The 56,148-nt window shown below is 44.8% G+C and overlaps 1 protein-coding gene across 1 annotated transcript; it reads left to right on the forward strand.

Annotated features, from left to right (window-relative positions):
• Positions 1-4,660: 4,660 nt before the first annotated feature.
• On the forward strand, positions 4,661-33,277 carry TTC9 (tetratricopeptide repeat domain 9; the record flags this gene model as incomplete). The annotated part of the gene is made up of 3 exons (XM_080345513.1): positions 4,661-5,024; positions 27,803-27,985; positions 33,198-33,277. The coding sequence occupies 3 exons, from the start codon at positions 4,661-4,663 to the stop codon at positions 33,275-33,277; spliced, it is 627 nt and encodes a 208-aa protein (XP_080201639.1).
• Positions 33,278-56,148: the final 22,871 nt, after the last annotated feature.

Raw genomic sequence — 56,148 nt, forward strand, 5'->3', positions numbered from 1 at the left:
ATATACACACCCAAGAAATGGCTTGTCACAGAGACATTCTTATTTGCCTGCAAACATTTCTGTTGACTATTCTTCCTTGATTGTATACTATCCCTGGGAAATTCATTGTAGTCCTGATTAACCATTCTCCACCAGGCAATCAGCAGGCATCAAACAGCCCAGCAGGATCAACTGACCCATCACACAACCCAGACCGTGGAAGAAAACACATGCACAACACTCTCTGAGTGAAGTGTGCTGCATTTGGTGAACACTTGTAAACAAAGGATCTCTTGTGCTAAAAGAAATTGTTGACTATAACAAATGATATGGAGAGATCAAAGGAATATGTAGTAAGGTGGTAACATTTTGTTCCATATGATTTTATGTCCCTTTCCTCTCTTATTTGGATATAACTACATAAGACAATCTTCCAAGCAAAGGACTTCAGAGGTTTCTCTGCTTTTATTTTCCCACCTCTTTCAGAAGCTCTGTCTCTTCTTTTCCATGTACATGGACTAAAGGCTATGACACAGAGCTTTACATACGATTTGGAAATAAATAATGGATGACTGACTAATCTGGTGACAGACTGTAGCAGCAGCAGCTGTATATGCTGAAAGCTTGGTGCAGCTTGGGAATTCTCTTTCCAGCTGAATGGAGGGAGTTAGGGACCTCTTCTCTTGTCCTCAAGGATCTCACACCATTGTCATCACAATCTGGTTTCGGCCCGTTCGGAAAGGGGTGAGACTTTTGGTTTGCCCCTCTGTTCATAAAGGACTTGATGAAACAATTCTCACATGGCCAACAGTCCCATCAATGCCGATGAATGCACAAGGAGAGCTGGACTGAGGTGTTGCAGCCTATAGTACTTTCCAAAATCATATCTGATTTTGAATGCATATAGACTTGAGTCCTCATGGCAGTCCTTAAAGTTTCAATTTGTAAAAAATCTCACCCAACAACAAAAATGGTGCAGCAAATTCACATCCAGCTAGAAAAATGCATTCCCAGAGCCCAGGTAGCCAACCTCCTTAGCTCTCCTCAGAAGCCTTTCCAGTTTCCTTACAGAACTGTCCTGAAATGAGAGGAATCTGTCCTACATCTGCAAATTAATCATCCCATTGGGCAGATGCAAAAAATCACAGCTAAAGGAAGGCCTGAAGATCTTACAGGTAAGTGTCCAATATCTTTCCCAATATTTATAGTTTCACCCAAGAACATACCTCCCCACTGTGAACAGGACTTCACAATTTTCCTCAGGTAAGCTGTGAGCAGGAAATTATGGTTTGGTGAGTCACAGATCCTAAAATATCACTATGAAGCATGTGACCACTGCATAATAGTAATAGTAGTAATAACTGAGCAATGCAAGTGTATGCTTTTAGAACGTGCTAAGGAAATCTCAGTGTGGAGGAGGAAAGACAGGCACACCCAGGCAGTTTTAGACACTCATGGCACCTAGGGGCATCCAGACAGACAGGCACACCCCATCTGGTACAGAATGAGACAGATAAGCATGTTCTGCTTCTATGGACAAAAACTTCAGTGTTGGACAAAAGACAGGCACGACAGCTAATACTGACCAGTACCATGACCTCATCTCATGGCATACAGATAATGACTGCAAACTGGCTTTGTTTTATCTGAATGTATGCCTTATTTCACAGTCCAGTGTACCTATATAGTATATAAGCCTCCTCTTTCTGATGTTTTCAGGTTCCTGTCAGGTGTTGACCATCTGCAAGGCTGTACAAGGAGTGTAGTGGGCCCCAGAGAGCTGAAATCTAGATCTGGACATCATGTCATATGTTAAATGAAATGTGAGGTATGTCTCAGGTGCAAATCTTATCTGTCTTGGAAGGGCGATAGCTTTTCATGTTTTCCCTCAAACACCAGGTTCCCCTTAAAAAAGAAACAAACAAAAGTCACCCCTTACAAGAATGGTCAATGTGGTGGCTCTATGACAAATTGTGATGTTTCCTAAATATCTTAGTGCAGCCAGCACATTACTTTGCTCCTCTCTAGGAGGAAAGAGCTGGTGGGCTAAACTGACCTTTGCCAATTATCCTGCACAAATCTTATGGCAGCTTTAAATTCTCTGTCTGAGACATCCAGCTCTCAGCTGAGGGATACTGTTTGATATCAACATAGAGTCTAAGTTGGCCAACAAACAGCAATCATTCCAACACTTCTGCTATCATCTATTTTGGGATTTACACAGTTGTGACATTCGTCTTCATATTCACCAGCAATCTGTCAGGAAGAGAGCCTGGACATTTCTGGAAGAACTACAAGATGGGAAACTCATTTGGGTGTGTAAGCAATATTTGGGACTAAGCCACACTTCAGTATAATTCATAATTTGAGGAGCACCCAGTTTTGTCAATATTTTGTGACCTTTTCTGACCAGATTTGCATCCATATTGGCAGTGACCACTGCTAGGCTCCTCTGTAAGAAAACTTCAGCTTTGCATAGCTTGTTTCAGTCATCCACTGATGACCAGTTACCAAAGGAAGAAATCTCAAAGACTTCCTTACAGCTAACACATAGGGAGAAAGAAGGAAAAGTCACCTCTGTCTCAGTGCCCCCTATATCATGTATGTCCGTGGGCTCAGGCAAATTCTGAAAGAGGAAAGCAACATCAGCTCCCAATGTCACTTTGCCACACCACTGTCCAAGAAACGAGTGCCTTCTTCAGTTGTTTCTGCAGCTGCTCAGATCTGAGGAACGAAAACTGTGGCAATCTTCTTTCCTCTGGCAAAGTCAGTTTTCCAACACAAGAGACATACATTGTCCTTGTGAAGTCTCCTGAACAGCAATCAATAATGGTACAATGAAACTTCTGAAATTTCTTAAACCTACTTTGTACAATATGACCAGCAGACAGATTAAAAAATGACCCAGCAGGAATTTTTCCTTCCTTAATTTTTAGGTTCCACTCTAGCTACTGTGACTAATACCTAACACCACACCCAGCCCCTGAGATATCCTAATTCTAGACCACACATACTTTGAGCAAGATTTTTAAGTAACTTATTCTTGGCTTGAGAAACCTGAAATGCTGAGCATCCATTTACATAAAGTAAGATTTTGTGAAGATGTATCTAGCAGAGCACCTGGAAATCAAAGGACTCGAAATCATGTAATCATTGCTGAACATCTTAGCTTTAATTTCTCTCATGCAAGTATTTTCAAAATTATACTTTTATCACAAGTATGATGTTATTTGCTTCTCCTTGAGGCTCTGGCTCTTGGATTCAAGTAAGTGTAATAGATGCATGTCTGTACCACACTGTGATGACAACCTCAGCAAGGTCCAGAAACCTAGCAGCAGACTCACATTACCAATGCATAAACCCAAACTTATTAGCCCTGCTAACAAGGAATTATCCAGGCACCAGTTCCAGACCTGCATTAATACCCCTACGTGGAGCTGTGCTGCACAGCTATCTCAGTTTGTCCAGCACAGCACCACCACATGCTATCACATTAGGCTGGACATATCTAAAAGAGAAACTCAAGTATCCATTTTAAAATGTCCTCCTGTTTGCAGAGGGAACCTTGAACACGTTGTACCACAGCTGCAGCTTTAACATGTAAAAGTTCCAAGGGTAATGAAAAAAAGCCTCCCAATATATCATTAAGAAAAAAACTCACTTTTTTTTTTCATCCACCCTCTTATTTTTACGCATGAGGTACAAACTACAAAATATTTTGGCACAACAGTGCACCCAAAATACATCAAACTGCTCTAATACACAATGCAGACATGGTGTTTGCCCTAATAAAGCAAAGCCTGGTGCTCACAGCAGTTCTTCCACCATTTGTCTGCAAGAGAAGAGCCATTCCCCAACAATACCCCCAAACCACGCAATGTTCCAGATATTGAGCATCGACCCATTTTTCAGCAGCACGTGGGAAAACCTGTTTCAGGAAAATCAAAGTCCGTGAGTGACTGGTGCCAGGGCAGTTGCCAGGCCTTTGCCTTTGCCTTTGCCGCCCTGATGCAGTGGACACAGCCGGCTTGTTTCCCTGGCATTTGTTTGCCCAGTGCTTGTTTGCCCAGTAATATGGAGTATATGCACCAAAACGCCTTGAGGCACACCTTGAGCAGGTGTGGGGGTGCATGGTCCCTGGTGGGATCTGGGAGAGGTGAGGGAGAAAGGAAATCGTGGTGAGGAGGGTAAAAGAGGACATGAGACCCTAAGGTGCAGGAGGGTGAGGCACAAGGAGGGGAAGGGACTCGGCTACCCGGGGCTGCGAGGACCTCAGTCTGAGGGAGAGGAGGAGGGCTGGCGGGGGGTTAGTGGGGACGGGCAGTTTGGGCAGCAGAGGGGGCGGCCGTGCACTCGCCCCTCGCCCGGCCCGCGCGGAGAGCGGGGAGCGGAGCCGCTGCACCCGCACCTCGGGCTCGCCCCCGCCGCTCCGCGCTGCGCTGGGCGGGGGTCGCGGCGGTGTGGGGGGCGGCGGTGCCCGCGGCGGGCGGCTGGTGGCGGGGGCGGGCGGAGGCGGGCGCCCCGCGGGTTGCGGGGCGAGGGAGGAGGAGCGGCGGCCGCCGGAGGATGGGAGCGAGCGGCGGAGCCGGGGAGCGGCGCGGGGGCAAGGCCGGGAGCGCGGCGGCGGGCGCCGCGGCATCGCCCGCGTAGGGCGGCGCGGGAGCCGGGCGGCGCCGCGGCCATGGAGAGGGCGAGCCCGGCGGCGGGGAAGCTGAACGCCGGCGGCCGCGGGGCGGGCGATGGGCACGGCCCCGCGGGGGGAGCCCAGCCGCGGGCGGCGGCGGGCAGCGCGGAGCCGGGCGAGCTCATCGGGCGGGCGCTGGATTTCAAGAGCGAAGGGGCGCAGTGCTACAAGGACAAGAAATTCCGGGAGGCCATCGGCAAGTACCACCGCGCCCTGCTGGAGCTCAAGGCGCTGCTGCTGCTGCTGAGCCAGGAGCCGGCCGGGCAGCGCCCTACCGCCGCCGCCGCTGCCGCCGGGCTCAGCGAGGAGCAGCGGCAGGCGGTGGAGGCCATCGAGGTTGACTGCTACAACAGCCTGGCAGGTCAGCGGGGCCGCGGGGCGTGGGGCGGCGGGGTCCCCCCACCTCACCTGCGCCGCGCACCCTTCCCTTCCCCTCCGCAAAAGAGCGCTGCGTCTCTTCTCTGCTGATTTCGTCTCCTTGCCTTCCGTTGCCTTCCATTTTTATTTCTGTTCCCACGTTTGACACACAAGCGCTGCCGGTGCACGGCTCGGTGTTCGGCTGCCTTGGGTAGCGCTGGGGAGGGGGCGCACGGCCAGGCCGCTCCTCGCGCGGGGCTCATCTGCAGCCCCGCGGCCCCACAGCCCTTCCCCGGGGCTGCTCCAGCCGCCGCCGATTGATCCCCGTGTCCCCTTCCCTCGGGAGTCGGGCGGTGGGGCAGCGGTGCGTACGTGGGATGATGCTCAGACTTGGGGGAATTGTGGCGCGTGAAGTGGCCGAGATTACATGCTGTGTTTTTCCCTCCAGCCCGCGATGTCCTGCAGTCCCTTTGCCACAGCTCCAATTCTGGTGCCTGTAATTAACAGTATTACAGAGAGAGACTCTTTCTCCCACAGTCGATGTAAGGAAGGGGAAGGCTTTGGCCACTGCTGCAATAGCTTGGAATAGAACTAGATATAAAAAGAATTTTTTGGCCTCTTAACAATGAAAGTTGAAAGCAAATACAGTACTGGCTTCTCAACTAGCCACCAGTCACCACTGTGGTCAGTACACATTTGATCATCACTCCCTTTGCTCCCTGCCATCTGTTTAGAAGAAGTGCTGCAGGAAGATGGAAGGGAGGGGTGAGGAGTTGAACTACAGGGTGTTTCAACAAGATGGACCCGATACAAAATCACTACCTTTTGAAATTGGGTCCATCTATTTGAAACACCCTGTATAATGTGGGCCGATTGTGAAGTCCTTGGAGAGGCAGAACTCCTGTGGACTTCAGGGAGCTTTACCCATGCAAGACCTGCAGGATCAGAGGTTATTTTTTGGTCCCTAGCAGCACATATTTTCTTTCCAAGTCTGAAGGCATCTCTAAAGCAAAAACTCGTGCCTAGGTGTGTACACGGTGAGGATGTTCATACCCTGAACAAAGTGCACAAAACGACAACATTAATAAAGCCGTGCTGTTTTCCAAAAGGATGAGGGGTCACTCATTTATCTTCATATCCTTGGGGGTGGAAATGGTGAAAATCAGCATGTCAGCTCTCATGATCACTTGTCTTTTGGCTCTCTAGACAGAGTTGGTTAGCTTTGTTTCTTGTCATCTAGTGCTAAAAAAGATGCAGAATAAAGCAAATGGTTTGGAACACCAAGTCAGAATTTTATCTTGTCTTAGTCCATGTCAAACTGTTATATGTGATATGTCTTTTGGGATGTAATGGTAGGCACAATTTAGCCTCCTTTCATCATGTTTTCAAATACTCTTCCTTCAAAAGCCTGTTGAGATTGCATAGAGGGAGAGGTAGGTGAGATTCCAGAGCGATACCATAATTGCATAGCTGTAATTTTGTGTCTCCAAATTTCTGTTCACGGGTTTATTAAAATCCATTGTGTTTGGCAAGTATCATTTAAATTGGCAGGGTTATACAAAGAGCTCATAATATTCTGAACAAGATAGCTTGGTGAGTTTCTGGTTTTGAAAAGGTACTCACAGGAAATATCTCTGTTAGATACAAATGAGATGTGGTAGGTAGTAGGTAAATGAAGTGGGAGGAAGGGATGGGATTTGCTTCTGTGGCATTCCACTTGCTAGAAGTGTGTCTGCTCCTGCTGACAGAGTTGTGCTATGTAGTGGTTGTTGTCCAGCAAATTTATTTACTGTTTTGGGTTTGTGTGGGGAATTATTTTCACTGTTGGTTGTATTTGATCTTGTCAGCAGTAGCAATCAGTGTGAGAAACATGCTCCATCTTTAACCTACATTTGAACAGATTTTTTCCTAATTTTAACCAGTGTGAACCTAAGAGGAGGTGATTCTAATTAACCCTCAAGCGGCAAGCAGTGCTTTTCCTGGGATAACCTCACAGCAGGTCAAGGTATTATTTTGCACAGCCAGTTGTCACAGGTTTTCAGTAGATGGCACGCACAGAGGAGGAAGCAGGATTTGTCTCAGAAATGCATAGCTTAATGCGTGTCTGCTGAGCTGTCTACACACAATGTTAAAGAAGTGCCCTGCATATTGGAGAGAGGAGAGTGCAGTCAAACTGGAATTGTAGTGTTGATACTCCTAGCCCAGTCCCAGAGCTCCCATTCTAGCAGGATCTATGAATTCATGTCTGAAGGGAAGAAAGGGGAGGGACTTTCCCCTGGCATAATCATTATTATACCTTTCTAATAGCAACTTCAAGAAGTGCAGTAGTGGGATTTTATTCTCTAAGTGTGTTCCAGCAGAAGCCACTGGTTTCTTTACACAGTGGGCTTTGGTAGAGGCATGTGCACACACTGTTTGAGCTGATATCAGTGTTATTTGATACGAGCAGGAGAGGGAGATGCAGGGAGTTTTGTTTCTGAGCACTGAATAGATGCCTAGAGCTGTTTTTAAGATAAATAAATCTGCACAGTGCAGAGAGCATAGCAGCAGGACATGATAATTCTAGAGCAGGCAGTTTTTTTGCTTGGCTCTGATGTATACCCGGTAGCATTAGCAGCTGTCATCTGAGTGTCCTTATTATCAAGTTCTTTTAGCACCTCCGCTTACTCTCTAAGCGTAGCATTTAAGAAACCCACCTTGCTTTTGCACTGTCATTTTTCATGTGGCCACCACAAATCCACCTGTCAGAGATGTTTTGCATCACATAGATGCACACACACACACACACACACACATGCATAGCGTTACTGGTTTAGATACAGCATACCAGTCAGAGGAGACCATCAACTATGGGTAAATATGCACTTAGCCCAGTAAGCAAATGAGAAGTATACACCCAAAGGGAATTTGGGGCAATCTCATAGGTAAAGGCTGGGGTTGGTTGGGCTGTTTGTTGTTTTGTTGTTGTTGTTGTTGTTTTTAGTTTTTTTGGTGCTTGCTTGTTTTTAATCTGACCGATTACATGAGTAAGAATATGTGGTCAAATACTAAACTGTTGTCAGTGTATGTATTGCCTTGCAGAATGTAAATTTAGGCACAAACGTGCACACAGATTCATGTTAAGCTCTGCCTCTGTTGTAGAGCACCTTCAACAGGCAATTCTTGTACTGTGAGGTGGGGTGGCCAACTCTTGTGTTTAACTAGAGCCCCACACTATTTGGTGTGTTTTTTGAAGTCCCCTGTTACAGAGCTGTGTGGCACCTCCACGACCTAAATGATTTAGCCTGTTTCAAAGAATCCCAAATCTGCTGGTGATTTCAGTTTTTGTTTGGTTATTTGGTTTTTTTTTACTGTATTTTAAATTGGCCTAGGATTTTCACAACTTGCCATTGGCAATGCTGCTTGCATTTCTTTCTACAAGCTATTAGGTGGGTTTCAGTTTAAGCTCGAAGAGTTTTGCCTTAAGGGGACTCCCCCTCACATCTGCAAAATCCAGCGCTGCCGCATTCTCACACGGGCCTGCCAATACCCCTCCATTTTACCACAAGTCTCTTTGACAAATGTCACCAGATGCAAGAGCAGCAGCACAGTCGAGGCTCCCAGGAAATACTAGAGTAGGCAAAGAAAAAGCCTACCAGCAGCGTAGAACCTTGCGGAATGAATGCAGGGCTGTAAGGCAAACAGTCCATCCTTTATGACTCACCATAAGCCTCTGACCTTGAAGAAGTCACTTGACCTCTTTTTGCCTCTCTCAGCCCTATGGAAAAATAAAGAACAGGGACCACAATCTCATCCTGATGGTACATTCAGCCGAGTTTCCCCCCAGTCAGTGGTTTGTGCTCTTTTGAAAAAAGAGGAATGTATGAAGAATGCCTGCGGAAAAAGCAAACTGGCCAAATATCCCTCAAGTCTTAGTCTCCTCCTTTCCACTCCTACAGAATCTTTGATCTAGAAGAAACTTAAATGCTTTATGAATCGCATGCAGGAAGAGATCATTTACCTCCTACCTATGCAACCATTACTCTCATTAAACACAATGGTCATTTTATTCCAGTATTACTGCCTAAAAGTTTACAGGATCAAAAAGACTATGTCTGCTCTGCAGAGAGAAACAAGTCCTAGTCATTCCAAAGCAGCAAAATGCTAAGAGTAAGCATAGTTTTAAGCCTTTCTCATGAGGGAATGCTGCAGCATGATAAGCAAACCTTTGTTGGTTTTCCTAAGCACGCAGAAATGCCGGAGCTAATCCTGGCAGGAGAAACGGAACCAGAGAGAGAGCTGGGGACGAGGAGCGGTGCTGGGGGATCTGGGTTTCTAATCCTTCCTCTCTGTGCCAACCAGTTGCATTATCTTCCCCAAATCTTTTTTCTTTGAACCGTAGTTTATCTGTCTGCATTTATGACCTCTTAGGAGTACTGTAGGGCTTTGTTAATTACCTTAATGAAAATTTAATGTAACATGCTTATATCCCCATTCAGGTATGTTTACTTTAGTATGGGAGTCTTGGCAGGAGGGCACACATACTGCACAGAGTATTACAAAATGTAGCCATCCAAGATATGTGTCAGCCTGGATAATGATGATTGACCTCCTGCACTGGCAGAAATGTGCACTGGTACCATTCATGACTATGCAAAGGTCATAGTGACAGTCCCACAAAACATGGCCCTTCCAGCAGCGTAGGAGCCTCCTGGCACCCTCAGGCTCTAGACCAGCGTAGAGGTACTACTCCCAAACATCACCAGTTGCACAGACATTGGTGAGCAGTCCCGCTGACAAACACAAGTAAAAATACTTATAATACTTAATCCAAGTAAAAATGTAACTAAACATTAGAAAAGCTGGTAAAACTTGCCTCCACTGACCACCCACTAGGACTCCTCACAAAGAGTCTCTGCTAAAATCCCATCCCAGTATATAGCTGTTAACAAGTACAGACTCTACCAGGACACATGGTGCTGTGGGTGTTAAAGCTGTCTTGGATTGTTGCTTGATGTGAAGTTATTTTTTATGTGCTGCATCAACAAAAAACACCCTCTGTAAGGATGCTGTGCAGTGGGAAAGAGAGGCAGCAGCAAGCAGAGCAGGATGTGGTCTGTGCTTTCACTGACTGAGGAAAGAGTTTACTGACACTCTTGGTTTAGGTATGTCTGGCCAGCCAGAGTGCACGCATGGGAATATCTTGTTTTACAGGCCCGATGCAATTACTGCTTGAGGTAGGTGCAATTGCAGCAGACAATAAACACAGGTGACTGCATGGGTTTTTAGTGATAGGCTCAAACTCTGGCTTGTATTTAAGAAAGAAGTGGGATTTGAAGCCATTGTCATGAATTACTCTTTCAAAATACTCTGGATTTACTTATTCCCTTGCATTTTTGAGGACGGAATTCTCCCTGTTCAGGGAAGAGTTTTTTGTGCATTGAGAGGATGGTATGGAAATACATCCAGATGCCAGGGGGTGGGAGGGAGGGATGGAGAGAAAGGACAGCAAGCTGCCTCCAAACTTGGTTTAAGTGATACACATCTGACAGCATCTCCCTTGCTGACGCAGGAGATGCATTTTCCTCTGTATATGTCACTGTTCTTCCCAAGCCTTTTCAAAACTTCAGGCTCTGGGGGAGTTTTTTTTGCAGCCACTTTTACCACATGTTTAATTCCCTTTGCCTGAGAAGAAACCTGTCCCAGCTGACCTTGTCACCATTTGCCTGAAACAGAATGTATTGGGATGGTATAGAGCCCCTTGCCAGACTGCCCCAAGGAGCTGCAGTCTTGGTGAGCTGAGATCTGTCCAAGTCTAGCTACAGCTCACCATGGGAGCTGAAGCAAGATATGTTAAAAATCAAAAAGCTTCCTTAAGAACAGAGCAGTGGTTAATGTGTTTACCTAAGTAAGTACTTAAGTAGCACATCCTGCCACCTTTACTCTGTCCTCTTCTGAAATGCTGTTCTGAAGTTTCCTCCAGCAAAAGTCCCACAATGAGTAACAGCCTCTTATACCTCCACAGGTTTCCACCAGTGCTGTGCTGAAGATGGTTCAGCTGGTTCAATAAAACCTAGTGTCAAAATCAAAGCTGGTTTCCCAGTCTATTGCTAAATACACCCATGAGCTCCATGGTTACCTCTTTTTCTGGGAGCTGGGCCACCTCTGCATGGTTCAGCAGGTGGAGGATCGTTCTCTTCCTCGTGTTCTCTTGGGCTCAGACCCAGAAATTTCTAACCCAACTCCAGACCTGTTTCTCCAGCCTTTCTCCCAGAACTGCCTGTCAGTTCAGCAGCACATCCCCAATTCCTTATCAGTATCCTCTGAGCAATGCAACTGATGCTGCAAGAATGGAGGGTCATCAGAAGTTTTCAAATTAGGATTTAAGGATGAGATCTAATGCAGACCTGATAAAGGAGGTGCTGTGAGGAAAGGAACAGTAAAAACAAAAGCGGAGATCTAAATATTGCCAGGTCCCAGTTTCTTCTTGACATTGTGCTGTCTCATAGGAAATAACAAACAAAGGACTATGAAACTGAGGAAACAAAATGAAGAAAGGGAGAAAATTCATGACGAAGTTTTGAGAAATTTACTGGTTATTTATTTTCTTCTTTGTTCTCTTACTTCATGGGTTGGAAACTGATGCAGAAGGAAGACAATTGTTTATTAATCTTGTTTTCAGCTTATTCAGGCAAGCATACCAGTGACTAATACTAAGGGTTAAAAATGCTTTGGAAGAGAGTCAATATTAGCTATCATTAACCAGAAAGTTGTTACTAATGGCTGCTCAGGAATCTGTCTCCTTTTGTTCGTTCCTGCACTGCATCTTGGATGGGAAACAGTACGCTTAGGACATTGATCGATGAATGCAGGTAAATCTTCTTGTGGTGGCATGGAGCATTACTATTCTGTTCTCTTTAACAAAGGTTGTAGAGTCAGTGCAGTTTCTGGAAGCTTTGCTGGAATTGCTGGAGGCAGCTTCAGCTGCAGCACACTCACTAGCATGAGGTTGGGAGGCGGTGGTAGGACAGTGTAGCTTGCCCTGTTCTTACACACTTGCCTAGGTATTGGCAGCCATTAAAGGGCGGCTGGAGTAGAAAGTCTGTCTCAGTGTAGCCATTCAGAGTTTCAGACACTGCTAGAAACAGTACTAAGACAATTCATGGGAATGAATTAGGCACAGTCACGTTTTCTCTCCATGATAACCCATGGCAGAAGGGACAGCTGGGAGCAATGATCTTTAGCTGTCATAGCTTGACACGCCAGAGCTCATCTGTTACTATTCATAGGCAATAGCTAACGTCACGATCTTCATTTCAGAATTCACCCCATTCTCTGCACTGTCCAAAATTCTTGACATGCCATCGCCCGGAGGATCATCGGCTGGATAGCACCATCTGCTTCTCCTTGGCTTCATCCCGTGTACCCAGTTCTCCCATCACGTTTCTGAGCACAGGACTCGGAGCTGCTTACGCAGTCCATGCCTTTTGCCTTTGAATTCCTCTGCTTCCTCTCCCAGCTCTCTGTAGCTCTATTAGACTTTTTGACCTCCCAAAGTTTTGTCCCTTTCCAGGCTTCTGCCAGCAAGGCCCTCTCTCCCCTTTACTCTCATACTCTGCTCTGCAGCAGCTTGTTGCACCTGATTCCTTTGAGCTGATATTGCCCGTGGTATATTAGTTCAGGTTGGACCTTCTCTCCCTTCCTGGCTCTCTGCAAGGCCTGTCTCTGTTGTGACACCTATAGGAAGCCAGTCAGTTGGTGTTGGTTACCAATTTACATATAACAAGGAGGAGAACCTCACCGCACCAGTGTCTACATGTCCAAGCATGTGACTGTATTCCATATCTTCACACCCTTTGCCATTCACCTTGATAAAATTGCTAAGTCGTCAATTGGGACTTGAATTTTAACACGTGCATGTCCTGCGTAGCCATGATTACAACTTTGCCCCTCCTAGCAGTACATACTCATCTTGAAAGCCTTAGGCTATGTAAATCACTACCTCAGAATGGTTCTGTAACAGCCTCCCAGCAGGCATCAGGGGAAAAAAAAAAAGCAGTTTAGTGCTGTTTGCACCTCAGGCAGTTATGGATCTGTTTGCCAAAGAACCCAGAACTGCCTGGCAAGTCCTGTGTCTCATGCTCCTGACTTTATCTTGATATCTCAGCCCTATTCACTCATACGTACCATCACGAAGGCAGGAACTGCAACTCTCTACCTGTCCCTAGGTGGAGAGAACAACCATCCTTACACTACTGCATAAGCCTTTCAGGATGCAGGCCACTGATCGCTGATTGCAAGGCTACAGCATTTTTCCTTCTCTGACACACCTGTGTTTGACAGGTCAAATCTCTGCCCTACTAAAGCGAATACTTTGCCAGCCACTGCTCAGTATTCCCTTTCTTTCTTTAGTAGGAGCACTGCCCATTGCCTTTACTTGCTGCCAGTTTAGGAGGCTGTCACGTAGATTGTTCTGCATCGATGGCAACAGCAACTCCTTTCATATCGGAGTGGCAGGCAGCAAAACTCTGCTAAACTAGCCGTCGATCTGTTTGCCTGGGAGCTGCTGGAAAGGAACAGCTGGGTCAGCCTGCAAAGAGCCACCAAACTAGTGTTCCTCAATTTTTGATGACAAAGCTCCTGCAATGTCCTGATTACACATGTCAGTTTTCATGCCTCTGGTGTTGCTCTGGCCTGGCCACATCAGGGACATCTACACGGCTCGTTTCCTACTTGAGGAAACTCAAGTGAGGTATCTATCTTGCTGTAAGTCACCTTATTCTGTAAAGCAAGAGGGTTCATGGCCCTCTTGGTAGAATCTAATCAGGCAGTGGTGGAAATTTGCTACCTGTCTGATGTATCTGTAAGGCTTAGCCTAACATGCAAAGGCTGATTTCAGATCAGCCCAGTTGGATTCTGTTTATCTTCGGTCTTTTCCAACTTGAAAGACTTAGCGCTTGACTCGAGGCAGCAGAGCTGTTTACTGCTACCTGCAGCAGATGGAGAGGAGAATACAGAAAAAGCAATGGGGTATCTTTGCCCTGCACATTCCCCAGTGTAGTCTGTGGGAGAGGAAATTTACTCTTAGAAGCAAATTAAAAGCAGAGGAAGTGTCTGGATCTTGAAAATTTATATCAGACACTTAGTACTTCCTTTGGCTATTCCTGGGCTGATGTGACTGACAAACTTCTACCCCTGGTGTGCTGTGCTGTCCTTAGAGTCACCATCTAATCCACAAATTCACCCTGATGTGAAAAGCTTCTTTATGATACAAAGAAAAATCTTTCAACCAAGTGCAGGGAAGAAGCTGGGAGAATTTGCATTCCTCTGCCCCACTTTGGCTGCCAGAGAGAGAGAGGGCAGAAAGATTTATGTTTCGTCCAGTCTTTCAGAGAATAAATGGGGCCCATGGCCATAGCCTCTCCTGAACAGGAGCTGTTCGGAGAGATTGTTCCCCCACCAACTTGACCTTGCAGAAACAGAACCACAAGGGAAGAACTCTGTTGTGATGCTCTGGAACACTGTCATAAGTCAGCACTAGCCAGTGTTCTGCAAAGGCACCTTTTGTCTAGTGCTTCAAAAGGAATCAAATCAGAATCTCTGCCACAGTGATTGTAGCAATGATTGTCTGTAGCAATGATTGTCTGTAGCAATGATTGTCTCAAACAATGTGGTGCAGAGTTAAGCCTCAACTTCTTTAGCCACCATATTTTTTTAATACTAGCATAATTCAAATCCTAGATTATGATCCTCTTAAATGCTTTGCAGTGATTAATTGCTTAAGACACAGTAGTGCGTTCATGTTGCAAGGAGAGCAGAGCAGCATAAGATCCTCACCTATACTCGAAGTTCAAAGAAAATTTATTCATTTGTCTTTATACATTTTCTAACTACTGTGATGGAGCTTTTCTCATGGTGGGGGAGTGTAAATTAAATTAATAAATGAATACAAAATAATTTTTCAAACCCAGGGCTGATTAACTTGAAGTACAGTGCCAGAAGGTATCATGAAGCTAAAGAACCTAATAAGGTTAGAAGAGAAGGCTTAGACATATAACTAATCAGAACATTCACTGCTGCATTAGATAGGATAAAAACTGTAAAGCAAATATTACATTTTCATGCTTGAGAACCACTGCTAACTGGTTAGGATTTATGAATAAACTTCTCCAAGGTTTTAATTTCCCTCTCCATAGACATGTTACATAAATGACTCAGTCATCCTGTGATCAGCTAGCATATCTGCATCCTTTTCCTCTTTGGTTGTTTCCAGCTCATGAGCTCACAAATTCTACAAGAAATTCCTATTAGTCCCAAAGAGCATCAACTTCCATTCCAAATAAATTTATTGCTGTCCACCAGGTCTTGTAGTTCTTTTTACATGACATTGTCATCCCCTTTGAGAGTATCTTCCAACTGTCAGTAGGGTGCTCCTACTTTTAGATCAGGGACATTAAAAAAAATGCAACAAAACAAACAAACCCAAACCCACAACCAAAACACTAAACAAGCTCAATTCTGAAATTAATTCCTGAGGTATTCTACTAGTGATCTCTGTTTAATCAGACACACACTCCTACCTCATTCTTCCACTGCCAGCAATGCATTGCACAGATGTGAGTAATGAAGGGTTTAGGAGCAATGTGGGAATTTTACCTGAAACACTTTGCTGCGGCTCATATTGAAGAGAAGACATCTTATTAGAGAACTGGCTTATGTTCCTGCACAGTTCAAACCCTGACTTTTTTAAGCAAATCATGTACTGAATCATTCCTCTGGTCTTTGGTTTATTTGTTTTCAGCCTGATTTCCAAATGAAAAAAGTCATAAGTAAGTATGTTTTCAGTAGTGTGCCTGTCAGTCTGATCTCAATAACTTTTAAACCTATTGACCAGCTAGATTTGATGGAGACAGATGTCTCAATGGTACCAAGTTTATGTTGTATAAATGGAGAGCGAGGGAGAGGCAAGGATGCTAGAAGCCCAACTGTACTAAGGGGTGACACTTAAGCTCACTTTACATTGTCTGTCAAAGCTCAGCCAGGTGACACAGCCTGACACAGACAAGGTTAGTTGGCTCTGCTGCTGACAAACCACTCTGCTGTGTATGTTTGTTAGTGCATTTTTAAGGAAAATAAAGTTGACAGCTTTGTTTTACACATCTTTCTCTTCAACTAGTTAGAAAACAGTTGACTCAGGCATCCTCTGGATCTTTGATTCTGTCAGTTGTTCTCCTCTCTATCCCTTCCACAGTGGCCATAAAGGTTTCTCTCTGTTTCAAAACATCATTAAAATAGAAAGGTTTTGGATTACACTGGACCTGGATAAAACATGTGAACGGGTTATTATTGTAATTGATCACAGAATCATTTTGGTTGGAAGAGACCCTCAAGATCATCAATTCCAACTATCAACCTAACTCCGGCACAAAACCATGTCCGTAAGAACCTCATCTATAGGTCTTTTAAGCACCTTCAGGGACGGTGACTCAACCAGTTCCCTGGCCAGCCTGTTCCAATGCCTGACAACTCTTTCTGTGAAGAAATTACTCCCAATATCCAATCTAAACCTTCCCTGGGGCAACTTGAGGCCATTTCATCTTGTCCTATCACTTGCTACTTGGGAGAAGAGACCAACACCCTCCATGCTACAACCTCCTTTCAGGTAGTTGTAGACAGCGATATGGTCTCCCCTCAGCCTCCTTTGCTCCAAGCCAAACAGCGCCGGTTCCCTCAGCCACTCCTTGTAACACTTGTTCTCTAAACCATTCACCAGCTTCATTGCCCTTCTCTGAACTCTCTCCAGCACCTCAGTGTCTTTCCTGTAGTGAGGGTCCCAAAACTGAACACGGTATTCGAGGTGAGGCCTCACCAGTGCTGAGTACATGAGGACGATCACTTCTCTAGTTCTGCTAGCCACACTATTCCTGATACAAGCCAGGATGCTGGTGGCCTTTTTGGCCACCTGGGCACACTGCTGGCTCATATTGAGCTGTCTGTCATCAAACTCCCCCAGATCCTTTTTGTCCAGGCAGCTTTCCAGCCACTCTTCCCTGAGCCTGTAGTGTTGCATGGGGTTCTTGTGACCATGAAAGAAATGTTCCTCACCATTTGACCCCTCCATCTTCCCAGATGAGGTTTTTTTCAGCTAGGGAGAATTCAAGGGAAAACCAAAAGCATTTCAGTCCGTATCAGTTATACATGGTATGAGTACATAAGGAGGTGACCTCAGAGACAGACGATTCTTCACCCCTCAGTGGACTCTGCAATTGTCAGCTCTTTCACATGTCCTGGGAGGTGAACTGTGAGCCACCACAGGGCACAGCACACAGGTGTTACGCAGCCGTGTCATTCTGCCCTGTTTGTGGTACAGGATGAAGTGATAGCCTTCATCCCAAATTGAACATGCTGCAGTAAGCCAAGCCTGAGACAGTTGTGGCATGCACCACTGTCAGTGACTTCATCTGAGAGCCTTCAAGCTGTTCCAGCTGCGTTTCACAGTACTGCTGTCAGTGTTTGAACCACTATGAGCAAAGGATGCTTTACTCTTCAGTAGAGAAGGCAACTTGAAATCCCTGAGTTCCTCCAAAGTGTCCCCCTACTTACAGAAACCCCCTTGTTGTCTCACATGGGTTTAAAAAAAAAATCATTCCATTCAGACCTTAATTTCACTGTGTAATGTACTCTGGTAAGAATCATAAAATATTTGAAAGCACTTGTTAGAGTTGGACTGCTGTTGAACTCCAGGCACTTACCAGATGGTTGTCGCCATCTGATGTTGCTGATTTATGATAAAATTCTGTGTACTTTTCTCTTGTGAAAACAAGAGACCAGATGCTTCCAGTGGGTGTCAACAGCAGCAGGAAGGCAGAGACAGAAAGTGTATGATGTAGAAAAGGTGGCACAGTGAGAGGATAGAGCAACACAAGGTGAACAAAAGCAAACAGCAAGGAAGAGGCAGCAGAATGAATATCAACTGGAACAGTAGCTCTGAAGGCCAAACATTTCTAAAGTCATATTGACTGGACTACTGATTTTAAAAGATTTTAAAAGACAGATCAAAGATTACTAGATAAATATAAAGTCGGAAAGGAGGAAACCTCTAGGGCATTTCACCTGGCAGATCAACAATAACGGTCTTGGCAAAAACAAACAGAAGGTACTTCCATCTCTTCTAATGTGGCTGCAGGAGGAGCTAGTACTTATGGATATCATAGGATCAAAATGGTCTATTAGTTAAAAGCTGACTGAAGCTCTTACTCTACTTGTGCTTTGCTAGGACTTTGCTCCTACCTCTCCTGGCTGGGAAAACCAAGAGCATGGATATTAGAAGATGTAATATGAAGATCATCTCCACCTTAAGCTCTTTATTTTGGTAGAATAAAGATTTGCTGATACACAGCTGGGTGCAGATTTTGGTTTCAGAAATCTGTCATTTTTTGTTTAACATCTAGGTTTTAACTACTTCCTTAATATTACCATAGCTAAGAATTTTCAGTAAGCCTCTGGTTTTAATTTGAAGGATCAGTAACTGCAGGAACTGGTAGGTCAAAATACTCTTTCAAAACAGAAGCTTTAAGGATCAGGTGAAAAATTTGCTGAAATTCCTTTCTTCTGAAAGCTTTGGCCCTTTGAAAATGCAGTATTGTATCACTGGATTTGTGAGGAAAAAAAAAGAAGCATAAATCACCACTTGTCTTAAAGTAGCTTAAGAATCATTTAGAAATAATGAACACTTCTGAAGAATTGGACTCTTGAAAATTAGAAAAGTCTGAAATATGGGAACATAAACACACAGCAAAGGCAGAAATCATTCATGCGTGCTGTCACTTAAGTGCTTACATATCCATGTGTCTGGCTAGGATGTTGTTCTGACATCTCCAGCAAGACCTTCTGATAGGAATTTACACTAAATGGCAGCCCTCAAGGAGAACTGAGGACTGTTCATGCTCTGAGTGTTACAGCCCAACCAATAACAGGATGGCAGAACTGAACACAATTCAAGAGTCTTCTATCCATACCCAAGGGTGGTACAACCATACATATCCCAGGTAACATTTTCTTAAACTGTCCTTAAGCACTTGCAAAGCTCAGATCCTTCACAACTTTGCCAAGCAGTCTCTTTCAATGCTTCACTCTCTTCACTGCTAGAAGGTTCTTCCCAGCTGAAATGCGAGCCTTCTTCTTACTTCCCAAGTGCAAGAAGAACAGATCATATCCTGGTTAAACCCTTCTCTGCATCACAGGTTTTTTTGTGGGCTTATTTTGTTTGGTTGGTTGGTGTTGCTTGTTTTTTGGGTTGTGGTGGTGGTGTTGGTTTTGGGTTTTTGTTTTTTCTTTTTACATATATGAACACTGTTAGCCAGTGTTCCCTCTGTGTCTTCTTGAGGGCTTATACTGTGTCTTCTGTGGACAACCTGTTATTGTCAGGGTACTCCTGTGGAATCCATCCACATGTTCTTTCAAGATTGGTATAAAAAATGAGACACGGTACTTTCACACCTTGGAAACTGCTTTGTTTCATGCATTTTGGTGTGCATTTTTCTTCATTAATGGGGTAGCCTTGTTGACTTCAGCTGGTGATCCACTTCACTCCCCAGATCCTTTTCAGAAGAATTAATCTCCAACCAACTGTTCCCCTGCTATACTTATCCAGTGCGGGTTTTTTTCTGCCTGATTGTAGGACATTTCACTTGCCCCTTTTGAATTGTATCCTATCTTTATCAGGACACTGACAGTTTGTGGGGATCCTGTGGAATTCTAGCTCTGTCTTCTGTCATACACCAGCTCCTCACATCTTGGGGTTATCTGCAAATTGGCAAGGCACTCTGCAGTCTGTCATTTAGGTCTTTATTGACAATAATGAATACCATGGGGCCTAGGACAGATCAGTGTAGAACCCTACTCAATATTGTCTTTCACTTTAACAGAATTAAGTCTATTCATTTAGAGTCTTCTCCTTCAATTTGCTTAAGAAAATGTCACTAAAATTTGTCATCTGACGAGTGTAAAAGACAAGATATGTAACATCTACTCTTTCTCCTTTATCTTCAAGATTGATCACCCTATTGCAGACTGAAGTTAAACTGATTTGTTCTGACAGCTCACATTAGCCGTTACTTATCTTGTTATCAGCCCCATGCACTCCAAGGGTTGGCAATAGGCAGAGTCTTGGGGTGGACTGCCAGCCACAAAAAGCCTGACACACAGACAGCTCCTTTGAGAACTGCTGGATGCCTCCTAACATGCAGGATGGTGGAAGCATTGGCATGCTTCCGTCACTACTGCTCTCTCTCTCTCTCTCCTAGAAAAGCTAATTGAAATGTTGAAGTCAGGGTCTTTCTTCTGGAAGAGGTATGAAGGCCTTGGGAGCAAAGGAGAACTGAAGGAGACCAGGCTACATATTGAAAGGAAAACGTGGCCAAGAAGGCAGGATGAGGAGGAACAGTAGGGTATTTGTCTACAAATTGAGAGCTAATCTGAAAAGAAGGGGAAAGCAGCTTGGAAGAGGTGGCTCTCTTTGGGCTCTCCAAACATTTGTGGATCCACACCTCATTTAGCATTAATCCCTCCCTACAGAGAGAGACAACCTGTCGTACAGTTTGCATTTTAATTTTCCACACTTTTTTCCCTGCAAGCAGAAACATACGGGCATGTTTAGGCCTTTTTGGTACCTGGAGGGGAATAATGAGAGCCACTGGCTGCAAAGTTGTACTGTCATTCTGATATTCCCTTTTCATCCCATTAAGGTTGTCCAGGAACTAGGAGTCAGCTGATCAGATTATTGCAGGACATTATCAAGCTGTCTATAATTAGCTTTCTGTTGATGAGAAGCCAGAAAATCCTCTTTGTTTGCAAGCTTGGACTATAGAGAAAGAAGAGAAATATTTCATGGAAGAGATTGTTTGAAAACTGCAGATCCTAATTAGTGTCTCAGCCTTGTAGTGAAACTGCCTGCAACAGTTCTCTGAAAAAAACAACAACAACAGCAACAACAACAAAAACCCACTACACCAAAACAAAAAATGATGCTTTAAACATCCTATTTTGAGGAATACTGGGTTTCATTCCTGAAAAGCACAGCACACATGGAGCTCTGTGCAGATATGGATGCTTTGCTACCTCTGCTCTGTGCCCTTGGTGTAGGCTTCTTACATCCCCGCATGTCACACATCTCCTTTCAGTGCCAGTTTGGATTGAAAATTTAACACAGGTTAAAAATCGGTCTGTGCCATCCACATGTAGCCTGTGCAGTCTGCACACTCAGGATCATTAACTTCAACTTCAGAGGAATTTGGATAAGCATCCCAGTAGTCCAGATCTTTTTATGCTGTACATTAAAATTACAGTGTTTTAAGTCCAACGTGACTTTAAATCTAAGATAACCCTTTACATTTTCAGCATCATCTTATGAGACACATACCTGATTTATTTTAGAATTACATTTTAAATTATTAACACACAGGTGAAAATTTCAATCTCATGTAGTAATGGTATCCCTTTTAATTCTTCCCGTGGACACTAAGCTCCATGTGCTTTTTGTAAACACCATTTACACAGATTGCAGCACACAGATATTAATGATACATCCATTAGTGGTGTGGTTAGAAGATTGCTGACTATTCCAGGACAAGCATTTTTCCTTCTCCCTTCCCCCTCTCCCATTTATTTTTGTTTGTTTCTTTTGTTTTGTTATATTCCAATAGTTTTTCTTCCCAAATACTTAAACCAGAACTTAGCATTGTGTTTTCTCTTTATTGAGGAGGAGCGTTGCCATGGAGGATGCCAAGCCTTCTGAAGTAACAGAAGTATGAGACTCTCCTAGTCTGCCCTATTATTTCAAGTCTTAAAGAGATAGGAGAACAAAGCCTGTTCAATGATATATAAAGGTCTTAATCAAATGTCTGAATAAAACCCTGAAGCAGTTATATCAAAGCATCAGTCATCTGTTTTCCAAAATGGAAACAGAGCAAGAATATGCACCATCTCCTGCAATTTAAACAGATCTTGAGTGAGCTGCTGGCTACTTAGGGTGAGATCACATCAGAAAGCGAAGTATTTTGCAGAGTTTATTTCTGGGAATGACACTGTCGGTTTGTGAAACAGACATTGAGTTTGTAGTGGTTTAAGTACCTAGCACTTGCTAAGGAATAATAATCTACATAGGCTGTTAAACTCCAGTGGTGAAGTCAAGAATAAATGCGGTAAAGACAATATCTACTTCAGGTCTAAGCAATAATGGGTTTAGCTACTTCTCTCTGCTTTGCAACCAAACAAATCAATACAGGTACTTTTTTTTTTTTTTCCCCCAGTATAAGAGGAGGAAAACAAAGGTCGTTTGAATTCAGAGCCTTTTGCATGGGTACACAAGAGTGGTGACTTACTATTAGCTCTTGTGTAGGACACCTGCTCCAGTCTCCATGCAATGTTAGCAAACACTACCTTTTGGCATTGCAAGTTACTGTCCCTTGGTGATTATACTCGGCAGAGAAAAAGCCAGTGCGGAACAGGACTGTGCTTGTGGTTAGATTCTGCTAGAGGAGCTGTGCTCTCACACGCTTCTAGGGAGACGAGTTTTCTGTGATTGGATTTCACCATTGTAAATGTTCCTCTTGGTTCTCAGGCTACCTTCACTGTGTCTCTACGTCCTTAGCACCTTGTCGCAAACTCTTAACACCACTTCTCCCCCCAGAATTTGCCTCCTCAGTAGACCTCAACTCCCTGTTCATTCTCCCCTTTCACCACCCCAACAGTTCTGTGCCTGTGTCCCCATGTGGCTCTCAGCCCCAGCCTCCACCCTTTGCAAGCATGTCTGCCAGTCTGTCATAACTAAGATAACCCCTCTCAGCTTGATTTTCATTTTTGAACTTCTTTCTTCCTATAACCAGTGACCCGGTAAGAGAATTTTCATGCTCTCTAAGTTTACAAATCCCCATTTTTTTGTAGAATGAATTGTGCCCAGGATGAACAAAATATTCCATGGATTTGGGTATCAAACTCTAAGTCATCTCTATGAAATACAATATGCAGTACTATACTGGTTTTATTTTCAGAAGGTTATCAGTTGGCCAGCTATAGATTACCCTGGGGATAACAGAAGGCACCTGCTTGACACAAATGATATCTGCCGGATTTCAGTTTGCAAAGCCAAACAATGAGAGGGCATGAGACAAATCTGAAGAGACAGTCACCAGAGATCTTTAACAAGGGAAAAATAAGATATGTTTCCCTAGCCTAGGCTGGACGGGGCTCTGAGCAACCCAGTCTAGTTGAAGATGTCCCTGCTCATTGCAGGGGGGTCGGACTACATGATCTTTGAAGGTCCTTTCCAACCCAAAGTATTCTACGATTCTATGAAAAATAAGCAGTGCTACCAGCTTGCCTGAGTGACAGTGAACTGCAAACAAGGCAGGAGTTTGTGAAATACGAACTTGCAACCCCAGATATTCCTGCAGGGTAGGGGCATTTTCATCGCCCCGAACAGCAGCAAATGGAGTTCCTGTTATGACTAACACAATGTGCTGAACCCAAGGAACATGCCACAGGGTAGGGATATGCCAGCGTTGTTTGCACAGTAACTTGGCTCACTCTCCTAAGTATTCTGCAACATGGGTAGGTCCTGAGCCTTGGCTCCGCTGGAGTCTTGCTGCTGGTGTAAACCGTGTCTGGAGGATTGTTCTGGCAGGCAGATTTACCCTTTGGTGAAAATTGCCAGGTAGGCAAGGCTCTTGATATTGTTGTCCAAAATCTCCATGTTAAAACCCATACATCCTACTTCCAGGCTTTTGGACTATCTCTGCCAAAAGTAGAAGCCAAAAGCTTGGGCCAAACGGAGCTATTTGCATAACCAGCAGAGGTATTCACATGGAAGGTGTCTGATTTTATCTCTGATAAAATGCTAACTAACAGTCCTTTCGTATGAGCATCATTTTGAGGGCTCAGAGAACAGCCATGTAAGTGAGGAAAGCTGAAAAATATGGAGTTTTTTTGAAAGAGACTTCAGGCATTTCTTTATGCAGGCTATAAAGAGAAGATGAAGGAGTGACTTGATCAGAGTCTCAGAGTACCAATAAAACAAGCAAACAGAAGCTTTTCAGGGTAGCAAAAGTGTGGCTAGTAATTGCAAGTAAACAAACAAACAAATCAATAGAGAAATGTAGTGACATTTCTTAAACAAAGTAATTAACTTTTGAAAGAAAAGGGCTGTCAAGTATCCTTTCTTGCTGGCATCCATCAAGCCTAGATATCTTCCTGAAAGGTACTCTGGAATTCTGGAAAGATGTGTTTTGGTTCTACAGGTACTTTAATCTTTGTTTTGCCTAACCTAGTGCTGAGCGGGGCCACACAAATTAGCTCTGACAGTACAGTTATCTACTGGTACCACATCTATACAGTGCCTCTCAAATTCATCCAACTCATGGAACTGGGTGGCATAGATTGAGAAAAGTAAACTTAGAAATATGGACTTAACACTCCTCTTATGAAGAAAAACAGACAAATTACTGTCTCCTTGCATAAACATCAACAGTCAGGTGGGAAGCAAGATGGACAGGGTCCCTCCGTTGGAGCTAATAGCATTAACCTTCTCCCTCGCATCATAGTACGTTTCACCCAGTAGTTTCAAAATGGCATATTTTACAGAGATAGGGACTCTTCATCACCATGTGACATACATGGTTTAAAAACTGATTGTTACTTATTGCTTAAGATGACACAATAAATCAGCTGCCAAATAGAGAATGATAAGCAAGTGTGATGGATAATCATCACACACTGCCGGGAAGCAGGACACCCAGCATTCTGGGCTGGAGAGATGTAGCCAGTGGATGCTGTATTACAGTGACAACGAGACCTGCAAGGAATGGGTGACTGTAGGCTTGCACCTGCAAGTAAAGGACACGCTTCTAATCACTGAAAAGCTACTAGACATGGTGCTATGCGGTATCAAGCCCATTCCGTTTCAAGAAAGCAGGAGGAGAAGCTGGATAAACCTCTTGATTTGGTCTCTTTGAGTGAGATCAGTTCCTCAGAAAGATTCACTGGGGGCCTATTATGAACCGAAAAGGAGGATGATGAGGTGTTTGATGTGGTAAACAAACACTCTCAACCAGAGATGCATGTCTGCTTAGGAAAGAAACACATTTTCAAAACAATTTTCCCCTTGACTGAATTACGTAGGAAGTACAAGGATTCCATGTCTCTTCCATTTCTGGAAGGTGCGTTACTAACAGCCTCAATATTTGCATTGAATCACAGTCCATTAAAATCATTTCAGTCCACCAAGAACTGAAAGCACGTACCTCTAAATATTTCTAAGGGATATACTCCCTCCAGGTTAATCTCCTAGAACTGCTTCCAATGCTGGCTCTCCAAATGGCCAGCTCTTCCAGCAGAACTGTTTCCTGCACACCCATCTGCTCGCTTCGTCCGGATAAACATGCATCTCTCCTGCTGGCCATGTGGTACTGACTCCTCTCTGCTGCCTGCACGGGTAGTGGGGATGCCCTGCAGAATCTTTACTGTGACTGTGAGTCACAGAAAGAACCCAGCTGGGTATCTGGAAGCCCATTTGGGTTTATGGATTAGCAGGATGTGGGAGACGTTTCATTTTCTTTTGAACCAAACCGTGAAATAAGCCCAATATGGAATTACTGAGTTAATATACATGAATAGACTGCCTGTCATTTTTCACAAAGCCATTTCTGTGACTCTGACTGGAAATACCAAGAAGTAAATGAACAGAGGGACCAAAATACACCCCCCTCAATTGCTCTGAAAGGCAGTTTCACAGAACCCAAAAGGCTGGATCAGATTGGCAGCGTTCAGAAAGCTACTGCCACTGCTGTACATGCTACTGGTCAGCAGATAAACAATGCAATCCCATTTCCAGGGCTGTGAAGCCAGCAGTAAATTTACGCAGCCATCTTTTTAATAGCTTTGAAAAATAAAAGAAAACGAGGCACAGTCATTTCAAGGTCCACTAGAAACTGAGTGAGAAAAACCAATGTTTGACAAATAGGAAGGAACAAATTCTAGATAAGGAAATGCAGCTTTTAGAAACATATATGTTTCTTAACTGGCAGTCAAATAGTGAGCAACCAGATGCCTTTGAAATACCTGTGCACTTTAATGGCAGGAGCTGTTAAAATGTATTGATAGTCCATCATTAAAGCAAATGGGACAAAGCTCTTGTTTGTAATTACTGCGTCACTCAGCCAACCATACCAGCAGTGGAGCTAGTTCTGCAGTCCTTGCTCAACACATCCGTACCATCAGTTCTCTACTGGTAAAAGCCTGTTTATGTTTGTACTGGTTAGCTATTTAAGCTTTAAACGTGTACTTTGGTAAGGAATGTCCACATTAACTGATCATAGACGTGGACTAACATAGGTCAGAAAGAATCTCTGGAGGTCATCTGGCCAAACTCCTGCTCATGACATGTAAAGTGAGGTACAGAGAGGGTACAGGGCTTACTTTAGGGATGCAGGGGAAGGGGATCAAGAACTCTAGCATATTCCTGACCCAGCATCATATCCTCTTAGCTGCAGTTACTATGCAAAAAATAAAGTCTGGCTGTTCATTGGTGATACCTGAACTGTGACGACTTGGATTTCCAGGAGCAGCAAGTCTCTTTGCCAGAGACACACTGAGTAACACCACCTGCCATGGGAAATATCTCTCCATGTCCTGGCACTTGACATTGCCAGCCTCTGAACTAATCCTTGCAGCAGCATCCTGCCCGCCTTCCCCCTTCCCCAAATCCTGTCACTCCCAAAGTTACCTTGGGTTACAGCACCAGGTGGGCTTGTGAACAGCACAACTTTCTTCATTTTCCCAAAGACCATGACTGCACCATGTCCTATTGTTGTCAGCATTTCTCAAACCATTCTTACACCTAATGAAGTTTAGTCTACGGGAGTAAGCACTACAGTCAGCCACAAATGGAGCTGTAAAGCATGTCTCAAGGATTTTGCCCTTTCCTCTTTATTTCACTTCTGGTTGTGGGAAACTCACTGCAGGGATTTTCTTCAGCTCCTTGACATTCATGCAACAATTGTCCTTCAGCACACAGAGCCCTCAGCACGTGGTTTCTTCTCCATGATTACCTTTTCCTTTAGGAAATCAGCAGAACTGACCTCTCAGGATGAACTTGCATTGCAATACTTTGCAGAAAGCACACAGCCGAGCACATTTGTTCCTTGTACCACAACTCCAGGTGCCTTTGGTTTGTTAGCAGCACATTTCAACAGAGCAGAGCCTCTTGCTGTTTCCTATAGCAAAACTCCATACAGAACCTCCTGGATAAAAGGCGGGTTTTTGCATTATTTGTATATTATTTGTAAATCTAACAGCCTTGGATTAAGACAAATTCAAAATTGGATCCAATTTAGTATCTTTTTTTTTAATTGTCAGATGACTGTTTGTCTGCCTTTTTATAGTTTCCTGAGCTCCAGCCCTCAGCCTGAGAAGCAATTTTACTACAAACTAAGCCAGTCGCTGTCACAAGACCATACACTGTTCCTACTCTGTGGAGGGATGTTTATGTTCTCAATCTCTTCCCACTGGCCCCTGGAGCAAACACAATACCTTCACTTTGCAATGCCAAATATAGAAGCATTGATATTTAAATTGTGAACAATTGGGTTTGACAAACAATTCGTATGACTGCACCCTTGCTGAATCACGGATCTGAGTCATTTCCCTCACCTAAGCTGCTCTCTTCTCCCATACGAATTGCAGGAGCAGGGAGAAATAACGGCAATAACGTTTGTCTGTCTGTCTGTCTGTCTCCCCCATCCCTTGCAGCCTGCCTGCTCCAGGCCGAGCTGGTGAATTACGAGCGAGTCAAGGAGTACTGCCTCAAAGTGCTCCAGAAAGAAGGTGAGAACTTCAAGGCGCTCTATCGATCGGGAGTGGCATTTTACCACCTGGGTGACTACAACAAGGCCCTCTACTACCTGAAAGAGGCAAGATCCCGCCAGCCAACAGGTATGGGGGATGCGGGGGGAACAGGGATGTGGCTTTACATTGAGGGCTTCTGCATTTCTTTTCATGACACTCAGTCTGTCCCTGACTTGGTTGCTTTGATTTCCACAGGGGTGAGCATGACTCACTGTATCTTTAGCCATACTCCCCTTCAAGCACTCTGGTATTGCAGCAAGGCTGCAGTGACCCAACATTAACCACTGCGGAGGCTGCAGCACAACCTGGAAGATGACAGCATTGCTGGAATGCCGCCTGTGCGGGGGGGATCCTGCCTCTCTTTCTCTCCCTAGTTTATTTTTGAAGAAGAAAGCAGGGCGGTGAAGAGTGTGTCCTGACAATTACATTTTCTGACTCTTTGAGAATAAGCTTTTTCCCCTTAGCAAAGTCAGGAGACTATTTGTAATTCCCAATAGCCATGCCTTCCACCATCCCAGTAAAGAGTTAGTGTTGTAATTTGACCAGAGACACAGACATTTACTCACAAAGTATTCATCAGGATGGTTCAACTTTTACTATGAAATCAGCCAAGTATCTGTCATCCGCTTGTCAAAACCCAACAATTCATTTTGGGACAGCCAAGAAGTTATATATGTGAACAACTTAGCCTTGCCACCTTTGTGCTGACCTACCCAACCTCAGAAGGCATGCAGAAGGCCACAATGGTGCTTTTATTTTTCAGAGAACCGCCTAACAGAGATGTAAAACCCCACTATTGTGTAAACCATTTATGTGAAAAGAAAGTAATTTCTCAATTCTCAAAGAAATATTAAATAATACTCAAAGAAAAATTAGAGGATTGTAAGAAAGCAAAATGGAAGATATGTGCAAGGAAAATCCCACAGAGCAGCTCTTCTGCCTGAACCCGAGAGGGAAGAGAGAACTGAGCATGAAACAGGAGTGAACCTGGGCCCTGGCAGAGAACAGTGGAGCTGATGTTCATGGAACAAGAGGTGGCAAGGGAGATGCTCTGTGTCCTACAGGCGCTGGCCCTGCAGGGTTCCTGCGGTGGCTGTGTCCTGGAGGAGCACCAGGGAGGGTCTGTTGGAGTCTCGTTGCTCTTCCACCCCCATAAGGCTGCCTGGTCCCATCTGCGGCACTTGGCCATGGGCTCCGGGCAATCCGACAGCACAGCTGTGCACCCCACACCCCCTGAGCAAATGTGCTTAAAAGCTCAGTTTAGCCTATTTTAGTTTACAGCGTGCCCTTCTGCTCTCAGCCCTTGCCAGAAACAGGAAATGGAGAAGCCTATGCAACAGAAAACATAGTCAAAAAATAGTGGAAAACAAGAAGTTATCCTAACCTTGAGTTTCTGACTAGGCTCAGATGTGAAAAAGTCCTTTTAGCTGAACCACTTTGCTTCCTTTTATAAAATATGTATTTCTGTGCTTCCCCCCACCCCTCTATACTGTTTATTTGGTATCCCTCATTGCTTCTTGAAATAAATACTTATTTATTCAACAGCAGCAGTTTAAAATACCACAGCTTGCTGCAAAAACATACCAGAAAATATCCCCAAAGGCCCTTAATGTATACAAAAAAACCAGTTCTGGCCTTCAGCTCTGCATCAGGGACTCTTCCCTGCTATTGTTAGACCATTCAAGGCCACTGGTCTGCTGTTTTATTTATGATTATGGAAAACGTGAAGGGTATTCAGGGGGAAAGAACTGAATGCATACAGTAAGAAAGGATGCAGCTGTTAAAACACAGCAGTAGGAATGAGGTAACACTATCAAGAATATTTATGTGACCTGGAATAAGTCAGTGTCTCCATCTGCAAAATACAATTGTTTCTCTTTACCTGGGGTTTCACTAGGCTCACTGGTAAACACACTTGGTTATTATTACAGTTGTGTTCTGTGTGGTGTTTTGGGGTTTATTCGGTTGTTTGTTTGGGTTTTTTTTTTCCTAACAAGGAATGTTTTTGGCACAAATCATTAGCAGTTATTCTCTTTGGTGGGGGAGATTTTAAATAGTAAAGAGGAATTAGCTAGCAAAGGATTTTACTGTTCTAAAGGGCTGTCAGCACAGCAAATCCCTTATGGCTATTTACTGTCTGACAAGGGTGAAGGTTGGGTTTAGCCTGATTTCTTATGCCACCTCCAAATGAAAATCACAAAAGCAGATGGAAATAACAGAAGATAATTGTGTAACCTTTCCCCCTTACTAAGGGAGAGTGAAGCCACTGATAGGTTGTGCAAAGCATACATGCAACCCTCCATGAGCTCTATGTCCAGAGGCTGGTGCAGGAAGGGCAGCCAAACGTACACCTCACCTACCTTCAAGCCTTATTCAGCTCTTTCCCACTTACAGGGCCACATCATCAAGGTAGGTCCTGACTGGGATTTAGACCAGATCATCAGTTGACCTGGTAATATCAAAAAACACATGGTTAGTTTCTGCTGGCCCTGCACTGAAAGCTCATGTCTGGACATCACACAGACTGCACATACATGCCAGATTTCCCATCCTGCATGGAGCAGGATCACAGCTGAGCTCAGGAGCTGCCTTCCTCGACACCTCCAACTCAGAAGTCCTCAGAGTAAAACCCAAATCACAGTGTCTGCACAGCAGATAAGCAACTGGGCTCTGAAGTTACTGGGAGGAGCAGAAATGACCTTCAAAATGTCAGGAGGTCACTCTGCACAAGGGCACAGGCATGGTCCTAAGACCCAGAGACAATTGCAGCTCTACCAGCATCTCTTTGCATGGGTCTGACCCCTCATCTGAGTTGTCCTCACCTGTTATTCCCACATCAGCAGAAGGGGATCACTTTTTCCTCACTGAGAGCTGAGAGCCTTCATTAACATTTAGCTTTGAAATACTTCTGCAGGCAGAATACTATTTGATGGAAAAGACCTCACAAAACTCTAACTCTTCTGTAAACAGTGCTGCCCTCATCATTTCTCTTTGGCAAAAGAGCAGCCCTCAAAAAGGAAGCAAAACATACCAAGGCCTGCCTGGGAGATTTATAACTAGCTCACAGTGGGAGTATCTCCCACCCTCTTATCAGGCTACATCTGATTTTGCCCCAGCTTCCCAGGTATGTGGAAATCTGCCAGGTAAGTGAAGTTGTGCCATCAGCAGCTACCTTACCTGGAAGCCAGAAGGAGCTGGCAACCTTTCATTGCCCAATTATCCGCTGAAAACCACCTCTGCCCTCTCAGCCAGGCATTTAGTCCTTGCAGGCCCACTCAGGTGTGATTTCCTAACATACCTGCGCAGTTGTCACTTGTCTCCTGCCCTGGGCAGACGATCATGGTGTGAACCTCTGCAGCAGTGACGTTTTCCCAGGCTGCAGCCCATCAAAGCCTGGAAGGGCACAGAGCAGAGACACTGCAGTGACGAGCAGGCAGCGCAGCAGGACTCTGAACTTGCCGTGAGCCATGAGCTCTGCCTTTGCACTGCTGGCAGCTTCTTAGTCACCTGCCTGCCACATGCACTGATTGTATTTTAGGCCTAAAATTCAGCACTACCCCCTCAACTGACTTTCTTTGCTCCAGGAGGCTGTGCAACTAAAACCAATCCTCTTTTTAAAAAAAAAAGCTGCTTTAGAATTTGCTGGGTTGGTTTGAAATGCTAATGCATGAACAGCCCAGGATGCTGGTGCACCTTTGTCTAACATAAGCAACAGCAGAACTTCTTTGATCTTTAAGAATGCCCTAAACGGGGCAAGTAGCTTAATCACTGAATTCCTTCATCTGGACTCACTAGGATAATGTAGTTGAACCTACAGAGACTCAGTAGGGAGACCCACTTCACCAGAGACAGCTTGAGAAGTTGCAAGAGCACTGCCACAGCCCACTGCTACCCTATGGCACATTTGTGGAGAGGTCTGTGTGAAAGGGAAGCCAATCCGTCTCCCACTGTTCCAGCTCTGGCTGAGGGTGAAATAGAGATGTCGCCTTCTCATGTTTAAAGGAAACTTTGCACCCATAATTGCTTTGGTGGGTGTGATACCCACAGTTGCTAGTGCTGGATGTGTTACCAGTAATTTGTTCATCTCTTTGAAAGTTCAAGCACTTCTCATTTCCTTAGCTGGTGTGGGGCACATAGCTGTCTGGAAGAGGAGGAGACAATATTGCCTTCTGACTGTAGACTGCAGTGCACTTCAAATTGGGTTTTGAGGATCTAATAACTTAAATGGACTAATCTGGCCCTGATTGGCTGCCTGAGTAAGGCTGTGAGCCTGAGTAAGGCTTGTGAGCGAAGAACCATTTCTCAATTGATACATAAGTGAAAGTGGCTATTTTTTTGCTTGCTTGCATCTGATATTATGTGGCTTTTGCCGCTGTGTGGGTGACATGTGTGTGGGAAGTCATCCTCATGATAGTAAATCGACATGATTTGAGAAAGGATTAACTGTGACTGCAGAATCATGGGGTCTGTTCTGTCTGGAGAAGCATATTCATTTCGATCAGCCCGGGCTTCAGGGTGAAGAGTTTCCCTCATTGCTGAGGCCAGGAGGTAAAACAAAACTCACATGCTTGGCGTGCTGTGTTGATGCACTGAAATATTGGAAGGAAAAAGAGGGCTCAGCTTATTACCTGCACAGTTCTGGGACCTCACAGCTCTCTACAGGGATGAATCAGTGGTTCCCTGCCCCTAGGAACTTCATTAGACAGGGCAGTGTGCAGCATACAGCATATGACAAAAATGCAGATAGTGTCATGCTGGAAGAACCTCCAAATATGAAATTTATGGAAAGAAAGGGTACAAAGAGAATGTGTAGCATGCTCTTCCCAATTCAACTCATAATGGAAAAAAATGTGAGAAAGGTGAAATAGGCTGTAAAAGGAATAGGAGGGTGAAAAGGCAGAGCATAACTCTACACAAAATGCCTTTAGGGGCTTGTGTGCAGGCACTGAGGGAATGGAAGCCAATGGTGGTGCTGTTCCACAAGAACAGGCAGGGATGACCTGGATAGTTTCCACTGTGCAAATTCAGCTGTGCTGACCAAGAGTAACCAGTGAGAAGGTAAAAAGTAGCTGAGGTAAACTTGTGAGCAACAGGGATAGTGAGCACAAATCAGACCAGGCTTTTCAAAACCAAAGCTGCAGGGTTTGGTTCAGAGCCCCTTCCAACTGATGCTGTTCCTGCAGGCAGCGCTGAAGCTATGTTGCTTCCCAGGTGGTGCACTAAGAATGAAGGTAAAGTGTCTCTGTCTTCTGCAGGGAGTTATAACCACTGTACATGTATGTGTGCTCTTTCCCTGCAGATACCAATGTCATACGATATATCCAGCTGACAGAGATGAAGCTCAGCAGATGTTCCCAGAGAGAGAAAGAAGCCATGTGAAAATGAAGCCGCTTCAGCTGAAGTGCCCAAAGGGGGAACATTTCCTTCCTAGAAGCCCATTTGGTGGATTTTCCTGTTTGCTCTGCCTCATCCTCATCTCCTCATCCATCCACTCTCCCTTGCTCTTCATTGAATCCCAGTTTTGAAAAAAAGAGACTTAGACGCTGGATATGGCTTCTTGCCAGTCGTGGTAATACCCCTTCCCCATGGCAGGAGAGCACAATGGCTACAGCCAACCTTTTTAAGACGGTGTCACACATCTGGAGTAGGCAATGCTGGGGTTCGTTTCTGGTCCTGAGCTGACTGCCTATTACCCTTTGGGAAGCAACCCTGGAACAACAACTTCCCGACCAGGCAAGTTGGAGACAAACAGTTTCCCAATGTTCACTGGAGCCTGGAAGAGCTAAAGAAACCAAGAGAGCTGCTGATCATTTCGCAGGGAATAGCGAATGCCCTTTTACCATCAGTTCCCTCTGCCTGCGTCTCCAGTGTGTGTTACCGGTCTCCAGTAAGAACTCACATGCTCCCAGTCTAATGCCAGTGAAAACTGTTTCTAAACATCCTCTTAATGAAAGCACAGAGCACCCTACTAACCCCCCGCAGAGCTGTCCCAGTGCCCGAGGAGAAGGCTGTGGGCTACCACAGAATGCTGAATGGACTGTGAAAGTGTGGTGTACAGTGTGAGGGAAAAACTGTGAAATAATTCATTAAAGGCAAATAAAAATTATTAATAGGCAACAAGTCCAGGCATTGCTTTTCGAAGGGACCTCTTGGGTTTCCCATGTCCAGACGTGCAACACTGTCTAGTGGGCGGCAGCATGGGGTGGGGAAAAAGGGACGTCTCCATTCTTATCTTGGCTCTGCCAATGCCTTGCTGTGTGATCTTGGGCAAGCAACTTAGCCTCTCTGTGCCTCGTTTTCCCCATCTGTACACTGGGGATAATACTACTTCCCTACCTCGCAGGGGTGTTGTGAGGATGTATTAGTTAATGTTTGTAAGTAACAGTACAGTGATGTACAGTGCTAAGTATTATTAGTACATTGGATTGAGGTCTTAATTCTCCCACCTTGTGTTGATGCTTCCTGTGTCCAGTTTTTTCTTTAATAGGAGAACATGGTGCTGACAAACAGAGCAGGATCAACAGCTTTGGAGCCTATTTCAGCAGCCTGTAGGGCCTGTTTAGACCTCCTCCAGCACTCTGATTGCTTCTAAGAGCTCAGGCTCCTTGGCTCAAGGGTCCTTTTCTCTTTGTGCCAGTAATGGCACAAACACATTTCCAGTGTGACTGCCCCATCAGTGGTCCACAGGGACCTGTTCCCAGTTGCAGGATGTACATGAGTGATCTCATCCCATGGTGGTCAGTGTGAAGTGAGTGTACCCAGAGCTACTTCGCTCATCCCTCAGCTGAAACATGAACACTGAAACATAGAGAGCTGAACAAAGTTCAGCTAAGTGCTGCATGCTGTGGCCCCAGTGGATGTGGTGTCTGCAGACAGCTGGCTATAGCATCCCACATCCCAGCTGTGGTATCTTGTAGCATTTTTCTCTAGCCAAAATTTGAAAGAGTTGATAGAGAAACATCAAGAGAAAAGGCAAACCTCTTTTGTTGTCTCTGAAAAAAACTGGCTATCTTCAGATGGCCCATGGTTCATACATCTGTGCCAGAAATAGCAATCACCTCTGCTCACCATTATGCATATTGGAGCAATAAACGAGGCTACAACTGCTACTAGAACAAAAATTAAGTTAAAGATACGGAGGGCAAATGAGGGAAATTCTGCAGATCATTATTAAATACATCAGAAAAAAAAGGTTAGGCGTAGCTGTGCATGGATGCATGTAAGGTGTACCTGGTGCTTTATACAAAAAGCTAATACAATTCTGGTTCTCAGGCTCATGCAGTCCTCCATATTATAAATGCATCACAGCACACAGCAAATTCAAATAAAGGTGACACCCCATACTTCATATTGCTCATGACAGTTCATCCCACAGCTGCATGTGTCCCTTCACTATGATTGAAATGAGGATTCATCCTGCAGGCCATGCAAGAGGAGAGGACACCATCTACACAAACAGTCTCTGCCCCAGGTAAGCTCAGGCAAGCAGAGGCAGGCTTGTTACTCACAGTCTTAATGTAAGAGAAAGGGCATTTTCCAGTCACTGGACATGTAGGTCCATGGACTGCCACTTTGTCTGGAAACAATTTTAGCCCTCACAATGGCTTCACTGACATACTGTCACGGCATCAGTCCCATGTATACATTAGTATAAAAAGGGCACAGCAGACTGCAAAATGCAATCTCCTCAGTTCTCAACTTCTTTCCTTCCAGGAGCACTGCAAAGTGTGGGGCAAAGTGAGAAATTTGTGAATGTGCGTATGAAAAAGATCTCAGCCTCCAGGTAGTGCACAACAACCTACTTTTTGCAGAAAATGGTTGTCCTTATGCAGCTTGACCCTCAGGGTAGCTGCAAGCAATGCACACTCACAGCAGTGGCTGGAAGAAGGAGTCACCAAAGAGAAAACAGAGTCAGGGACTGTTTTGCAGCTGTGTAGCATCTGTGTGTTTGCACAGTGAGACAGAGCTTGAGTGGAACACGGACAAAACTCTAGGTGGGGGCCCTCCACATGTCAGGGAGAGAGACAACAGTAATGCCACTAAAGCAAACAGAGCTCCTGTGGACTGTACTCTCTGTAGCAGCCAGCACTGCCTGGCAGTATCAAACATCCCAGTAGAGTCTGCAGCCTAGCTGGAAAGATGTGCAGACACATCACCACTTCTACTGCATGTGTCAGAGAGAGAAGAGCCTTTGAAACTTCCTAAAAGGCTTTGTCTTCTGCAGAAAGAAAGACAAGGTGTATTTGACATCCAGCATATCAAAGGGCTCTTCAGCTCTGGAGGAGCAAGGCCCTAAAAGACCAAGGACAAGTTTATCTCCTGGCCACTGCTGAATTTAAGAATATCTACGAGAAAATCATGTACTTTTTTTCCAATAACTGCCTTAACAGGAAACAAAAGAGTGAAATAAAGATTGGCCATAAAGGAGAGAACCCAGTATCAAGCTCCAAAGAAAAAGGTTTATGTATACCACCAGACCCTTCAGAGTCCACAGTTAAGCAGAGTTACACACCTTTCCAGAGAGTGGTCCTTATCACAGAATCATAGAATGTACTGAGTTGGAAGGGACCCACAAGGATCATCCAGTCCAATTCCTGTCCCTGCATATGACAACCCCACAGTTCATACCATGTGTCTGAGGGCATTGTCCAGTATCTTCTTGAACACTGTGAGGCTTGGGGCTGTGACACCTCCCTGAGGAGCCTGTGCCAGTGCTCCACGACCTGCTGAGTGAAGAACCTTTTCCTAATGTCCAACGTAAACCTCCCCTGGCACATCTTCCTGCCATTCCCTTGGGTTCTGTCATTGATCATCAGAGATAAGAAATCAGTGCCTGTCCTTCCTCCTCCCCTTGTGAGGAAGCTGCAGACCAGCACAAGATCTCCCCTTAGCCTACTCCAGGCTGAACAAACCAAGTGACTTTAGCCACTCTTCATACGGGTTCCCCTCCAAACCCTTCACCAACTTTGTACCTCTTCTCTGGACACTCTCCAATAGCTTAATATCTTTTTATCCTGTGTTGCCCAGAACTGCACACAGTGCTCCAGGTGAGGCTGCACCAGTGCAGAGCAGAGCAGGACAATCACCTCCCTCGCTCAGCTGGCCATGCTGTGCTTGATGCACCCCAGGACACGGTTGGCCCTCTTGGCTTCCAGGACACACTGTTGCTCATGTTCAACTTGCCACTGACCAAAAGCCCCATATCCCTCTCCATGGGACTGCTTTCCAGCTTCTCGTTCACCAGTCTGTATGTACAGCTAGGGTTGCTGGGTGTGACAGCCAGATGTGGAGGTGTGGGCAGAGGATGTGGAGCAGCCAGATGTGGAGGTGTGGGCAGAAGCCACCCAGTCCCACTCAAGTTACTCAGTCATTGCTGTAGGGAGTTGTAGAGACAGAGAAGGACCCTCTGTTGATGGTGGTCATGTCCAGTACAAGTCGATGGTGTTTTTCTGTGGAGCAGTCAAATGGAAACATAAGAATACAAACCCTGCAAGCCAAAACAAGAAGACAAGGCTTTAGCTTAGTCAGGTGGTATATGCATATGTCATCACCATCGGTGTATAGGGGAATGAACACAGGCCCCTCTAGGTACCAAGCAGGGCTAAAACATCTCCAGTGCAACAGGGAGTGAGCCCACCACATGTGAAAACAGCAGGAACAAAATGGCATGGTAGATGCAGGAAGAACAGTAGGAAAGCTGACAGCAAGCAAGAACTGAAGTTGAAATGAGAGAGGGGTGAACTGATCATGGAATACAAAATACAAGCCAAACCCAGATGCACGGGCAGAATGAGAATTGAACTCGAAAAAACCTGGCCAGAGGCTTAGCCACGTTATTTGTAGTTCATAACAAGACCCAGTTTTAATTGGCAGGATGCACAGCAGGAAAAAGGGCAGTAAGATTTGAGGTGATTTTCCAGCTGGAGGGGGCGAAAGAGGGGGAGGTTTCCTTCCTCCAGTACAATCATTTTTGAAAGTGTGAGGAGAAGACAAACATGTGCCAGCTGCAGAATTTTTCCAAGTATGTGTTAACCATTGCAGTTGGTAAAAGTGACCTGGACAGACTGGAGAAGTCCTTGTCTAAATTAAGAAGAGAGTATGACTGGTTTCCAGAACTGACGGGCAGGCAAAGGTCTTCGCTACTCTTACTTGCTAGTGAACCCAGGAACCTGTAAGATGTAGAGGAGGATGTTGAGTACAGATCAACCCCATGCGTCTCCATTTTGTTTTCCCAGAGTTTTGCTGCAAGCTTCATCTGTGTAAATGTTCTCACCAAACTACGGCCCAGCAGGCTCAGGAGCAGCTCTGTTCTCATGATGCTCCATGTGAGATCTCCAGAGGCTGTGTCTGCATTGTTTTCTTTATGCTCAGTCCCTTGATGATACCCTTTCTCCTTTCCTTTCCCAAGGGGCAGGAGAAGTGAAGGGTGGGGAGTGGCGTGGAATGATGCACTGGCCAAAGGGGAAATCAAACCATATTCACACAGGACCTGCTGACTACCCCTCATCTCTGCTCATTTATTCACCTTTCCTTCTGCACCCTGAAGCACACTCATGTTCTTCCCAGTTTCTACTGCAAACCCCCTGGCTCCACACAGTAGTTGGGTAGAGGCTTAGACAGGGGTTACTTAAACAAGGAGTAAGAGTGGTGGGTCAATGTGCCACCCAGATGGGATGCTTGGGAGGGTGCAGTGAATTATCAAATTCCTTAATACTATCCAAGGGTACACATAACCAGTTAGTAGGACTTTATATCACTGCAGCTGGCATGAGATGGTTTCCAGAGATTGTTTTGAGTTGATCTTAGGAGTTCCTTGTCTACTAGATGCTGCAGGCTATGCTACTGCACCACTAGCAGCCTGGATACTACCTCAGCGAAGGTGAACCCTCCTGATTGCTGTCAAAGCTACAGTTTAGAGAAGTTAAATTCATAGATACTGGATAAGAAGATGAGAAGAAACTTGTGGCGATACGTAACTTTAGCAGCCTGTGGGGTGGAAGAGCATGTAAGTGGTCCCACAGATATAGGGAGGGAAGGGAACTCTCTTTTGCTTCCTTGAGACAGATACTGCCTGTGTCACAGCAAGAGGCAAAGCTCCAACTCTGCTCAGCCTGGAGAGCTGTGCCTACAGCAACTGTTTCCAGTAGTGGCTGTGGTGGGGAATCAGGAAATAAACAGACTGTGTAGTGCCCAGGAAATTACCTTGTTACCCTAGTTTCATGCTCAGTCCTTATCCTGTGGAAAGCTTCTGCTGTGTTACAGGGATAGATAAGGGGACATGTACGGCACCATTCAACCACGGCAGCAATGAATGAAGCTGCTCTCCAAGAGAGGCTGACTTCCCAGGCCCTACCCACAGCCTGTCACCTTATCGCCACCTAAGTTTTAGAAATAGCAGCAGCTTTGCAACAACTAACTTCCACAACTTTTGTTTCCTTCTATAGGGCTCCCCTTCACTCGGTTTTGCCTGCTGGAGAGTGCGAACCTGTGCCAGCTCGTAGCTACCTCTGGCAACTCCCCATCACTGATGAGGAAATAGCCTATAATGTAGCCAGGTGAAACTGCCAAGGGAATTAAGGAATAAGAAAAGGAATTTGGCTGGGGCTTTGAAGCCAACGCAGATCCTCATACAGATAGTGCCACTAGATCTGCAGTGATTACACATGTTCAGACACCTGTAATACATGGCACTCACCAGAGCTCCCTGTTGCCCACTACAGCCTGCAGAAGAGGTGGGAGATCAGCTCAGAGGAAGGGTGAATCAGCAGTGTACTCTATTCATTATACTGTTTTCCCCTGAGAGCTCATAGAAGCATATGAGCCTATGTTCTCTTGTCTTTTGTCAAAGCTACAAATCAAAACTGTGATTCATGTGAAACTACATTTTCTGTATCAGACCCCAGCTTACCTCAGTACTGTAAAGGTTTGGTGTTAACTACAGTGAAATACTGACATCCAAAATGCAAAATATGAGCACTGAAAATGACAGAAGAGTTTTATGTAAAGAACTCTGCCAAGAAAAAAAAAAAATCACTTTGAAACGAAAGGAAAAAGACCTGGCTACTAGTAACAGAAGCTAGATTTACTATTAAATCATCTCAACCAGCAGCTTTGTTTGCAGCATTTACAGAGGCATTCCTCAGTCTATGCATGTGTGAGTGTGTGTGTGGGTGCACGAGGGGTACGGCCCTGAGGGCAGAAAGGTGTGAAACAGAGCTGGACCAGACCCTGTCCTGCTGTCCATTCCATCCCACAGCAGAACCTGCTGTAGCTCAACTAGTCCTGACACCTTTTTACTGATTCCTTCACTCTTTTGGAATGAGAGCAGGACAACTATTTGGTTACCTGTTGCTGCTTTTATGAGTTTCCAGTTCTGCAGGCTTTCATCTGGCTGTGAATCTGCAGTGAACATAAGTGCTTACACACACTCCCCATGGTGGGAGAGAAGGAAGGAGATATCCAAAGGGAAGTGGGAACTTCGCTGAACGTGGAAACCAACCTGAGTGAAAAATCTCCCCACAGATCAATCCAAGCAAATTGAGTTCACAGCCCGGGATCCTGTTTGTGTGAGAAAGGAGAATGAGAGTATCTCAAAGAAGAGCTTAGGTGGGAAAAGGAACGGAGGCAAAAGAGACACAGATATCCATAGCTAAAAGTCTGAAGGGCCCGTCAGAAGCCCTTACTCCAGGGGGGAAGAGCGGTTTTTGGACTGGGAGACACAAGAAGGAGTGAAACAAAACAGAAAGAGTAAATAGAGAAATAGAATATAGTAGAAAAAAGAAAATATAGAGCTGGTAGCGAGCATTCTCACCCATGACACAAGCAGGACTTGTGCCAAGTAGGACTTGGGCATCTGGGTGACCAAACCCTACCGTAGTTCTGAACCTGGAGACAGAGGGAGGATGAGTGAGACCAATATCTTCCTGAGGACACAAGGAGGAGACCTCAGGCAGTGGCTGTCTGCTGGACCTTTAAATGCTGGTTCCTTTCTTTTGCCTTTGTATTGTTTTCCATATGGTGAAACAAGAGACAGACCAGCTGCCTTGCCTTACTGTGTTTTTCAACACATGACAGCAGCATCGGAGTGGCTGGGCCAGGGACAACATGCATTGGGTCATAATTTTAAGACCTATATTAGCTGGAAGTGGCCACCCACCTTCAATATGTGTGTTGGGGACAGAGTTAATCTGAGACCTGAAACAAAGCAAATGAGAGCTTTTTTCCAAGGCTGATAAGGGAGTTTGATTTTCATGATTCCAGCTCTTTTGACAAAATTGTCCATAAAGCAGGCTGCTCGTCCAGTTTGGTGGGGCGATATTTTTGCTTGTCAGTTCCTCTGCTTCAGCACTGGCTTAAACTGAGATGCAGTCGCACTGTGTTTCTCCTGCAACAGCACCTTAAATTCTTGTTCTAGACAGAAAATGTTGCTGATCATGCGATACTACAATTAAAAATTATTTTCATGGCTGCTAGGAAAAAAAAAGCACTTATTCAGATTACCCGGAATGAAACAGATGGACTAAGTGTTTCTCTGATTTTGCTTAGCAAAGACAGCTGGGGGATTTACAGTTGGGAACACAAGGATTTTCACTTTCTTAACCAACAATGGGTGGTTTTCAGCCAGCCTGCCTGGCAGTGTTATTCTCATTTTGTGAAGAAAGCAGCCCAAAGAAAGCAGCTTAGTATGGCCTGGAACAGCCTCAGGGGAAAGTCATGTGCTGGATGGATTGTGGCATCAGGTCCCTGAAAATGGCTGGTGATAGAGCTGCAGACTCTGCATCCTTCCTTCACTTCACACAGCAGCAATACTGGGTTACAGCAAATCTTCTGGCAGCAGATAAAACCTGGCTGTTTCATATTACCTCCTACAAGCTTCTGGTTAGAAAAATGGCCACGTGCAAATGGCATATTCCTTCACTCAGAGCCGGTCTCCTGCATCTTGCTGGAGCTGAATTAGATCCAACAGCTTGCTGAATTCTGTAGGCTATCTCTGAGGCTTGTCTGCCTGTTGGCAAGCTCTGAGCATTGACTCAGGGAGAGCACATAAGCCCATTCCCTGAAATATGCTTAGCAAGCTAAGATGCAAGCCCTTTCATGGGGTCCTTTGGATGGCCTCTGACTGAGCAAGGTATGGGGACTGAGCCTGGATGCTCACAAAAAGCCAGGTCTTGGCATCAGTTGGACAGAACAGATGTGTGACCTGCTTGTGGTCCAGAGGCCAATCTCTGACATCAGTTCCAGAAGCTGCGGGGGTGGCTCGTGAAGCCAGGGCCACCCTCTGACTGGCATATCCCCATTGCTGACAACTCTCACAGTTTTTGCCTCTCCAGGTCTATGGCGCTGGGACTGCACTGTCATCCTGAGGTAGAGGTAGGTCTCTGTTTCTAAAAGCCCTTTAAATCCTGAGTAGTAAGGACTCCAAACATCAACAGGCAAACTGTAAAAATCCATGAGTTTTTTTAAGCTCTCATGATTCAGAAGGGCTCAGCTCATCGCTTCATAATGTTTGTGGCAGGTGGTGCTGCCTGCTGATATATCACATGGGCCTGGGCTTTCCTATAAACACAGAAAAATAGTTATCTGGTCAGTAGCCCAGCAAAACGGAAGGGCTGAGCAAGAGAAAAGCCTGCTGTGAACATCACCTTACCAACATGTCACAGCAGCACCCCAAATTTAAGTTTTCAGCAGACCTAAGCTTGTCAGTTCAGAACATTTGATTGACTTCTGGGAAATTATTTCCATGTGACAGAAGAAGAGGAAAAGGTGTACGCAGGAATAGGGTCTTAATCTACAGATTACAGGTAACTGTACAGCTTGACAGATGAGTGGCTGGGAATACAACACTGTCAGTCAGAAAAATCCTATAACTTATAGCATATAGAATTCAAACCAGCAGAAAAATGAAGGATCCCACAGCATCATTAGTAAAAGTTCCTATTACAAAATGAGCTGTGATTTTCTTCTCAAGCAATGCATCTTCTTCTAAGACATGCTGTTGTTGAGAGACATCTCTCCCATTTTCAGTGTTCTGGAACAGCCATTTCCCACTACACCTGTTGTTAGTCTAGCAACAGATGTGGAGCTCTAGGGATCCCAAATGTTCATGTCTCTGTGATCCAATGTCAGGTGGACTCAGTTAACTAATGAAAGATCCCGTCTAATAAAAGATGGGATCTCTACTTTTTACTCATTACCAGTATAAATACAGATGCCCTGGAGGGATTTCACAGGCCTGTTCATGATGAGCAAGCCAAGCCATGTCATCTCACACCATAAATCTGAGGAAGTACCAACTCTGAAAATAGGACTGGAAAAGATCATCAAGACAGCATCTACATTACCCCACTGCCTTAAGGCAAGTAAGTCACATAAAGCTAAACTGTTCCTGAGAGATGTTTATCTAACCTGGTGTTAAAAGCCTTCTCTTACAGTATACCACTGCCTTCATAAATGGAAAGTTAAGAAACCTTTTACTAAAGCTCAAACTAAGTCTCCTTTGCAGTGATTTAAACCAATTCTTGTTTCAGCTACAGCACATATGACCAAAAAATTACTCTCTTGCTTTGCAGCATTTCCTGATCTTTGTGAAAGGCTCTTCTCTATGACTATTCTTTCTCAGCTTCCATCAACATTTCTGCAACTCAGCAAGTTTTTTAGCTCCTTGCTTGTTCTCCTCCTTCTCCTCTGGATTTCTTCCAGGTGATTTACATCTTTATTGGAGTGTAGTGCTGAAACCAGGACAGTTCTCCAGGTGTGGCCTTCCAGTGTAAGATAAAGCAGAAGCATTATTTCAGAAGTCCTACATACGATACGCCTACTTATAATTTCCTTTGCACTAGCAAGACATCATTGACTCATGTGCAAGTCTCTCCCCAGACTACTTTGACTCATCGCAGTTTTTCTTCTGCTGTGTCACTATCAGATCCTTTTGTATCTGTGCAGCCAACACTCTTTACTGAGTTGCATCATGTTTGACGGAGACATTATTAGATTCCAGGAAATCAGAAATCACAATTATTTTTCCACAGAAAGAACAGATCTGCTTGTCTCTGCTTTTTAAAGGATACATGTGGCCAAATTTTAAGGCAAAGCAGAAGTTAGACAGCATAAAGTACTAGCTTTTGGATGGGGGGAAATCAACATAGCTGTTCCTGTTTAGTAGTATTGCTAACAAGTTGTACAGCTGCACAAGGTCTGCAGAGCTTTAGCAGCTCAGACATACACTGCATGACAGCTGAGAGTCACAGTCTGTTGGGAGCATCACTCACACTCTCCTTCCACCAGGCGAAGCAATTCCTTCTGCTCTTTTAGATTACCTTGCAGAGTCAGGTACATTCAGATCATGCAAAACAAGTAGGATTAATAATGCTCGAGCAAGATGAGAGCATTCAAGATCAACAGCACAAATACTGAGAACTGGCATGTTGTTCACCACACCCTGCAAGTTTTTTCCCCAGCATTCCCCAGTCAGACAGAGATAGATGTTTCTTTCAAAACCTTCTAAGCAAAGCTCACAGGCAATGCAACCCATAGTTTGGAATCCACAGCTCTCCTGGATGTCTTGTTTTTTCAGCAGCTCGTGCACCTGACCATGAACAGAAAACTAGAAGATGTTCAAGATAAATGAAAAAAAAAAGAGGAAATTATTGACCTGTGTCTAGATTCCAGTGAAGATTATGCTTTGGATACTCTTCAGAGGGTTGTGATCAATAGTGCAGAGTGTAGTTGGAAGCCTATAGCTAGCAGTGTTCCTCAGGATCCAGTACTGAGTCCAGTCTTGTTCAACCTGTTCATCAATGAGCTGGATTAAGTGACTGAGTTCACCCTCAGCAAAGTTGCTAGTGATACCAAACTGGGAGGAGTGGTCAACACACCAGAAATCTGTGCTGCTATTCAGCAAGACCTGGAGAGCCTGGAGAAGAAGAGCCTGGGCAGAGAAGAACCTGATGAAATTCAACAGGGGCAAGTGTAGAGTCCTGCACCTGGGGAGGAATAACCCCCAGGCACCAGTACAGGGTGGACATGCTGGAAAGCAACACTGCAGAGAGGGATCTGAGAGTTCTGGTGGAAAACAGATTGACCATGAGTCAACAGTGTGCCCTTTGTGGCCAAGAGGCCAATGGTATCCTGAGTGCATTAGCAAAAGTGTGACCAGCAGGTCGAAGGAGGTTGTCCTCCCCCTCTACTCTGCCCTGGTGAGGCTGCATCTGGAGTACTGTGTCCAGTTCTGGGCTCCTCAGTTTAAGAACAACAAGGAATGACTGGAGAGAGTCCAGCAGAGAGCTACAAAAATGATTAAGGGTCTGGAGCATCTTTCTTATGAGGAAAGGCTGAGGGAGCTGGGTCTGTTCAGCCTGGCGAAGAGAAAGCTGAGAGGGGATCTTATCAATGCTTACAAATATCTCAAGAGTGGGTGTTGAGAGGATGGCACCAAATTCTTCTCAGTGGTGCCCAACAGTAGGTTGAGGGGCAATGGGCACAGACTGAAGTATAGGAGGTTCCATCTGAATATGAGGCAAAACTTCTTTACCTTAAGAGTGACAGAACACTGGAACAGGCTGCCCAGAAAGGCTGTGGAGTCTCCTTCTCTGGAGACACTCAAGACCCACCTGGATGCATTACTGTGTGATCTGGTCTAGGTAAACCTAGACCAGCTGCCAACTGCAGGTGGGTTGGACTAGATGATCTCCAGAGGTCCCTGCCAACGCTAACCATTTAGGGATTCTGTGATTCTTTTCTTCATAGATTTTCATCCTGTATTCACAGGTAGGGAGTAGCTCAAGTGTCATCCAGAAAGACGCTTGCTGTTTGCTCTTTCCCAACAGTAGAAAGTACGTGCAACAGAGGACTTGGTTTGGTAGGTCGTAGGATTTAATGCATGCATTCCCGTGTTTCCTTCTTTAATGAGCAATGAAGAAACAAGTCCCATGCAAGTCACAGGTAGTATGAAGTTTCTGAAGGCACTGAAGTGATGTTAGTGATCTCCTAACATGAGTGAACATCTAATTCCAGGGCAAAGCCAACTTTGACTTGGATCTGATACTCTATGGGAGAGCTGTGGCAAGTGTGGAGTCAAATCTGTAGTTGATTGGTTACATCGAACCAGACTGTAGGATGCTGTGAGAACTACCTACCCATTGCAGGCTCCATTCCCAAATTCATGTTAAAAGGTGTTAATTGCTGAGACCAGATAATTCATTACAGAATAGGTAGGTCCCTTACTCTCCAAGACTACCAATAATGGCGTAAAGCCTGTGATGTATGCTGCTATGTCAGATCTTCAGACAAACACAGATTCCAAGTGTACTTTTGAAGTGCGGGTGAAGTGTCCAGGCACAAACATGCAGCATCCACCTTCATTGAACAGTGTGTTACACACAAAAACGCAGCCTGTCCTCATCATCCAGCTTGGTGGAGTTTGGCTTCTGCCCAGAGAGGAAATAATTCAAACACTCACCACTCTTAGTGGCAGCAGCAAGCTAAAAACATCTAAAAAACTGTTAAGTGTCCATGGGAAATCCATGGGAATTTAACCTGAAAATGTGGGCTGGATCCAGACAAATGTTGGTATCTCCCCAAGGAATTGAAGGAAATAATGCTGATTAAAGTAACTGAGGATCTAGCACGTGGCTACGTTGCTGAAAAGTAGCTCAGAGGGGAAGAAAAGTTGTGTAGAGCAGTAGAAGATGGACTTCTCTCCTAGATCTGCAGCTCCCTGCTTTATTTGGCCCATGTCAGAGAGCTGTGTTGAGCCCCATTTCTCACTGCATTGAAATAGCCCCATCTTCTATTGCTGGGTGTGGAGGAATTCAGCAAATAGTGTTTCCAGCACCCTAGGAGCATGAAGCATTGTTGCTGCCATTGTTAGAAACAAGAACACAGTCTGCTGCTGAATAATTCATCTGATGTGAAAAACAGCCAGCGAGTTGTTGAACAAAAATGCAGTACAATGAGATGTAATTACAGAGCGGTTACAGGGAGCAGGATACAGATGGAGCTCTCAGGTTGACTGGGGCGTGACATCAGGCCACAAACAAGCACGGATCTGTGTCCGGTTTCATACGTCATTTTCTGAGTTATTATAACACTTTGCCTTTAACTTTTGAGGTATCAAAGGACTACCTGATTTGGAGAGACCATCTCTGGTAGACAAAGTGTATTCAATGTCCCCAGCTTTTTGAGTGCTTGACCTCCTGGTAAGGGTGTAGAAGAAGTAACTAGTGATGACTGGGAGGCACTGACTTGTCACAGCAATACTGTTTTTACTGACAGGAGGAGTGGGCAGAGGTGCTCATTCCCAACCAACGTGTCACATTGTGGACACCCAGGTTTCCTGTTGCAGTTTTTTAAAATGTCAAGGACATTTCCTCCCTCAGAGACCTGTTTGAAATAAAGGTACCAGCATGCTCAGAGCCCAGCCAGCAGTTGAGAACTCTACAGACAAGTCTCTGTTCTTCATCAAATCACACAGAAAACCTTCCTCTACTCTGGCTTGGGAAGAAAACCCATGCCTGTCCTTAAGGTTATCTCCTTTTCTCACACATGGTCAATCATTGGCTTGAAAATGGATATAAGGCCTCAAAACTGCTACAAAACTGTGTTGTCATTTATGTGCACAGAGATGTGGTGCCCCAATTCTCATCTGGCAACTGTGAAAGCTCTCAGTGTACCAGCAAAACCAGGCACTAAACCAGAAACTAAACCAGAAGCTGAGACCTACTTCAGCTCACTTATCATCAGAGTAAACAAAAACCAGGACTTCCAGATACTAAACCAGAAGCTGAGACCTACTTCAGCTCATTTATCATCAGAATAAACAAAAACCAGAACTTCCAAATACTACTGATGGATTCAAGCCTGGCTTGAGAGACTGAAAGATGAAAGTCCCTCCTGCAGAACAGATCTCTGGCCTGTGGGCCAGATTCAAGGGATGAGGAACCTAGAAGATATGGGTAGCTTAGAGCCAGGGAGAAAAAGTGGAACATGAGAAGAGTATTTTTCATACATTTTCTTTATAATGGCCAAAATACCCTCCTGTTCTTTCTCATATATCCTAGACAGAGCACAACTGAAGTGTGAAGGACTGGTTAATAGATTTAGAAATAGTATTGATCTTCTGTCATACAAAAAGGGACTTGGAGCTTAATCAGATCTGTACAAGTGTCTCATTCTTTACTTTGCCAAAGGAAAGGATTAGATATCAGAGAAAGGAAAAGCTCTTCAGCAGGCATGGGTTTGCTCTGCAGGATGAAAATACATCCATTTACTCTTACCCATATAAGTATTTAAATGGGAAAGAATCCAAACAATTTGCCGTGAGATTCTGCCTGAAGGAACTAATACAGCAGCAATAAGCAGAGGTACACTCAGCAATGCAGCAAACCGTCTCTTAGCTTTTCAAGACTTTGATTTAGCCCCATAATCTGGTCACCTAAGCATTAACAGTAGAAATTGTATTGCTGGTAACAGTCAAAAACAAACTGAACAAGTTTTCACCTTCGGAGGTACCTTCCTGCTATTGAGATACAAAGCAATGTTTACTTGCAAGCTGGACACATCTGACTGGAAAGTGACACTGAGAAAGAATTAACTAGGTACACTCTGATGCCATTTATAAAGTCACTTTTGAGACAACAGATAACTGGCTCATCACACTGTTGTCAATAAGGCCCTTTCAGGAAATACTGCAATGGTTTAGTTTCCTTGACACTTTAAGCCATAACCCCTGATGTGTCTTTCCAGTGGCTGTACATGAGACAGCTGTTTTGTGTATCTGTCTTGTGACACTACTGAAGCTGCGTGTGTGTAGAGTATTGCACCTGGGTAGGAACAACCCCAGGTTCCAATATAAGTTGGGGAACAACCTATTAGAGAGCAGTGTAGGGGAAAGGGACCTGGGGGTCCTGGTGGACAGCAGGATGACCGTGAGCCAGCACTGGGCCCTTGTGGCCAGGAAGGCCAATGGCATCCTGGGGTGTATTAGAAGGGGGGTGGTTAGTAGATCGAGAGAGGTTCTCCTTCCCCTCTACTCTGCCCTGGTGAGACCACATCTGGAATATTGTGTCCAGTTCTGGGCCCCTCAGTTCCAGAAGGACAGGGAACTGCTGGAGAGAGTCCAGCGCAGGGCAACAAAGATGATCAAGGGAGTGGAGCATCTCCCTTATGAGGAAAGGCTGAGGGAGTTGGGGCTCTTTAGCTTGGAGAAGAGGAGACTGAGGGGTGACCTCATTAATATTTACAGATATATAAAAGGTGAGTGTCATGAGGATGGAGCCAGGCTCTTCTCAGTGACAACCAATGATAGGACAAGGGGTAATGGGTTCAAACTGGAACACAAGAGGTTCCACTTACATTTGAGAAGAAACTTCTTCTCAGTGAGGGTGACAGAACACTGGAACAGGCTGCCCAGGGGGGCTGTGGAGTCTCCTGCTCTAGAGACATTCAAAACCCGCCTGGACGCCTTCCTGTGTAACCTCATCTAGGTGTTCCTGCTCCGGCAGAGGGATTGGACTAGATGATCTTTCGAGGTCCCTTCCATTCCTTAACATTCTGTGATTCTGTGACATGATATAGAGGCTGGAGAACTGCCTGGTCAACATGAGCTGGCTCTACAAGAAGTGAGTAAAATACTTCAGGTTGAACATAAACAGTGACTTTGCAGCAAGAGTTTTTTTGTTAACATCTCAGAAATTCTCAGCATATTCCAGGATAGGCACACACACATGTATACTTGCTGGATAACCACAATGAATAATCTGGTTGGATTTGGTTTGCAGGAGATACTTAAATAGCTAATCCAACTCCATGCAAGCTCTACACCAGTTTCTACAATTGAATCCCACAAAGAATGGAGGGAATTCAGGAAGCTCTCTCCCATCACTGGGAAGATTTCTTGTTAGTTTTCTTTCGTATACTTCTTCTTGGAGACTTTCATTTAAAACAACTTGCTATTTAATATAGGAAGTTGCAGGTGGCTTGCTTTCTTGGATCGATATAGATCTACCTTGATCTGCTCTGCCATCGTACTTGTTCATCCTGAGCCACACTTGTGCTTAGTCATGCAGACAGGACAATGGAATCTTATTTGGGACCTGGAGGGTTTGGACATCCCCTGTCTCCCAAACATATGTAAGGAAAGGAAGGTACACAAAACAAAATGACCAAGAAGGGGTTAATCCTTTCATTTTCTAACAGTAAGGAACCTTCTTCCAGGGCAGAGTTGGGTTAGCAGGTGAGCAGCATATCTGCTTGGAACAGCATAGTCAGCCAATCCCAACATGGCTGTCAAAGCACGGGAACATCAATCTCTGAATCAGAAACAACTTCAGCATGGCAGGAAGAGCCACTGCCTAATTTTAAGAGAGGCCTGAAGGTGGCTGTGCCAAAGTGGCGGAGAGCAGCGGTGGGTGAACAGCTCTGCCACGGGGAGGTCTGCCTTGGCAAGGTCCCCCCACACTAGTGGCATTTTCCCAGTGCCACCGAGATCCCTGTGTGTCACTGCCAGTGAGGCAGAGGGCGAGGAGGAAGGGGCGGTGGGAGTGCAGATTCTCACCCCTTGTATCAACAGTGGATCTCACCCGGCAGTCACTGACAGATGATAAATTTAGCAGAAAAGGAACATCATTTTTTTTTTACTGTTCCTATTAAGAAGGTGACAGTGTTAGAAAGCCACTATTCATTATTTACTCACACTGCAGTATGTTACACACTTTAGTCTGACATTAGAGTCCAGTATTTCAGAGAAACTTTCAAAAGCCTGTACCTTTGAAATTCTGATGTAGATCCAAAAAGCTGGCACAGGCGTGAGTATCCAGCAGCTAGAAATACATTTTGTGATTACAGGAGTCCCAAGTGAAGAACAGCTTTGTCTGGAAGGAGAACTTTCCCCTTATGCTCAACCGTCTATTTCATACAATAATTGAATGTCTGCTGAAAAACTACCTTGTCATCTGTTGCAATAAAAAGAATATGTTTGATCATAGCTTGGCTGTGCTTACTGAAATGCTGCAGCCCACAGCCGCAACGGCAGAAATCCTGACAACTTCCTTCTCAGAGCACCTCTCGTTCATATAGAAATGTTTTGGTTCCCTTGCACATTTTGCCTACAGTGCCAGAGCCAGCCCCTTCCTAAGGTAAAAAGTCTTCAAGCTCTCCTTCCACACTCAGAGTATTTCTTACAGGAGTGTCTCGGGCATTCACAGAATCACAGAATCGACTGGGTTGGAAAAGACCTCAGAGATCATTGAGTCCAACCCTTGGTCCAACTCTAGTCTGTTTACTAGATCATGGCACTAAGTGCCATGTCCAATCTCAGTTTAAAAACGTCCAGGGACAGTGAGTCCACCACCTCCCTGGGCAGGCCGTTCCAATGCCTGACCACTCTCTCTGTAAAGAATTTCTTTCTAATATCCAGCCTAAATTTCCCCTGGCAGAGTTTAAGCCCATGCCCCCTTGTCCTATTGCTGACTGCCTGGGAGAAGAGACCAATCCCCACCTGGCTATAACTTCCCTTCAGGTAGCTATAGAGTGATGAGGTCACCTCTAAGCCTCCTCTTCTCCAGACTAAACAACCCCAGCTCCCTCAGCCTCTCCCAGTAGGTCTTATGTTCAAGTCACTTCACCAGTCATGTTGCTCTTCTCTGGACCCGCTCCAGCACTTCAATGTCTTTCCTGAACTGAGGGGCCCAGAACTGAACACAATACTCCAGGTGTGGCCTCACCAATGCAGAGTACAGGGAAAGGATCACTTCCCTTGTCCTGCTGACCACGCTATTTTTGATACAGGAAACAAACCTATCAGGTTTGTAACCTCCTCCCCACATTTCATGCTCTGCATTATATCCACAATCCATTAGAAAAAGAGGTGGCATTTTTTAGTTCCGGAGTTCAGTCTGAAGCTCACTGACTTAGCAGGAGAGGGGAGATGTGGTGCATTCACCTTGGCTTGTACTGTCCCTGCACTGCGGAGCTCCTTTAGCTGTAGGAGGACCCACCATTTCACGAAAGCAAACTACTGCAGCATGATCCAGAAAGCAGCTAAATGCTTTACTTTTTTTTTTTTTTTTCATTTTCACCACATTTAATCTAAATCAAGTCTTAAAGCCTGAAACCAGATATTCCCTAGAAGTGTAGAAAAATCAGCAAAGGTAAACTGCTTCTTTTTTTTAGAGTTATATTCTATAAAAAGCAAGTGTTACTAGGAGTCCTAACGTCATTAAAAGTGAGGGGAGAATTTTGGTTTGGTTTTAATTCACAATTTTGTGATGCTGAGAAGCGTACCAGAATTGTTCTGAGCTGTTGTTTAGTGGCTGCTGTGACACCAGCTATAACTTCTCTTGGAAACTATAAAGAACAGATGTGCAGTTCTGAGCTGGGTGCACATGCCTCCTCCAACACACGCATACTTGGGTGCACATATGGGAAAGGGTGTGAATGCACAGGCACATATACACTTTAGAAACATTTTCTATTTCCCTCAGCCTTATTCCATCTGTAAAAGGAGATTGTTGAATCCTGGCCTTTGAAACTCAGTGTGTAGCTATTCTGGTCTTCCCTTGGCTATTGCCTTCCTCACTGAAACTGATTTTAGTTCCGGATCAGACTTCACCTCATGTAGATTAAATTTATCAATTTCCATTTTGACTTAGGGGACTCAACGATACCAACAGATCCTTGGTCTCCTGTGTGTCCCCTGCTCTCCCTCTCAGAGATATCTGTCCTCGGCCATTTTTCACCAGCTCAGCTATTCCTACTCCACCCTCAGTCTTACCCCTAGGCAATATGACTGGAGTGCCAAACCTTTTACATTTTGTTGTTCTTTGGTATGAGCCTGAGGTTGCTTATTGCAGTGATGCCCAGAATATCATCTGTCTTTGTCAAAGGCACATAGGTAAGAGAGGGCAAGGGCATAGGGAGAGAAGCACATGTCTAGGAAAACAGGGGGTCTCTTCCTCCCCTTGCCATTCAAGATGAAATAATTACCTCCTTTATTTCAATTAAAAGTCGGGACAGGGTGTGACTTTCCTCTCTCTTTCTTTTCTATAGGGGAGGATGTCATCTAGCATGCCAAACAACCATCCGTTAGGGGAGGTCAGAAATTATTTTCCTCATCCCCAGATGGAGCTAGAACAGCAAAAAGACCGGGAACAAGAAGGATGATTCACCCCATAATGCCAGTCAGAGGGGTATTAAATGTGATCAAGACTTAGAAACTGGCACAGAGTAGCTGTTAGGAACACCTGGTACTTACAAAGCAAAAACCCATCTCCAACATGTAGAAGAGCATTAAAGACCAGCTTCCAGGGTAAGGGCAGTTCCAGGATATATTAATACTGTGAGCAAAGGCAAAAGCACCTTCCTTTCCCTGGGCTCCTATCCCCTCACTCATTTGTTCTTCAGTGGAGGACACATTAACTTACAATTACAGTTTGCAATTTAAGTCCATCTGACCTGAATCATTCACATCTTTTAACTGCTCTGTGGGCCCTAAGTGGTTCTGAGCTGTAGAGCTGAGCAGGACTTTTCTTTCTCAGGTTACGAGGAGAGCCCTGCCCCTTTCTCCACCAAACGGCATTTTGCCATTTTCACTTTTATGTTAGCATTTTATGTTAATCCAGAGGCAGCCCTATTTCCAGCCTCAGCTCCCTTGCTGAGGTTCCGTTTCTCAACTGGCATTTCCCTGCTCCTTTCATAAGCTCCTGTAAAGTTTATTCCCTTCATTTGAATCAATACAGCTGTATTTAGGATGGCATCTTTCATAGAAACTGCATCCTCAAATGCCTGTGAATAACTCCAGACCACAGCCTGTGTCCAGGACAAATTACTGCAAGAAGTAAATATTGCATGGAGTGAAAACATTCAGCCATGCTATATTTGTTTCACTAAACCTCATGTTATTGATTTCTTATTTTTTCTGCAGCTCATACATTTCATATCTGCATACTTTTCCTTTCCCCTCAAACGCTGGTGTTACTCAGTTTTGTCCTTTCTGAAAGTCTGATTACAGCTGCATGAAACTCTGAGGAAGGAAGATGCTCTTAAGTAAAATATATGCCTAGACCATGTATGCAATGGGTGTTTGAGAAAGCTAGCTAGCTTTCTACCTCCTACTATATCCAGTCTCATTATTTCTACCTGATTTAACTGAAGACCTGCTTATTCAGAAGAGGTTCTGAGCTCAAACCCGGGATATCAGCACTGAGGTGTGTAACATGCTACTGTAAGCTGTACCAGAATCACACACTGAAGGACTAGTACCTGCTCCAAAAAGGACACTTTAAACCCAGACTTGTCTAGTCTTCTGAGATCAGTAACATCAGGCAAATGACCAAACTGCAGTGGGAAGGTGGTGAAAGGCATATAAGTGGCCTCCTGGAGGGCACTAACATGAAAAATGATGGTTCTTCCCCAGCAAAGCTTCAGACGCATCTGTATCCCCTCCCTACACATCTTAGGGCAACCTCCCAGCCCCTGCCTCCCTGTCTCCACAGACACGCTGATGCAGAGGTACCAGTATGGACTTTTCCAGAGGCATCCCTTGTATGCTGAGCATTGATCCTCTGAAATGTGAGCAAAATAAAGGGCAAAATGCAAAGAAGAGCATTTGGCATTAAGACTCAGTTATTTTCATATGACTAGCATGTGTGAGAACAAGAGCTGAAAAATATTAGCATATACAGTGAAATCTAGAAGTTAAGTCCCCATGTACTCTGATTTCAAAATAATGTGGGTGTCCTCAGCCCTCACCGATGTAAAGGATGGGTCACTCGCTCTGCCCACCAGACTGTGCAGCAGACAACCACAATCTGCCTCAGTTTACCAGCCCCCCACTCCCCCGCCCCATTAATCCCTGGGTCTGGTGGGCTCGGGAGGCCCAGTGCACTTCTTCAAAGGGCAAGAAGACCCTACCACCCCTGGTTTGGGGTGGGGGGACAGTAAACACAGCACAGAGATCATCTCTGGTGGCATGCATAAGGGAATCCGCAGCTCAGGTTATGTGGGCTCAGCACTCTGGTGGTGTAACATGCACCACCACTGAGGGATGCTGACACTCACTGGGTATTTTAAACTTTGACCAATAGAAATGCTTTGTCATTCTGTACTCACACAGCTGTCAGTAACTTCCCTTTTGTTAGCTAAAGCCCACAAAACTCACGACAAAACATCTGACTGATCTTCTGGGTAGAATGCAACGTTTTCTTAGGAAACAATTATCAAAACCCAAAAATAGCCTCAACTTCTGTATGTCATTTTTCTTCTTAATGGGCTATTAAAAGGCTGGTTCTTGCGCTACATTGCTGAGTACCTAGCTAGAACATTCATCACTTTCCTGGTAGTGCTGCTCTTACAGGAGCATCCTGTGCTTCCCTGTAGACCTTCAGAGATATCCGGCCATTTTGTTTTAATATCATTATCCTTGCTAACAACTGAATGTAATTATCCAAGAGAGCAAGCTAATGCATACCTCAATCAAAAAAAAGACTTGTCGAAAATCGAAGAAGGCGCCTGTGGCTAGAAAAGGGAATTAAGAGGCAGGACTCCCAGGCTCTACTTTCAGTCCTGCTTAGAGCTTGTACCTTGGAAAATATTTTTTAACCTACTTTTTCCTCAGTGTCTGAACTGCAGAGTGACCCATTGAAGAGGCTTGTCTGGAATATGAAACAGTATTTCCAAAGATCCTGGATTTAGGGTGCTAAGTGGACACACACAAAAGTTGGTCTGCCCTTCCTATGGCCCTTAATCCCACTTTGGCAATTCTATTTATTTCATTCTCCTGCTCTCCATCCTGAATTTTTTCTTCTTTTTGGTTATTATGTGCACTCATTTAAATTGTAGCCAGAGACTTCTGCTAGGAAAGCAATTCTAAGAGGAAAGACAGCAAGACGACAATCATTTTCCCCCATCACGAAAAGAAAGGAGCACATAGAAATGTGTGCCTCACAATTACTCCTTGTAGTTGCCAAAACATTCCTGATCCTTGGGCCACAATGATGGGGAAGAAGGTCACAGCAGTGCACTGCCATGGTTTCTTGTCCTTATTGTTGGAGCTGCTTTTTTGCTGGGTTGGAGATATGTTATGACTTTGACTACCTCAAAGATGTGTAAGAGTAGCCAAAACACCATTCACACCTCACCGAGATAATTCAGTGAACAACTTACAGAAACCAGAAGGGTCAGGAAGACATTTTTGGGAGCTGGAAGCACATAAATTGCACAAAATTTTGCATTTGAATTGTGATGGTCACTACCAG

The sequence above is a fragment of the Nesoenas mayeri genome (assembly GCF_963082525.1).
Source record: "Nesoenas mayeri genome assembly, chromosome: 5".
Taxonomy (NCBI): Eukaryota; Metazoa; Chordata; class Aves; order Columbiformes; family Columbidae; genus Nesoenas; species Nesoenas mayeri.